At 43.7% G+C, this 70,701-nt stretch overlaps 4 protein-coding genes across 12 annotated transcripts in view; 2 read left to right on the top strand and 2 right to left on the bottom strand.

The window, feature by feature from the left end:
- The window catches only part of KIF27 (kinesin family member 27), a 40,092-nt gene extending 21,852 nt beyond the window's left edge, over window positions 1–18,240 (bottom strand). Inside the window, exons 1-8 of one of the 3 annotated variants that reach the window (XM_066604120.1) lie at window positions 18,046–18,240; window positions 14,145–14,505; window positions 9,729–9,929; window positions 6,011–6,975; window positions 4,731–4,874; window positions 3,119–3,319; window positions 1,414–1,604; window positions 1–27 (exon numbers count right to left, since the gene is read on the bottom strand). The exon at window positions 1–27 is cut by the window's left edge and continues 74 nt beyond it. In XM_066604120.1, coding sequence (XP_066460217.1) covers window positions 1–27; window positions 1,414–1,604; window positions 3,119–3,319; window positions 4,731–4,874; window positions 6,011–6,975; window positions 9,729–9,929; window positions 14,145–14,442 — 2,027 coding nt within the window. In that variant the 5' untranslated portion in view covers window positions 14,443–14,505; window positions 18,046–18,240. The remainder of the gene's footprint in view (window positions 28–1,413; window positions 1,605–3,118; window positions 3,320–4,730; window positions 4,875–6,010; window positions 6,976–9,728; window positions 9,930–14,144; window positions 14,506–18,045) is intronic. The other 2 variants (XM_066604119.1, XM_066604121.1) reach the window with 2 other exon arrangements.
- A 15,174-nt stretch (window positions 18,241–33,414) lies between these two features.
- HNRNPK (heterogeneous nuclear ribonucleoprotein K) lies at window positions 33,415–42,740 on the bottom strand. Of its 4 annotated transcripts, none has more exons than XM_066604115.1 (15): window positions 42,290–42,418; window positions 40,194–40,278; window positions 39,977–40,074; window positions 39,774–39,830; window positions 38,802–38,845; window positions 37,943–38,015; window positions 37,755–37,868; window positions 37,479–37,607; window positions 37,075–37,382; window positions 36,886–36,943; window positions 36,633–36,648; window positions 36,463–36,527; window positions 36,184–36,353; window positions 35,445–35,523; window positions 33,415–34,059 (listed from the first exon to the last, which is right to left on the bottom strand). In XM_066604115.1, exons 2-14 carry the CDS (start codon window positions 40,246–40,248, stop codon window positions 35,484–35,486), a joined length of 1,227 nt encoding a protein of 408 aa, XP_066460212.1. In that variant the 5' UTR covers window positions 40,249–40,278; window positions 42,290–42,418; the 3' UTR covers window positions 33,415–34,059; window positions 35,445–35,483. The 4 variants fall into 4 exon arrangements, with proteins under 4 accessions (XP_066460212.1, XP_066460213.1, XP_066460211.1 ...); XM_066604116.1 differs by lacking the exons at window positions 33,415–34,059; window positions 42,290–42,418 and adding exons at window positions 34,737–34,865; window positions 42,718–42,740; XM_066604114.1 differs by lacking the exon at window positions 33,415–34,059 and adding an exon at window positions 34,737–34,865.
- LOC136628312 (uncharacterized) lies at window positions 41,932–51,993 on the top strand. 4 transcript variants are annotated; one of them, XM_066604112.1, is made up of 4 exons: window positions 42,843–42,874; window positions 45,961–46,094; window positions 50,240–50,566; window positions 51,004–51,993. In XM_066604112.1, exons 3-4 carry the CDS (start codon window positions 50,241–50,243, stop codon window positions 51,893–51,895), a joined length of 1,218 nt encoding a protein of 405 aa, XP_066460209.1. In that variant the 5' UTR covers window positions 42,843–42,874; window positions 45,961–46,094; window position 50,240; the 3' UTR covers window positions 51,896–51,993. The 4 variants fall into 4 exon arrangements, with proteins under 4 accessions (XP_066460210.1, XP_066460208.1, XP_066460207.1 ...); XM_066604113.1 differs by lacking the exons at window positions 42,843–42,874; window positions 45,961–46,094 and adding an exon at window positions 41,932–42,065; XM_066604111.1 differs by lacking the exons at window positions 42,843–42,874; window positions 45,961–46,094 and adding an exon at window positions 42,497–42,561.
- A 4,722-nt stretch (window positions 51,994–56,715) lies between these two features.
- RMI1 (RecQ mediated genome instability 1) lies at window positions 56,716–60,698 on the top strand. The gene is made up of 2 exons (XM_066604109.1): window positions 56,716–58,332; window positions 59,071–60,698. The coding sequence occupies exons 1-2, from the start codon at window positions 58,260–58,262 to the stop codon at window positions 60,609–60,611; spliced, it is 1,614 nt and encodes a 537-aa protein (XP_066460206.1). The 5' UTR covers window positions 56,716–58,259; the 3' UTR covers window positions 60,612–60,698.
- Window positions 60,699–70,701: the final 10,003 nt, after the last annotated feature.

Raw genomic sequence — 70,701 nt, 5'->3', positions numbered from 1 at the left:
CGGGTCCATGTCAGATTGATGGAACGTCTACAAGAAAGTCAAAAACCAAAATAAATGAAAAAGCCGAGATGGGTAAAAACTGGAAGCTCTGTGCCGACCATGTGCTATGGAAACAGCATAGTGCGCTAAGCGTGTCCGGTTTTCGGGACTGCAGTATATATCAAGAACAGTAATACATACAATGTCTGTGTTACTATGTAATGCTGCAAAACTTTCACTGAAGTACATTAAGGCAAATTACTGCTGGATATCATATTGTGACTTTCCAGAAAAGAAGTACAGCAGTAAGTCATCTTCACAGCATTTTAGCTCTTAAAGCGGTTGTCTAGGGAAGCAAAATCCATACCCGGATCTGTAGTGTCAGAACCTCCGCTTCTGGCCCTGTTCCTACACCGGGTCACTTGGTATAGACTCTCTCTGTGCCTGTTGTGCCACTGCAGGGGGCTGGCTGTTCGACTCCTTTTAATAGCCAAGCCAAAGCCCTCTTCTCTATCTCTGCATCAGCGTGACAGAGAAGGGAACTGGCTTCACTAATAAGATGAGCAGAGCAGCGATTGTAAAAAGCCAAACTGTCAAGGCTAGAGTAAGTTTCAAGTGGACAAGGATAGCAGCATTGGCCCAATAGTAATCATGCCGCCTCTCAGTGGCCCTATAGTAATAGTGACCGTCAAGTACTGATTGTGGCCCATAGTAATAGTGGCCTCTAGTGGTCAAAATAGTAATAGTGGCACCCAATGGTCGAGTAGTAATAGTGGTTCCAAGTGGTAATAGTGTTCCCAGTGGGAATACAGCCCCCATTACTCTCAGGAGTACTAGTCGTCCCCAGTGGTCCCAGGATTACTAGTGACGCCTAGTGGTAATAGTACCTCCCAGTGATCTCAGTAGTAGTGCCCTCAGTAGTAATAGCGGCCCCCAATGGTCCCAGTAGTAATAGTGACCCCCCCCCCCCCTCCCCAGTGGTAACAGTGCCACCAGTACCTCCGGTGGGGCAGCGATCCCACCAGGAAGTACCTTCCCCCTGTAGCTTCAAATCAAACGTTGCTGAGTTCCACAGGCTCTGCCCTTTGACACTTCCTCCCGACATCTGCATTACTGTACTTCCTCTACATGCAATGCAGACATTGAGAGGAAGTGTCAGAGGTCAGAGCCTGTGATACTCCGCGACGCCCAGACTGGAGCTATGGAGGGAAGGGAAGGTATTTCCTGGTGGGGTTGCTGTTCTAAATGATCAGTTACAATGCTTCTGCGTTCTAACTGATAATTATGGAAGCAGTCAGAGGGGTTTGGCACTGCCAGACCCTTCTGACATTGGATTAAAAGACGCAGACATCTTTTAGCAAAAGTTTTCATGCTAAAAAGGGCTTCTTTTACTCTGACAAATACAGCAAGTAGAATTTTGAGTCAGTTCATCACCTAAATGGAGACTTAGGAGGATTAGTCTTAATGTTTCTATCTTGTTTCTCCAATTCCTCATCACTGTGGTCTGAAAACTTTTCATGTGAAACTTCATCTTGTTCTTCTATTAAATTTAAAAGCATCTGGCTACGAGTTCGGAACCCTGCGACCACTCGCTCCAAGGAGTAGGAAGGAGGACTTGTGCGCACCTAGGACGGGAGAAGAGCTAACAGTTACTCTTGTGTTAATATAAGTTTACATTATTGTATGCGTCCAACACATATTAACCATTAATGTTACAAAACTCCGGACTTCTCCATGTTGTACATCACTGGGTCTTTTATAAATCAGGCCTGGATAATAACAGATCCTGCAAACTCTAGACGCAAGATAACATACAATCAATTAAAATCTAGAAGGTAGATGTACAGAACAATAAGGATCTGGGTTTCAAAATGCCTCCTAATCCAAAAATTCTAAGCCCGAATGCTAAAACGGGCTGTCTAGACGTCTTCCATGGGCCCTTTCAGTTGATACTGAGCTTCCAACAGTCGGAGCCTGCCCTTTTTAGATCAGCAGATCAGAAACTGCTCTATTACATTAAAGGCGATCTATGAATACAAACGTTTTAGTAGATACAGTGATGCCTTAGGTTAAGAGTGCCTCCGCTTACAAACTTTTTGACTTGAGAGCAGGCTCTCTCACAAATTTTTGCTCTGATTTAAGAGCAAGAACTTGGGTTAAGAGCCTTGCTTTCAATGGGGCCGTTGCTGCTGCCGGTGGCCCCCTTGAAAGCAATGGCCTTCGGGCAACCCCTGCAGTGATTTTCGGGAAAGGGCTTTAAATATAAGCCCTTCCCTGAAAATCTTCCCTAGCTGTAGTAAAATATATATACTCACCTGTCCGCCGCTGCCGGGGCTCAGGAGTGTCTAGCAGCCGCTTGTTCTTCCTGCATTTTTAATCCCCGCCTGCTGAAATGCTTCAGAGCAGTGTAGGGAGAACAAGTGACGGCTAGACGCGCCTGAGCCCCGGCAGACAGGTGAGTATATATATTTTTTATTTTTTTTACTACAGCTAGGGATGATTTTCAAGGAAGGGCTTATATTTAAAGCCCTTCCCCGAAAATCACTGCGGGGGTGCTGGCGTCCTATTGCTTTCAATGGGGCAACACCATCCCCATTGAAATAATTGGGAGAGCGCTGCGATCCGGAACGAATTAATGGCTTTTCCATTCATTTCAATGGGGAAAATTGGTTTGACTTACGAGTGTTTTGGATTAAGAGCGCCATCACGGAACAAATTAAACTCTGAACCCAAGGCACCACTGTACTTGTATTCTCCATGAAGTAACAATTCTGGGGCATTATTTTATAGAACTTAATGTTGTGCCATTCCTCTGCAATTCTTCCTAGACGTTTATGAATAAATTGACAACTGGGTGTTACAAGTTGGGGGTGTGTCCTTACACAGTCTAACACTGTCAACACGTATTGGCCAGTATCAGACTATGTAGGGACAACTCCCAACTAGTAACACCCAATTGTTTGTCCGAGAAATTTATGAATAAATTGACAACACAGGCACAGCACAGAAATCTAAGAAAAAATGCTCCACAGTTGCCATTTCAGGGGGAATACAAGTATTTTTCTAATACAGACTGGTGACAGATTCTCTTTACATGACACAGGACTGAACTTTCATGCATATGACCAATTTTCCTTACCTTCCTTGGCTCTCGCTGGTTGCTGGATTGCCTCAAGCTTGAGGAGAGGGTCTGCAGTTGGTGACTCAATGGAACACTATGAGGTCTCTTAAATATTAATTCGTTCTCCTTTACCGGACTTTCTGCAGGTTGCTTTTGTAAAACCTCTACCTTGTACTTCAGCTCATCAATGAGGATTTGTTGTTCCACAAGTTTTTCTGTCTAAACAAAAACAGGCCAATAAACCCCTTGGCGACGAGCCTATGTTGTGCCTTAAAAAACCCTCTCCAATCCACTGTCTGACGTCTAAAGACATTATGATTTAAGGCTATACAGCTCCGATGTGGGAAGACGTTCGTCTGGGTTCTCTTACTGTATATTGCCAGCCTTTCTGCAGTTGGAGCCTATCCAATGTGTCACCTCATTCAGTACTGGCTTTAGCCAGCATATAGCGCAATTGTATAACAGCAGAAAAAGAGTAAGCCCCCTAGGAAAACCAGGATACAAATTGGATTGGAAAGGGTTAAGGACCAAGAGATTTCCAATGTTGTATTGCAAGAGCCATAACTCGTTGACATAGCCATATGTGGACATGTTTTTGGCTTTGAGGACGACATGTATATTTTAAAAGCACCACTCTGGGGTACATATAATGTATTGTATAACCTTTATAACATTTTGCTGGAGGAGGGGGAGATGGATAGGGGATAACTTATTAGCTGAAAGCTGATTAGTGGGAATCTCACCGTTGAGACAGCCGCTGATCTTCAAAAGGGGACTCTCCCAAGCAGTCCTACTGAAAGTAAAGGGGACTCCCAAGCAGTCCTACTGAAGTAAGTGTAGCTAGAGTGCTTGCCTGTCCATAGCTTCACTCAGTCTACTCCTCACTATGGAGAGTGCAGTAACCCCTCAGTGAGTAGAACATGGGACACAGGACCCCCATTCTTGAGATCGGCGGGGGTCTCAGCAGCGAGATCCCCAGCGATCAGCAAGTTATTCCCTTTCCTGTGGATAGGGGATAACTTAAAATTCTGATACGACACCTTTGAAATGAGTTTTTGTGGGAAAAAAAGTGTAGTTTTCTTTATACTGGATTTTTTTTTCTTTATTGAACTTTTTTTTTTTTTACAATGTTTTTAGTCCCTCAAAAAGACTTGAAGATGTGAGCATTCCATTGCTTGGATAGTACATGGCATTGCTTATGTAGTGCATTCTACTAAGCCTATGACAGCAGCCCATTAGACAGCTTCCGGCTGCCATGGGAACCCATTGGTACCTTGTGATTGCACTAGGGGGTGCTGATGGGTGACAGAAGAAGCCTCCTCCACCTATCATCTGCTTACATGCTGTAGTTGTTATTGATTGTGGCATGTAATAGGGTAAACTGCTAGGATCTGAGGTTTCTCCTTTCCTAGTGGTTAGAGCAGGAGCCTGGCTGTTAATAGTCAGCCAAGCCACTGCCTTAAAAAAAATGTATGTGTGGGTGTAAATCCCATTAGTGCGGTAGGCAAAAAAGGCGTATTGCAGTCACTAAGGGCTTAATATTGGTTATAGCATCCTAGTTATTGGCTATATGTCACCCTCAATAGTGTTATAGAGAGAATATGGGAACCAAGTTGCACATGCACTTTACCTGTAAATTCTTGCTGAGCTCAGCCTCTTCTAAAGACTTCTGGTAATGCTGACTTTCTTGTAGCAATGTCTGATTATTGTCTTGTAACACTTTAAGTTCCATCTCCTTCTTGGCAAATACCTCTTCGTCTGCTGCAAGAGCATCCTTGAACAAACAATGTTTAAAGAGCAGCAGCCATGATTGACCCATTATTTATATAATTACAAGACATTTCATTACAATTTATATGTAATTTAGGCAAAAATAAATTGACTTCATACAACACAGGTAGCCACCGTGCTCCTTAACCCCTAAAGGACCAAGCATCGTAAATTTACGGTGCTTGGTCCTGGGCTTTAATCCCATCCAATAGTAAACATGCGTTGCAGGATTAAAGCTCATGTTCCTGCAATGCAGCAGAAGCAGGTCGGGTCCTCGGCTGTCAATGACAGCAGAGGACACGGAGAAAAAGGACCCCTTCTGCCTTCTCCTTTACAGGCTAAATATCGCTCAATGTGCGCTATGTAGTGAGGAGAGAAAGCGGAAGTGTTACTTCCGTTCTTCAACATGGTGATCACAGCACCACCGGGTGCCCCCTGCCAAGGCAGAGCTGCAGGGTCCTAGCAGCCCCAGATCAGCTCTGCCACTGACTATTGTCACTACAAGGGGATGTTTTCTCCTGTAACTGGTGCTCCTATGGATGCCCCAGCTACAGTGGAAAAGTGTGAAATTAAAAGAAATACAATGTGGATGATCCCCAGAGGTCTTATATAATGTCATGGGGGACACAAAAAGAAAAACAATTACACAATAACCAGCCTGTGCCAAGCACAACAGTAGCATTGATACATCCTCACATACAACGGTATTATTAAGCTGATTTGCTGTTAGAGGAGACCCAGGACACCCCCTTTGGGACTTGTAATGGTGACCATATTGGTTATCACCAGTATGTCTAAAACCCAATATATGGTGTGAGATGTAAGTGCTCTGAAAATTTGCACTTGCTGGGATAACTAGTCAATACATCATCCAAGCACAGTCTATAGGTCTCTACACAAGCTATGCTACTGGTCCAGGTCAACGGAACTGCACAGGAGTTGACCTTCTAACCAGGTCCAGGGATCTGGAACTCAGGTAAGGAGGATAACGTACATAAGGGTCCATCTACAATTTACCAATTGTTTTATGTACAGCAAAAAGTGAGCAGTGACCCTCTGTTGCTTTATCACAACATGAAATGCAGATATGCCTACATGCCACAGTGGCAATTAGAGGTATTGTGGAGATAATATCTATACCTGGCATTTCTTCAGTTCCCTCTTGAGCTGTATTATGGTGATGTGATGTGGCTCCTCTCCGCTACCAGTAACTACACTGTCAGTTCCAGACATAGTTGTCATATCATTTCTTAATTTCTCCGTCATAGCTAGCCAACTCTGAAGTCTATTCCTTTGGGGTTTTGTAAGGCCAGACATATCCTTGAGTTCACATAAAAGCTCCAAAGCCTCTTCTGTACAATGCCGATGGTTAAAGCATTCGAGCTGATATTGTGCAAGCTGCTCTTCTAGAGCCCGAATTTTGTTCTTCTCCTGGCTCCAGTCCTGAGACACCTGGTTTGTCCGACTTACCCTACTGCTCTGCTGGTTTTGCAAAGCTTCCCGGAGTGCCTTTATTTCCAGCTCCATTTCATCCATTCTATCCCAGTCAGGGTTATAGTTTACAATTGGCTTGTTTTTGATATCTTTTGCTCGATTGGAGTACTTTAGAGAATTCAAAGATTCGTCAAAGTCAGAAGCAGAAGGACTGATGCATGTGATCATGACCGTTTTGGCATTTCCACCCAACGAATCTTTAAGAATACGGGTGATCTTAGCATCCCTATATGGGACATGTGTATTTTTTCTCTTTGGATCGGCAAGTGCGCTGATTACATTCCCCAGAGCAAGCAAACCGCTGTTAATTTGGATGGACTCTTTGAATCTCTCTCCAGTGTTCCCAGTTTTGGTCACTCTTTCTGAGCCTGCTAAGTCCACAAAGTGAAATTTTGAAGAGATCATCTGGACTGCCCTCTTGGAACCATTTTCTGTATCGCCATTATTGGCATCCCTTTGTTGGCATATACTCATGGTAAAGATTGCATGAGAGCGACTGGAGCGCTCATTCATTTGAGTTGCACTAGTGTGGCGGACTGCACTGCCAGCTTTTAGAAGACTCATCACCTCATCTGCACTTTCAACTTGGCATTCCTTGGCACCAACAATAACTGGGAAGACCAGGACAAAAAAAAAATCACATCACTTACGAAGACATATACACAGAAACATAGTGAATTACTTCCAATGAAAAGCATTTGATTTATATAATTGGGTCGGGAGGGGTAACATTATTCCTTAAGGAGAGCACTAAAGATGAGTAAACCTACTCGTTTCGAGTAATTACTCGATCCAGCACCGCGATTTTCGAGTACTTCCGTACTCGGGTGAAAAGATTCGGGGGGCAGGGGGAGGCGTGGCGGAGCGGGGGGTAGCAGCAGGAAACAGGGGGAAGCCCTCTCTCCCTCTCCTCCCCACTCCCCGCTGCAACCCCCCACTCACCCACGGCGCCCCCCGAATCTTTTCGCCCGAGTACGGAAGTACTCGAAAATCGCGGCGCTCGGGCGAATAAGGGGCATGGCCGAGTAGGTTCGCTCATCTCTAGAGAGCACCAAGAAGGTGAGTGAGGAGACCACCCATGCTCCTCTGGGTAATATGCAAATAAGGGAGATGGAACAACAACTCTGCAGCGCCATCCAATAGGTGGCGCTGCAGAGGTATTGTTTCATCTCCCTTATTTGTATTTATATAATTGAAACTATACACATTTCAGACATTAGATATGACGCTTGTGTAGATACAGGTAGACAGACTTATACCAAATAATTCATATAAAATAGAAAAATCTGTATTCCAGTTTAAAGTAGCACTCTGGTAATACTTAGGACATACAGAGGTAACTCACGATCCGTACTCTTGCTCTATACATCCTAGCTCAGTTGCAGCCATACATTGAGAACCCTGATATTATAGGCAGCTGTGTCATGTGATCCCGGTCTGACCTCCAGTTCCAATCCTGCACTTTAACGTCTTGTAAACTACAAGATATCAATATCTACCAAATCTTTACTTTCTTGTAGGGATAGGAAGAACACTGGAATGGGTGGGAGGGGCCCTTAAAATTCTCTGTCTTTCTGTCCCTGCAGAGGTCAGGGGGCATCCTCCAGTAGTGTTGTCACGAATAGACAAAGTGGGGAAAAAAATATACACAATGTCAGAATTCGCTTTTTTGGTCACCCTCATCTTGAAAAGAAATTTAATAAAAAGCTTTATGTACCCCAGAAAATAATCTTATTTTTAGGGACAGCAAATCATTTCTGAGATTTAAACCCACTCGTAAGAGAGTTCCCAATTTTAAAATCCAGAATGCCTGTCTGATGAGGACAAACTTTCCCACATCCCCTCCCCTTAAAGGTTTTTTGTACTGCTTCAAGACCTGGGAATCTGAATGACCCAAAGAGCCTGCATGATGCTCCACTATACTGCGGTATTGAAGCAGTAATAAAACCTTTGGAAATGTGCGCATATAATTTGAATGTATACTGGTTGGTTTGTCATTGATTTTAAGGGAGAGCAGCAGAAATGCAGTCCTAGGCTCTCGCTCATGACCTGAAGGTCATGAGTTCAATTCCTGCATGGTTCAGGTAGTCGACTCAAGGTCGACTCAGCCTTCTATCCTTCCGAGGTCGGTAAAATGAGTACCCAGCTTGGTGGTGGTGGGGATGGGGTAATAAATAAATTACCGTATATACTTGAGTATAAGCCGAAATAAATATAAGCCAAGGCACCTAATTTTACCACAAAAAAAACGAGAAAACCTATTGATTCGAGTATAAACCAGTGATGTAATCACATGACTGTTTGCAGCTGGTATCCCACTCGGAGAACACAGCTGGAGTATGAAGAAGACAGCGCTCCAGCTATGTTCTGTATACCCCACCCTGAGAACTCAGTTGTATATCAGCTGAGCGCTCCGTGAACACAACAGGAGTATGAAGACGACAGTGCACCAGCTGTGCTCTGCATAGCCTGCTCGGAGCGCACAGCAGTATACCAGCTGAGCGCTCCGAGAACTCAGCAGAAGTATGCAGAAGACAGCACTCCAGCTGTGTTCTGCATACCCCGCTCGGAGCGATCAGCTAGATAACAGCTGAGCGCTCACTCAAGTATAAGCAGAGGGGGGCTTTTTCAGCATATAAAAGTCGGCTTATACACAAGTATGAACAGTACTTGAAAGCGCTGCGGAATAAGTTGTCGCTATACAAATAACAAGATTTATTTTTTATGCAAGTTTGTTAGCTGCGATCATGAAAGAACTGTCTTTCGAAACGCGTCTGAGCGAATACATAGTACCGACCATTTGTAATTTTATGGATTCTTTTGAATAAAAGCAGTGTTTTTAATTAGACAACTTTTCTCCTTTCTTGTTGCTATTTAAGCCGTTTTGACTCACAGTCAGCCTGAGCACCTGAAAACCTTCATGCAGAACCGGGGTAACCAGATGAAGAGAACATTGTGTTATGTATTTTGGAACATAGGAACCATCGTTGGCTCGTTCACTAATCGTTTAGTCAAAATACTGATCATTCAGTCGTTCTCATTTACTTATATAGTGAATGTGAACCATGTCTTGTGTGAACAAGCAAACAATGTATCTGCCGGTATAAACAGGCTGCCGAGCAAACTCTGACTTCGTTCAATGAGAAATCTGCAGGTCTAAATGGACCCCAAGCACTTCTTCTGTTTCTTAAGTCACTATTTTCTTATTTGGAGTTGAGATTTTGGTGGCTACGGAACCAATTATTAGTTTTCCATAGAATTGTATTCTCAAGTTAGGACCGAAGAATAACTTGAGGGACCACCGAAATATAATTTACTTAGAATCCATAATATAAAGTATTTATAGAGCATAACAGAGTCTGACCTGTGTTCCCCTTTTCATCTTCTCGTATATGGATATCCTTCACATTTGTTTCCAGCTCCAAGAGATCCTTCAGATCTTCCTTGTACACTTCTACATACAACACTTTGATGGTGAAGTTGATGTTGTGATTTTCAGAGATTATCTGGAAAAGTTCCTGTATGGCACGCGGTATAATACCCTTTTCTTCATCAGCAACTAGGGCTGTAAGTACAGTAAAGTTCTTGTAACTTTATTTAAGTCAAGGACACATAAAATATGCACTACAAGCTATCTAGCTATCTACAAACATACATAAATACATACATAAAAGCGAAAGCCCTCACTGACTGACTAACTGACTTGCCACTAATTCTCTAACTTCCCGAGGTCGTACAAACAAGAAATTTACCATTCTTTAGGTCCTAAATAGGAAAAGTAAAGGGGTCACAACTTGATTATTCAATTCTAAGTGTGAAAAACTAAGCGAAAATACAAAATACATGAGAAACCAGAAACCATAAAACCTAGGGAAAAGATTTGCATACTCAAGAAAATCTACCTCACCCCTGTGCGTAGATACTGAGGAGAGTCTACCTCACCCCTGTGCGTAGATACTGAGGAGAGTCTACCTCACCCCTGTGCGTAGATACTGAGGAGAGTCTACCTCACCCCTGTGCGTAGATACTGAGGAGAGTCTACCTCACCCCTGTGCGTAGATACTGAGGAGAGTCTACCTCACCCCTGTGCGTAGATACTGAGGAGAGTCTACCTCACCCCTGTGCGTAGATACTGAGGAGAGTCTACCTCACCCCTGTGCGTAGATACTGAGGAGAGTCTACCTCACCCCTGTGCGTAGATACTGAGGAGAGTCTACCTCACCCCTGTGCGTAGATACTGAGGAGAGTCTACCTCACCCCTGTGCGTAGATACTGAGGAGAGTCTACCTCACCCCTGTGCGTAGATACTGAGGAGAGTCTACCTCACCCCTGTGCGTAGATACTGAGGAGAGTCTACCTCACCCCTGTGCGTAGATACTGAGGAGAGTCTACCTCACCCCTGTGCGTAGATACTGAGGAGAGTCTACCTCACCCCTGTGCGTAGATACTGAGGAGAGTCTACCTCACCCCTGTGCGTAGATACTGAGGAGAGTCTACCTCACCCCTGTGCGTAGATACTGAGGAGAGTCTACCTCACCCCTGTGCGTAGATACTGAGGAGAGTCTACCTCACCCCTGTGCGTAGATACTGAGGAGAGTCTACCTCACCCCTGTGCGTAGATACTGAGGAGAGTCTACCTCACCCCTGTGCGTAGATACTGAGGAGAATCTACCTCACCCCTGTGCGTAGATACTGAGGAGAGTCTACCTCACCCCTGTGCGTAGATACTGAGGAGAGTCTACCTCACTTCTGTGCGTAGATACTGAGGAGACTCTACCTCACTTCTGTGCGTAGATACTGGGGAGAATCTACCTCACCCCTGTGCGTAGATACTGAGGAGAGTCTACCTCACTTCTGTGCGTAGATACTGAGGAGACTCTACCTCACTTCTGTGCGTAGATACTGAGGAGAATCTACCTCACCCCTGTGCGTAGATACTGAGGAGAGTCTACCTCACCCCTATGGAGATATACTGATAGGCTGTAAAGTACATAAGGAAGCGGCTGTGGACTGCAGGAATGGAGCATGCCTTTAAGGCTAAGAAAGGGCTGCATCCTCCAGTCTGGAGTTAAATTTGAATAAAACGGGGCGTTATCTTTAAGGGTAAAAAGTGAGGAGATTGGGAGGGGTGGCACATTCTGCAGAGGGACATCGGTACATGCAGTCTGAGGAGAATCTAGCGCTCCTCTATGTGCATACATATTTTATTCCTCGTTTCCACTGAAGTAACCACCACTTCATAAAATTTTCCGTGCGAACGACAGGTAAACACCTGTAACAAATTAACTTGGGCGAAGCCGTGTATATCAGCTAGTAAAACATATAGGGACGGTTGCTATAGGTTCTCAAAGGATTATTATGGCACCCAGAGGCTTGAATTCAGCCTCTTGATTTGTCAGCTACAGTGGCCTATAAGGCGCAGCCCCTGGCTGAGCTTCATAGGCTATATAATTCACTGCTATACTGCGGTATAGCAGTGTATTATAATAATGATCAAGTGTGGTGAAATTCAAGTCCCCTATTGGGATAAATAAAAAGTTAAAGTTCAAAGCAAAAAAAATAGTAAGAAAATATTTTAAAAATTAAAAACGTCAAAACCCCACATTATCCCCCTTACTATGTAAAAAAAAACTACTAACCATCACAAATCTAGTATCACCACTTTCATAATGACCCACAAAAAAATTCTTGTACATTATTTAACCTGCACAGTGCATGCCATGAAAAAAAATTCAAAAACACGGTGAAAATAGCCAATTTTGAAAAAAAAAATCATATAACATTTGATATCTATGTAATTGTAATATCGACGTAAACCCACTGAATTAATTTAACATATTATTTATACTGCACAGTGAATGCCGCTAAAAATAAAGATAAAAAAAACTTGCCGATTTTGTTAATCTTGTCTCTAGAAAAAAAATTGAATAAAAAGTGATAAAAATATTATGGGTTACAAAAAAACCGGCATAAATGAAGACTAGAGTAAATGGAAAAATAAAAGTGGCTCTTGGAAAGTGGCAACACAAAAGCAAATCTTTTAAAACAAAATGGAAAAAAAAGTGTTTTTAGTGTACAAAAATAACAAAAGATAAAAATTAAAAAAAAAAAACTGTATAAACTTGGTATCGCCGGAATCAGGCTTACCTAGAGCTCAGCTGTGGATATATGCTATGGCTTTTAGACGCAGAATCCACACAGAAAAATCCACATTGGATTGCGCCGTGTGCACATACACTTGCCCTATCAATGTAGTAAGCTTGGTTCTGGTATCTTATCTACACACTAAAAAAAAATAAAAAATTTGGCGGTGACCCACATTGGTCCTACAGCCGGGGTTTATAAAAAAATGTTGCGTCATTTGGCTATTAGAAGTAAAATATTAAAGAATACAGTGGATTGTTAGCTACGAGTAACCATCCGCCCTGTGTGAACCCAGCCTTAAGATAGAGCGCCCCCTAGCTTTCTCTCTCCACGCTCCCACTCATGGATTGACAGGTTGCTGTGTATACAGGGATACACAACATGCAATCAATGCTGACAAGAGAGGCAGGGGAGCGCCCCCCTCAGACATCCAGGAGACTTCCAACTGAGGCCCTTGTATTCTTTGATCACTTCTATTAGCCAAAATTACACAATATTGTTTGCCATTCTGGCTAATAGTAGAATGGACCTGTAATAGTTTAAAAAAGGATACTTAAAAAAAAAATAAAAAAATAAAAAAAAGATACAACTGAATTCTGGGTATAGAAAAGTGCAGATTAGCTGAAGGCGGACCAAGTCTGGGACAGATGGCGCTACTATCACGTATCTTCATCACACTCGGACAAGGAGAAAAGAAACAATAGGGACCAACACAAAAGCTTAGGACCTCACTGACGCCACAGGGCACACACTAGCCTGCAGATGCTGGCTCAGGGAGATGCAGTATGCCAAAGTGATACACAAAGCCTGGCATCATATTTCAATGTGGATTTTAAAAACCTTGTAACAACCTGGAAAAATGTGTTCAGCTCAAACTTGGGTACAGTTTCTCTTTGTGGAGACCATCTAGTAGTTATGAGAAAACTTATAAGGTCATGCAATGCTCCTCTGGGAAATTTGATATGCAAATTGGATGGTAGAATACCTCTGCAATGTCACCTATTAGAAGCTTTCCTACAAGGAAGTAAATGTCTGACCTTCTAGCAGGGAATACCACGCCATCTATGTTCTCTTTCTCTAAAAGTGCATCTAAATGTGCATTAACCCTTTCCAATCCCCTGTCAGACCTCAGAAGACATGATGATTCAAGGCTGTACAGCTCCGATGTTGGAAGACGTCCGTCAGGGTTCTCTTACTGTATATTGCCAGCCTCTCTGCTGTCGGAGCCTATCCAACGCGTCACCTCATGCAGTACTGGCTATAGCCAGCATATAGCGCCATTGTATAACGGCAGAAAAGGGGTAAGCCCCCTAGGAAAACCAGGATACAAATTGGATTGGAAAGGGTTTATTGTGGTCACTCAAGTCCCGGAGCTTCTACGTTGTTTCGGCATAAGTTGGAGTTCACACAGAGACATTTTGTAACATTGTGAAACACCAGAAAACACATAAAAACTGTGAAAAAGACTATGACTCTAACAGGACTTTACATAACTTGTCACATTTTTAGTGAAGAATCAATTAAATGTTAATTCCCTGAAAAGACCCCAAAGTGCTATTTTCTTTTTTCTCAACTGAACATTGGCAGAGACAAGCCAATATTAACTAGTCTAGGCAACAAGTGTTTCTCAACATACCCACATGGCCTCCACCAATTGTATACGTCTTGCCAGATCCCGTCTGCCCGTAGGCAAAAACAGTGGCGTTGTATCCTTCAATTAAGGACGCCAAAAGTGGCTTAATGCAGGAGCTGTAGACGTCATCCTGGGTGGAGCTCTTCCCAAAGACATGGTCAAAAGTGAAGACTCGGTCTTTGCCGATGATGATCTGCTGGGTGTTGGGGACGGGCCGGACACAGATCTGATGATTATGGAGAATCTCCTTAGATAACAGAGGACGGATTCTCACTGCCACCTTCACCGGGATTTCATCCATTCTGTAATGTGCAGCTAAACCGCTTCACCTGGGCCAAGCTCGCTCTACAAGTTATGACACTGTCTGAAAGAACAAGAACAACAAACTTTGGTCATTCTGCTTGGTCCTTATACTTTGTAATAAACTCAAGGGTGAATGACAGGAAAGAAATGTGGGTGGGGACAAACTATCAGCCGACCATATCACATCTTGTATCCAAGCTAGAGGCGGTACAACAGGGTATAGAGACTCCATGTCTGCCCATATCACATCTTGTATCCAAGCTAGAGGCGGTACAACAGGGTATAGAGACTCCATGTCTGCCCATATCACATCTTGTATCCAAGCTAGAGGCGGTACAACAGGGTACTAAAGCCTCCATGCCCGCCCGTACCACATCTTGTATCCAAGCTAGAGGCGGTACAACAGGGTACTAGAGCCTCCATGCCTGTCCGTATCACATCATGTATCCAAGCTAGAGGTGGTACAACAGGGTACCAGAGCCTCCATGCCCGCCCGTATCACATCTTGTATCCAAGCTAGAGGTGGTACAACAGGGTACTAGAGCCTTCATGCCCGCCCGTATCACATCTTGCATTCAGGCTAAAGGCCGTACAGCAGGGTACTAGAGCCTCCATGCCCGCCTGTATCACATCTTGTATCCAAGCTAGAGGGGATATAACAGGGTACTAAAGCCTCCATGCCCGCCCGTACCACATCTTGTATCCAAGCTAGAGGCGGTACAACAGGGTACTAGAGCCTCCATGCCTGTCCGTATCACATCATGTATCCAAGCTAGAGGTGGTACAACAGGGTACCAGAGCCTCCATGCCCGCCCGTATCACATCTTGTATCCAAGCTAGAGGTGGTACAACAGGGTACTAGAGCCTTCATGCCCGCCCGTATCACATCTTGTATCCAAGGTAAAGGCGGTACAACAGGGTACTAGAGCCTCCATGCCCGCCTATATCACATCTTGTATCCAAGGTAGAGGCGGTACAACAGGGTACTAGAGCCTCCATGCCCACCTGTATCACATCTTGTATCCAAGCTAGAGGCAGTACAACAGGGTACCAGAGCCTCCATGCCCGCCCGTATCACATCTTGTATCCAAGCTAGAGGTGGTACAACAGGGTACTAGAGCCTCCATGCCCACCCGTATCACATCTTGTATCCAAGCTAGAGGCGGCCCAACAGGGTACTAGAGCCTCCATGCCCACCCATATCACATCTTGTATCCAAGCTAGAGGCGGCCCAACAGGGTACTAGAGCCTCCATGCCCGCCCGTATCACATCATGTATCCAAGCTAGAGGTGGTACAACAGGGTACTAGAGCCTCCATGTCCGCCCGTATCACATCTTGTATCCAAGCTAGAGGCGGTACAACAGGGTACTAGAGCCTCCATGCCCGCCCGTATCACATCATGTATCCAAGCTAGAGGCAGTACAACAGGGTACTAGAGCCTCCATGCCCACCTGTATCACATCTTGTATCCAAGCTAGAGGTGGTACAACAGGGTACTAGAGCCTTCATGCCTGCCCATATCACATCTTGTATCCAAGCTAGAGGCGGTACAACAGGTTACTAGAGCCTCCATGTCCGCCCGTATCACATCTTGTATCCAAGCTAGAGGCGGTACAATAGGGTACTAGAGCCTCCATGCCCGCCCGTATCACATCTTGTATCCAAGCTAGAGGCGGTACAACAGGGTACTAGAGCCTCCATGCCCGCCCGTATCACATCATGTATCCAAGCTAGAGGTGGTACAACAGGGTACTAGAGCCTCCATGTCCGCCCGTATCACATCTTGTATCCAAGCTAGAGGCGGTATAACAGGGTACTAGAGCCTCCATGCCCACCTGTATCACATCTTGTATCCAAGCTAGAGGCGGTACAACAGGGTACTAGAGCCTCCATGCCCACCTGTATCACCTCTTGTATCCAAGCTAGAGGTGGTACAACAGGGTACTAGAGCCTTCATGCCTGCCCATATCACATCTTGTATCCAAGCTAGAGGCGGTACAACAGGTTACTAGAGCCTCCATGTCCGCCCGTATCACATCTTGTATCCAAGCTAGAGGCGGTACAATAGGGTACTAGAGCCTCCATGTCCGCCCGTATCACATCTTGTATCCAAGCTAGAGGCGGTACAACAGGGTTCTAGAGCCTCCATGCCCGCCCGTATCACATCATGTATCCAAGCTAGAGGTGGTACAACAGGGTACTAGAGCCTCCATGTCCGCCTGTATCACATCTTGTATCCAAGCTAGAGGTGGTACAACAGGGTACTAGAGCCTTCATGCCTGCCCATATCACATCTTGTATCCAAGCTAGAGGTGGTACAACAGGGTACTAGAGCCTTCATGCCTGCCCATATCACATCTTGTATCCAAGCTAGAGGTGGTACAACATGGTCTAGAGCCTTCATGCCTGCCTGTATCACATCTTGTATCCAAGCTAGAGGCGGTACAACAGGTTACTAGAGCCTCCATGTCCGCCCGTATCACATCTTGTATCCAAGCTAGAGGCGGTACAATAGGGTACTAGAGCCTCCATGTCCGCCCGTATCACATCTTGTATCCAAGCTAGAGGCGGTACAACAGTGTACTAGAGCCTCCATGCCCGCCCGTATCACATCATGTATCCAAGCTAGAGGTGGTACAACAGGGTACTAGAGCCTCCATGTCCGCCTGTATCACATCTTGTATCCAAGCTAGAGGTGGTACAACAGGGTACTAGAGCCTTCATGCCTGCCCATATCACATCTTGTATCCAAGCTAGAGGCGGTACAACAGGTTACTAGAGCCTCCATGTCCACCCGTATCACATCTTGTATCCAAGCTAGAGGCGGTACAATAGGGTACTAGAGCCTCCATGTCCGCCCGTATCACATCTTGTATCCAAGCTAGAGGCGGTACAACAGTGTACTAGAGCCTCCATGCCCACCTGTATCACATCTTGTATCCAAGCTAGAGGTGGTACAACAGGGTACTAGAGCCTCCATGTCCGCCTGTATCACATCTTGTATCCAAGCTAGAGGTGGTACAACAGGGTACTAGAGCCTCCATGTCCGCCTGTATCACATCTTGTATCCAAGCTAGAGGTGGTACAACAGGGTACTAGAGCCTTCATGCCTGCCCATATCACATCTTGTATCCAAGCTAGAGGCGGTACAACAGGTTACTAGAGCCTCCATGTCCACCCGTATCACATCTTGTATCCAAGCTAGAGGCGGTACAATAGGGTACTAGAGCCTCCATGTCCGCCCGTATCACATCTTGTATCCAAGCTAGAGGCGGTACAACAGTGTACTAGAGCCTCCATGCCCACCTGTATCACATCTTGTATCCAAGCTAGAGGTGGTACAACAGGGTACTAGAGCCTCCATGTCCGCCTGTATCACATCTTGTATCCAAGCTAGAGGTGGTACAATAGGGTACTAGAGCCTTCCTACAAGGGGTCAGTGCTTCACTATAAATTCCCCTTTTGCTCTGTAATCACTTATATCACTATAATCACACAAAGAAAGTTTCATGCTGTGCCTGACAACTATGACAACTCCTGCCGGGGATGGATTGTTTTACAGTGTATGTGTGTATATATATATATTCAGAGGACTCTACCGGTAGGTTAGCCGCAGCTGAGGACACAATAATACTGCCAGCAGACATGCTGTAGGCGGTGATCCCCGCAGGCACCCGGCTCCCCACGGGCTGCACTCACCGCCCGCACTGTAATACATTGGCCGCTCCGGTAACGCCGCTCTATCCGCTTTTGCCGAGACGCGCTGTCCAGGTCTGTTTTCACTGGTTGCCTTGGAAACGAAGTAAAACGTTACGAACCGCCCGCTCCGCCGCCTGACTACGGGTGCCTCAACTAGCCAAAAGTAGGAGGCACACAGACACAGCTAACAGCGCTCCTAGCGGCCAATTCTGGGACGTGCGGCTGATGTTGTGTTTTGCTTTGATGTTGTGCTTTGTTCTGAATATGGCAGCAAGGACAACCCAGCGGGAAATATTACACTGAATGTAGAGTAGTATACAGACAGAGGAGAGCTGTAAACAGGGGACCATGTGGTAGTGCCAGGGGGGCACACAGCCCCTCAGTAACAAGCTGCCCATTTGAGACATGGATGGCACTCTGCAATGATACTGCAGAAATGTCAGATGATGGGATTCTTCCCCGGGGTCCTCCACTGATCCTGAGCACAGACACCGATAGGCACAGGCGATAAAATCGTGTGAGATGTACAAACCTCGCACAGATATGAACCCCATTCTTTTGAATGGGGTCATACACATGAGCGATGTTTTCACGCACCGCGATGTGATGCGTGAAACAAATTGTGGCATGTTCTATTATGTGCGCGATCTCGCATCGCAGCATCCATTGTTTTCAATGGGGCTGGCGGCAGCATCGACGGCCCCACTGAGAGCAATGGGTGAACTCTGCCATCCTCTGCCATGGCCGTGACAGCCGCCTTCATCCCCGAAGTGATGCGAGGCTGTTTTCACATGAAAACGCCCCACACCCCTGGGGAATTCACATGGTGGGGAGCGCGATATGGGGGCGGAATTCAGTGACTCATATTACACCCGCCTGTGTGATGTTAGCCTTCAGACAATCCGACTCCTATTAGGCTGGGGTCACATCTGCATTGGGACTTCTGGTTGGAGGTTCCGTTGCAGATCCAGCTGGGCAGTTGAGCAGAAGGCGAATGGACCCCATTATAGTCAATGGGGTCCATTCGAAGCTGATCGGTTCTTTCCTGAGACGGAGACGTTTGGTTGCAGGGATTCCCCGTTCTTGCTTCCCGACAGGAACTGAAATGCTGTTTTCCTGCAGTGTGAACGCAGCACACAAATGTGTTGTGCCATGACTGCAAGCATTCCCTTATCCACAGGATAGAGGATAACTTGCTGATGGGTGCGGGTGCGACCGCTGGGACTCCTACTGATCCCCAGTGCATCCCGAAGTGTGTGCAGCAGCAGTCACACATGCACCCTGCAACTCCATTCACTTGAATGAGATTGCTGGAGATAGATACCCGGGTTGGTATTAAAGGCGTAGCCCCTGTTGCATTCAATGGGAACTGTGCTGCAGTACCAGCCCTGGCCACTACGCTATGGCCAGCGCTTTCTGCTTCCTCTGCTGACCCTAGTCACAGTTAACCAGGAACCAGCTTATCCCCACTGATCATCTATTGGTTCCATGGCTCCCATTATGTGTACTGCCTTTGACACCCACCCACCATCATCTCTGTCTCCAGTGTTGTTGTGAACGACGAAAGTGGACTGCTACGGGGGGCGGAACCGAGTTGGATAGGGAAAATTAAAAATGTCCCACAATACCCCTTTAACCTCTTCATTCTGGTATCTTTCCCCTGCAGTTATATGCCCATTACTGAAAAAACTGCTTCTTGACCCATCCTGTGTTACAACTACCGACCCATCTCTAATCTCTCCTTCATCTCCATACTCTTGGAAGACTTGTCCTACTCTAATCAGCTATCTCTCTGATAACTCTTCTCATCCCCTTACAACCCCGTTTTTGTACTCTACAGAAACCACCCTTATCAAAGTGTCAAACGGTCTTCTGGTGGCTAAAGTGAACGATGGCTACTCTCTAACGATTCTTCTGGATAGTAGACCACTGACCCCTCCTCAGTATGCTTCACTCTGTTGGCCTTCAGGATACCGCTCGCTCCTGGTTTTTCTCCTACCCCTCTGACTACTCGTTTATTTGCTGGCTCTTCTTCTTCTTCTCTTCTCCTTGCTATTGGAGTTCATCAAGGCTCGGTTCTTGGTTGTCTCCTCTTTATATCTACACAGTCCCTATTGGACAAACTTTTAGCAGATTTGGCTTTCACAACCCTCTTTAGGCTGACAACACCCAACTATATATTTTCTCCCATGACATCACGCCTTCACTACTACAAAACACCAGTCATTGTCTGTCCGCTGTCTGTAACATCATGTTCTCTCTCTAAAACGGAATCTTAAAAAACTGAAACCTAAACCTGGTATCTCCATCTCAATCTGCCATAACTCCACTGTCTTGGGGCTCTTCTCTTACTGTGGATACATCAAAAACGCTTATTGCTACCTTGTTCCATTCTCGGCTTGATTACTGCAACTCACAAGTGATTGGTCTTCCCATCACTAAACTTTTACCTCTCCAATCTATCCTGAATGCAGCAGCCAAGCTTATCTTTTTGTCCAACCCCAGCACCAATACCTGTACCCTGTACCAGTCACTATACCGATGCCTCTACCCTATGCCAGTCACTACACCGATGCCTCTACCCTGTGCCAGTCACTACACCGATGCCTCTACCCTGTGCCAGTCACTACACCGATGCCTCTATCCTGTGCCAGTCACTACACCGATGCCTCTACCCTGTGCTAGTCACTACACCGATGCCTCTGCTATGTGCCAGTCACTACACCGATGCCTTACCCTGTGCCAGTCACTACACCGATGCCTTACCCTGTGCCAGTCACTACACCGATGCCTCTACCCTGTGCTAGTCACTACACTGATGCCTCTGCTATGTGCCAGTCACTACACCGATGCCTTACCCTGTGCAAGTCACTACACCGATGCCTTACCCTGTGCCAGTCACTACACCGATGCCTCTACCCTGTGCCAGTCACTACACTGATGCCTCTACTCTGTGGCAGTCACTACACCGCTGTTCCATCTGGGAGATTAGCTAAATCTGCAACGGAGGTTCTGACTAAGGGCTTCTGTCCATGAGCGTAGCGATATTCCGTGGCAGATCTCCGCAGCGGTAGCCACCGCAGGGGAGAGCTGATGGCTCTCCGCGCTGAGGCTATCTGACAGATAGGCTCACCGCGGAGAATCGCGGCAAATTGCAGCATGCTGCGATTTAACTCCTGCGAGCGGAGAATTGCTATGATTCTCAGCTCGTGGACAGCAGGGCTGTGCTTTCCATAGTAGTCTATGGAAAGCGTTCCCTGCGGCTGGATTATTGTTGTGGGAAATGCAGTAAAAAATCACACGTGGACAGGCAGCCTGAAGACTCCAGTGCAGATGTGACCGGGCCCTAACATAGGACAGACCTTTACAGATATATAGGAGGCATATTACAGAATGTTTGAGTCTTTCAAAAGTGGCAAGATTAATACCCAGGTTACCTTTGCCCCCTTTTTATGTCAGGTAGGGTTAAACAGGTTAATAACGACCAGCTACTCATGGTCTCTTGCTGTGTGCTTGCCCCCCAGATAAAAATTTGCCAGGCAACCCCTGCTTATATAGGCATTTTTCACCAGTTTTTTTCCTCTTTAGGCTGTATTCATAATGTTCAGTTTTCTCTGAGTTTGTGGGTGGAAACTGCTAATATGATTTCTTCGACACACTGCTCCCTAAGGGTATGTTTACACGCAGCAGAAATGCTGTGGATTTTCAGCAGCAGAAAGTTCCATGGAAAAATCTGCAAAATTTACGTAAAATACACTGAACCAAATCTGCACCATCGATGCAGATTTTGACTCGAAATCAGCTACATTTTTGTAGCTGATTTCAGAAGATACCGCATTGTCCCTCGCCTATGACGTCTTCACCCTTTCTTCACCAGGCACCCGGCAGCCTTCAGGGAGCAAAGTGCCACTGGTCAGGTGTTGCAGTGGTGGCATCACCTGACCAGCAGTGTTGCACTCATTAGAGACTGCTAGTCAGGTGAAGGAAGAGCCAAGAGCACAAAGACTTTGGTGATAATGGGAGTGCAGTATCTTCTGAAATCATTTGCAGAAGCGCAGCTGATTTTGAGTCAAAATCTGCAATGATGGTGCGGATTTTGACTCTGTTTTGGATGTGGGAATGACATAAATAACATCAGCATGGAGGACACTATACAGCACTGCTAAGCAGCATAGCTGTGATTTCAGTAGCTGTGGGAAGTAAATAACTCATCATTAGTAGCAGCACTTCTGTGAGTCTCTCTCCCTTTAAGAGCTTCCTTCTTCCTCCTTTCCTCTTCATAGATTTGTATGGGCAGCATGAGTCATCACCCTTTTCCACTTCCTCCGTGTCTCTATTACTAGAGAAGGATTTCACATGACAACAGGCAGCAGACAGTAAATTAGGAAGAGCCCCTATGACCAGCATCTTTAAGTGATTTTTCAGCACAAAAATGCCATTGTAGGTAAATAGCTAGTTATTACACTATTATATTATAACAAGTAGTACAGTGATAATTCTCTCTACATTGTTTCCTCTTACATCCAGTAAATTGACTTGTTATCACCATCTTGTTCTTGCTTAACTTGCTTTGATGGAATAACCCCTTTAAGTACAGGGAAGGTAAAGCTTTTGGCTAAATGATAAGGAAGATGCCACTTTGGGAACAAAGCTCAGTAAAGTCCTTAAAATGATACAATCTCTTAAGGCTCTTCGATAAGGAGGTCTGCAGGAAAAAGCTTGCAGCTCACTGATGTTGCAGGCAGAGGCTATAACCACCAGGAACACAGTGAAATAAAAAAACAAAATGTGAACGAATTAAGAATTTGCTGCTTAGCAACCACACAGTTACCTTTCCGAGCAGACTAGAACCTTCTTAAGAGCATTACAGGCTGGATATTGCGGAGGGTTTCTTGGCCTCTAGCACTGGAGTCTTCAATAGGGTGAAGAGTACTGCCCCCACCCTTCTTCTACTACTTAAATCCCTAGATACTGCTAAGGATGATGTGGAAGAGTAAAATGTATTTACCTGAAATTTCCTTTGCTTTGAATCCGAGGCAGCAGCAATTTTTTCTTGCTCTAATACATTCTTTAAGCCTTTCTTTTTATTTGTATTTCAGTCTCTGCTTTTATTTCCTTTTTACATAATCTATTTTTTTTTCCCTATAGCTTTTTAATACTTCTCCACTGCCATCTTGTTTTGGTAGTTTAAGTGCTTTCTTTTTGTTATTTATTGCCCCCTTTACAACTTTATTGCGCAACATTGATTTTCTCATATTCCTAGCTCTTTCATTCCTGTAAGGTATGAACCTCTCGCACTGAGTATTTAAGATGCTTTTAAAAATTTCCCATTTTTATTGTTTCCATTTATTGTCTGTAGTCTTATTTCTGAGGGTATTGTCCCAGTCAATAAGGTTAAGGGCATTTCTAAGCTGACTGAACTTTGCTTTCCTAAAGTTTAGTATTTTTGTAGCCACCTGATAAAACTTCCTAGTCAAAGATAAGCAGGTGCCCCCTAACCCGCACCTCTGTTATTCTGTCAGGTCCATTCGTTATTATGTTCAAAATGGCCGTCCCTCTAGTTGGGTCTTACATAAGTTGGGAAAGATAATTATCTTTAGTTATTGACAGGAGGAGGGCACAGGTTCTCCTTAATCTTGTGAGACTTCGTGGCTTTAAAACTGTTTTCCCTGCCCGTTTTATTCTTCACACTCAGCTCTGTTAAAATTTGCTCAAACTATGTCTTTTGAGTGATAATCGTTGCATGTAAATACTACCATCATTTACTTTTTGGCCAAACGATGATTTTTAGGTGAGCATAAAATCCATCGTTTGGCCTGAGAGCTGATAGCAAGGACTGCAAGCTGTGTTCTTCACGAGAGCGCTGATTACATTGTATTTACCTTGCAGCCCTGCGGCAGAACAAAGGAGCTTATGCAGAGCAGACCTCCTGCTGTTCTCTGCATACAGCTCCCAGAGCTTCATTTACAAGCAAATAAAGGTAATAAGCTAGTAATGGGCATTAGTGCCCATTAGCAGCTTATGCAATACGATCACTAAAACTGTCAATTTCCCTATCTTTTGAATGAATTTTGAGCGATCATCTTTGCATGTAAATGGGCCTTTTGTGAGTGTATCTCTGCAGTTTTCCAGTTCCCAGGAAGGGAAAAGAAGGTCTAGAATGTCTAAGCATCGTATATGCTCACAGTGTGATCAGCCTCTATGTGATGATTATGCATCTCATATTTGCTCCACTTGTCACCAGTCAAACAAAACACCAATCTAGCAGAAAGCCAAGCATTTATTTAGCTGGTTGAAAGACCAGTTGGTGGAAGCCTTTGAGGAAGCTAGAGAAGAACATAGTAAAGCCATTAAACATTGAGAAAATCTTGGAAAGCCTCCTGAATATCAAGCTAGCTTCAGAATTTTTAACAGATTTGACTTTGCATGTATTTAGACTAAGTGCAAAATCCATGATGCTCTCCCCTTCAGTTAGAAGAGCTGTCTGCTTAAAAGGATGGGCTTCGGACATTACCTCTAAAAATAATTTTTACTCTCTTCCTCGCCACTCCTGCAGCCTGTTCGGCCCTAAGTTACAGATAAAGTCTCAAATCACTGAGTGATGTTAAAGGTGTTTCCTTCCCCCAGCCTCCAAAGAAAGGGTTTAGACTCTTTCATGGCCAAAAGAGAAATTCCATAAGGGGCAGGAGGGCATCCAGCTTTCCAAATGACCAAAGAAGTTCTGATCAAAGAGAAAGCAGTTCTCCGTCGCCTCATCTTTTAAGAAGCAGTCTGTCTCTAATCCCAAGTAGGACTTATGAAACGTGTTCTGCTCTAACAATAGGAGCTTGCCTCTCCAGGTATAGAACTATCTGGTGCACCACTACAGTAGACTGATGGGTACTTTCCTCTGTCAAAAGTGGGTACTCTTCAGAATTCATAACTTTCATAACCTGATTGCTTCTTGCTGAATTCCAAGGTCACTTCAACTGTCCTTCAATTGTTTGAAAAGTTAGTGTTAAAAGGTGCCCTAGAAGATGTCTTATTCCACTTGAAGGTGCTAGGGGTATATTGCAGTACTCAAGCATGACGGAGGCTGGAGGCTAGTAATAGATTTTTCCTTCCCATTTAACAAATTAAAAGGAAAACCAAGTTCAGAATGGAGTCAGTAATATCTGTTATCTCCGATGACTGGATGGCAGCAATAGACCTAAGGGGCGGGTGCTTACATTTTCCAGCCATCCAGTTCCATAGAAAATTCTTCAGGGTGGCAGTTTCCTGAAACAACACGATGAGACACCTCCAATTCATCTCCCTCCTGCTAGGGCTATTCCCTTCTCTGTAAATGTTCACGAATGTGGTGGTAGTCCTGGCTGAAGATCTTAAAGGTAGTGTATGTTATCCCTGAGATGACTAGCCCATTATGGCCTCCTCACAGGATCTTCTCAACCCACATGTGGATTTTACTCTACAAATCCTAATCATTTACGGCGTTATCATCAACCATGACAAATCCCATCAGTCGCTATCCAGAAGTTGCTGCTTTCTAGCCTTTATCATAGACTCAGCCAGTATGACTCTAACATTGTCTTCTTAGAGTTTCCAGACTGTGCTTCAAAATCCATTAATTATGAGTCATATGGTTTGGATCAAGTGAGCAACGATGGTGCTGGGTTTCTTAACTTCCTTTGGAGGAAGTACCATCGATGAGACCCTACAGGAATAGATCCTGTTGAACTCCTATGGGGCTTATCAGGGCTTAGATGTGTGGGTCAAAATCTCTGCTTAGACCAAAGCATATCTCACCTGGTGGCTTCATCCCTCCTAACTCAGTCAAGGCAGGTCTCTCATGATAGCCCCACAGCTAATTCTAACAATGCATGTGTCCAGCATGGGCTGCAGTGCTCTGCTGGAGGGGAACAGGGTAGAATACAAATGGTCCACAGGGAAGTTGAGCAGATCCTCAAATTGAAGAGAGCGAAGGGCAGTTCATCTAGCACTGTAACTTTGGTCCTCTCCTCAAGGGTGACAGAGTTGTCTTGCAATTAGTCACATATTTTGTGAATAGATGGAAGTACCAGGAGCAGAGAGTTGATAAAATAATGCAGTAAGAACATGGTGAACTTAGGCAAATGAAGACTCAGCGGAGCTTGATGTTCAAGTTCAGGGCCCTGAATTTGGATGCCATGGCCATAGAAGAGAAGAGAAAGCAGCCGTCATAAGTTATCCCATTTTCATCCAGAAGACCCGGTCCCACTAGTTCTTCATATATCTCAAGACTGATATTATAAGTTTCTGGTGAGACAAGATTTGTTGCTGCAGGGAGAAATATGCTTTCTGAGTCTAGAGAAGCTTCATCCAATAGCTTGGCTACTGACTAGGTGAAGTTGTCAAAGGTTTGTTTGAGGGGCTGATCAACACATTTCTATGCTCTCATAAAACGTCCGCAAAAGGATTTGCCCACCTTTAGTGTCTAGAATAAGCTATACTGCTGTGACCCTATTACCAAGCTAGCCAAAGCCCCTTTACCTATATTTAGAGTAGATACCCCAGATATATTGTGAAAACATATTTATCTACATATAACTTATACCCCCCCCCCCCCCCCCCCCGGGACTACTGTAGTTCTTGTAATCAATAGTTCATCTGTCAACTCTTTATGGTGATCCTGGACATGCTGATTTAAGATTCAAAGTGTTTCATAGAAACATAGAATGGTAGAGTTGCAAGGGACCTCCAGGGTCATCAGGTCCAACCCCCTGCTCAGTGCAGAATTCGCTACATAATCCCAGATATCTGTCCAGCCAGTTTTGAACACTTCCCTTGAAGGACAATTCACCACCTCCTGTGGCAATCTGTTCCACTCATTGACCGCTCAAAATTTTTTTTTCCAATATCTAATCTGTCTCCTGTCTTTTAGTATCATCCAATTGCTTCTAATCTTTCCTTGTGCAAATGAAAATAGGGCTGATCCCTCTGCACTGTGAAAGCCCTTCAGATATCTGTAGACAGCTATTAAGTCTCCTCTCGACTTTTTTAGCAAGCTAAACATTCCCAGATCCTTTAACCGTTCCGCACAGGACATGATTTGCAGGCCGCTCACCATCTTGGTAACTCTTCTCTGAACTTGCTCCAGCTTGTCAATGCTTTTTTTTTTAATTGGGGTGGCCAGAACTTGACACAGTATTCCATATGAGGTCTGACTAAGGAAGAGTAGAAGGGGATAATGACCTCACATGATCTAGACTCTATGCTTTTCTTAATACATCCCAGAATTGTGTTTGCCTTTTTTTGCTGCTGCATCACACTGTTGACTCATGTTCAGTCTGTGATCTATTAATATACCCATCTTTTTCACACGTGCTGCTGTTTAGCTCAATTCCTCCCATTGTTTTTTTTTTTTTTTCATTTTTCTTGCCCAGCTGTAGGACCTTACATTTCTCCTTGTTAAATACCATTCTGTTAGTCACTGGCCACTGTTCAAGCTTGTCTACATCTTTTTGAATCCTCTCTCTTCCCTAGTGTAAGCTATCCCTCCTAGCTTTGTGTCATGTGCAAATTTGATCAGTTTCTCCTCAATTCCTTCCTCCAGGTCATTTATAAAAATGTTGAACACTGGGCCTAGGACAGAGCCTTGTGGTACCCCACCTGAGACATTCTTCCAATTGGATGTACAACCATTTATGAGCATTCTATGAGTACGATCACTCAGCCCGTTGTGAATCCACTTAACAGTTGCCTTGTATATCCCATATTTGTTCTTTTCAATAAGGATGGTATGAGATACTTTGTCAAAAGCCTTACTAAATTCAAGGTATACTATTTCTACCACTTGAACGAGTCCTATTATTCACTCTTTACTACTACATTTAAGAATTTAGTTACTCTCCTGTGTACTTCCTACCGCATAGTTACCAAAACTGGACTCCATACTATTCAATATCTGACCTCACAAATGATTAATGTAGAAGCAATATTAGAGATTTATGTACCCTAATAAATTATGAGCTTTTGGAGCTACTGTCTGGCCTTCTGAATAATATGTTGACCAAGATCTCCAAGTCTTTCTCCAGCTTTATTTCATTCAGTGTATAGGAAGCAATAGAATTGTAAGCTAAGTGCATAATATTACCAATATTGCATTAAATTGTGCAAGCGTTTTCTCTGTAATGTATGCCTCTCAGTCACATCAGCCTGTTGCATCTTAGGGTGTGTTCCCACGCAACAAAAAACGCTTGCGGCTGAGTCTCCATCCAGCTGTGGCTGCCAATAGCCGTGTGATCTTACCGACCTTATGGTCAAGATTGTGCTTCCATTGGCTGCCGCAGCTGCACAGTGTGTCAGCCACAAACATTGTTATGTGGGAACGCACCCGTACACTACAAATGCATATTAACAAACAATGTGCATTGGGTAGTCATAGAAGAGGCGTGGAAATGCTTGTCCAAGAACAGAGGGTCATTTTCATTTTTTCTTGATCCCAGTGGGGAAGGGCTCCTTGTACAGCAAGTTGCTTTATAGCCAGACTCAAGTTAGCAGAGAGGGAAAATGGCTGATTTCGTTAGTCGAATGTGGAAGATATAGTTCTCATTTTTATTGCAATATCTTATAAACATTTCCACTGTCTTCTACTCAAGACATAATTACAGTATTTAGAATAGCAAACAATTCCCATCTTACAGACTGTGCTTATCTCATATAACCAGCCTCAGCTTGTTGGGATGGCTCCAAAATGATTTTTTCAGCATTACTGCCACGACATTATAAGGCCGTCTTTACACAATCCATATCCACTGCAAGCTAAGCAATGGCAAGAGCTGCACCACAACGGTACAGATATTCTGCACATTTTAAGAGAGACTGTCCCCATCCTTTTAGCACCCCTGAGGACAGCACAAGGTAGTGGCAGTCACAGTCACACTGATAACAGTGATGTCTGACATTTTAGCAGTAGCAGCATATGCATAGAGGACTACTTGAAGTAGTCCTGGATATTCATGAGCTGCAAGCTACTGCCTCCCGCAACTGATTGAGTGCTGTCTGCCTATTACTCTGCATTGAGAGCTGCCAATCATTGGCTAGGGGGGCTGGACTGCAGCTCATGAATATTAAGAATTAGTTCTATGTGGTTGCTACTAATAAAATGCAAGTTTCTCTGAAACTCTATAAATACACACAGCAGATATTGTAGTCAGTGTGACTATCTCTACCTTATGGCGCTCAGTGAGGGCTGCATAAACAAGGTCATTCCCTTTAACCCTTCTAGTTTAAAGGTTGAAATCTGTAGCATAAATAGGCATGCCGTAGATTTAGAATCTGCATAGTTTTTAAACAATGCTGCAATTTTCTGCTGTATGAAGAGTATTGAAATTTCCATGTGGCTGAGGGCTTTCCCACAAGTGTAGGCGTTTTTATGTGCACCCGCTGTCACCTTAAAAACGCGCAAACAGGCGCACAAATCTAACGTTTGTGGGCCCATTCAGACAACACAGGCCCGGCGTATATACTGCGTTGCCTCCCCTTCCCTCCGGCTGTTTGCAATGGGAGTGGGCGAGACGGGGCCAGAACTAAGCACCCACCCCCTCCCCTTGTCTGCAGACAGCTTACCTCCGCCCCCATCCCATTGCAAACAGTTGGAGAGGAGAGAAAGGAGTTTAGCAGTCATGCTGCCAAACTCCCTCCCACCTTCCTTCTCCGGCCGCTGTCATTGGCTCCCATAGGAGCCCATGCAGCAGCCAACGTATTCCGGGCACAAAGATAGTTCCAGGACTATCTTTGCTGCCCGGGCGCTATATGTTCCGGCAAGGCGCTTTTACGCCACTGGAATACGCTTGTGTAATCTGAGACATTTGAATCCAATAAATTAGATGGTAGCGTATATCGGCCAGCAGTGAAAACTGCGGCCAATATACACTCGTGTGAATAAGCCCTTATACTGTAAAGACTGTGAAATTTCCACAACATCCTTAACTCAATAATGGTTTACTACCTTTCGGTTCAGCTCTCCTATAGGAATTCTAAGCTTTCAATGTTACCAAAAACCTTGCAAGCAAAAGAAAATAAAAACTTGCATAACACACTTGCACCATCATGTTAATGCTCAGGTTTGGCAACTACCTATTCTACGACAGTACATCCATGTTTATATTATGGCATTGAGTATTGTCCAAGGTAGTGTTTCCCAACTCCAGTCTTTATAACCCCACAACGGGTGATGTTTTCAGGATATCCCTAGTATTGCACAGGTAGTGTAATTATTCTCAGTGGCTCAGACATTGCTACAGGGGTTCTTACTAAAAGCATGACTTTTAGGGTGCCTTAATGACTGGAGTTGGGAAACACTGCTTCAAGGACGGTTTTTAACATTGTTGGGCTTGCACATACTAAGATATAGTCGATGTTATTAGCAAATGCCTGTATGAATCTGATAGAGGTTGTTACTTACAAGTTGTTAGCGCTGGATTAAGACTACACAAGTTCAGGCTAGTATTAATTGATCATTACCTCAGCTGCATCTTTGCTATGAGAGTATGGTACATTTTATAAACATATGACGAAGCATAAAGTGTCTGCAGAGGCAAAGTTTAACAACTAACAGCTAAAACTCTTTACAGCACTTGCGTGAAACCAGAATTGGGTTTTTTCCCCCTCTTAAAGAAGTTAATCTTTGGCCTGGACTGGTACATATATACTAAAGAGAAGGGATCGGTTTACTAGGCTTTTTTAGATGTAGCACAATTATTGTGCTCATGTGGATACTTTTTATTTTCACTACTTTATTACATGACACTATTTTAAAGAGGTTTCCTTAGGCTAGCTTCACACGGACAAGCGTGATATGGAGACAAGAACCCCACCCCCATAATCGTGCTCATCACCCATGTGAAATCCCCAGAGATACAAGGCGGTTTCATGTGAAGATCACGGAGTTCTCAATGGGGCCGCTGCTGCTGTTGCCGGCCCCATGGAAAACAATGAGTCGGCGATGGAAGATCGCGTAGCTAGATAGAACATGCTGGGATTTACTTCTCACGTAGCATCGTGGTGCCATGCAGGAAAAAAAAATGCTCATGTCTATAAACCCATTCAAACACAAATCTCACTCGATTTTCTCACCCATGTGAAGCCGGCCTCAGGATAGTTCATCAATTGATGGCCGCTGACCGATCAACTGTTCTGTATCCTGTGTATTGTGCTTGTGACAGCAGGCATTGCAAGAATTGACCAGTCGGGTTCTTGAGCAGCCAAGCACAGGTGATCAGCTATTGATTATAGAAAATCCTTTAAGTGTCAATTTAATAAATACAGTATGATGTGCCCCTTATATTGAGGTACCCATCTTTAAGAATAGTGACCCCCGCTATTTCCATTTCAGCTATCACGATTTACAGTTTGAGCCCAATAATTATAGGCAAGATCTTAACAAGTGCTAGAGCAGTGAAATAAACGTTAAAAAAGAAAATATTGCAAGTTGCTCAACCCCCAATCTCTTAAATCCATGACACATTGTCTTCCAAAGTACCTATTAATTCTCACACTATAGACTGCCGGCTAAAGAGATGCAGTGCAGGCATTCATGTTTTTGTAGGTTTGAGTATATTCTTCACATGCAGGTTATGCAACTAGGTTAACATTTATACATCAATAGCCCACCTAAACTATTTTTCTTATTGCTTAATACCCCAAGAACTATAGTTTGTACAGATGTAACTTGTGAGTATCCAAACATTTGTGATTTTAGAAGACCGACTGAAAATATTTCTCTGCACAGATACATTTTAAAAAAAAAAGTCAGGCTCTCTCAACACAGACTGAAAATACAACCGCTCCCCCCGCCACATTATACTTTGTCCAGAAAAGTAAAAGCACAGCAGAGAAAGCAAGTTATTAGTTAGACACTTGCTGTCAGGTCCCTCCGTTTACGACGGCCTTGCAGAAGGGTGATGGGGACAGCAAGTGAAGCACTGTACAGCTCTCATTGAGCTCAATATCCTGAGTAGTGTAAAGAAAGGCTGATCTCTAGAGATCGGGTGCTCTTTAGAATAGCAGTCAAGCGAGCAAAAGTGGCCGATAAGCGTTCAGTCTAAACATGAGCCAGCAGCCTGACAACTGAGAATAGTTTCTCGCTCAGCGTTCATTTTACGCAGGCATAAAAGTTACTGTTGGCTCGTTCACTTGTCGAACCATTTAAACACTAATCGTTCAAGTCTTTCACATTCACTTATGTGAAAGAGTGAACAGATTCATCATTGTTCGAATTGCCTGTCTAAACATGCTGCACAAGAGCAGAAGAGTTAGCGGTGACTTCACCCGCTGCTTGTGCAAAGAAGAAATCGGCTTGTCTAAAAAGGAGCCTAAGAGACCCTTTGTAACCGGTCTCTTCTATGGCCAATATGAGGGGACTATTCCCCTTAAGACTTTGTTAGGTTAGTCCTGTAAGTAGGAGTTGTGGCAGCCATGGTTTTACAGGATATGCCAATCAATTTAAAAATCAACCTGGCTTATTCCACAAAGAGTACACAACATATTTGAAAGGCAAAATTTTAAATCCAAGTACACACTCACTTCTATAAATATGAAGAAAGCATCTACTGAAAATCCTGAGGTGTGCAAATAGGTTACAGTTCAGGGTTTGTTTGTTCCATTAGCTGCTACATTTTCCCCCAGTACCACCATGAAAGAGTATGGTACTAAGGGATAATCTTTATTTGCATCCCTAATAAATGGGAACCTAGCAAGTAAGGTCAGATTCACACAGGCATATTTGCGCACGCAATACACAGTGAACATAGGGTTCATTTACATGTGTGCATTTCAGCTGCATTGCTGCACATTTTGCACAACTAAAGACCTAATAGGAGTCAATGGAGAAATATGCTAAGAGATGCGTGAACCACTGTAATTGTGCAGGAAAAACACATCTAGGAGTAAATTAGTCATTTCAACTGGTGCAATTTGCCACGTGCGAAAGCACATACCTTGCGAGCAAAAAAGTACAGTAAACTAAGCTGATACTCTTGCAAAAAAGCACAGTACTTTCCACACAAGCGATCACGCATGCGCAAATATGCATATGTTCATGTGAATCTGGCCTTAAGGTAATCTTTATTGCACCCAAGGTTTAGCGAAGGGGGAGAATAAGAGGGAATTAAGTTCCCCTATTTGAAGTCTACAGCTATTAAATGAATTGGCATTACATCTCTAAAAATTTAACAGAAAGCAAAAGACAATGGCTAGTTTAAATGTGAATTTTTGTTTAGTCAAATAAAAGGTTTCACTGCTCAGTTGGCTACATCTAAGGAATAAAAAAAATCCTTTAAACTTTAATTATATTGATAAAAACTGAGAGCACAGCTGGTCATCTCAATACACTAACACAGGTGACTAATTTCAGTTACAACATACCAATGTAAAAGTGATAAAAACAGCAATGTGTACAGTCGGGCACATTGTTACAGTGAACACAAACCCCCAATCCTAAACAGACAATGCATGTAAAGAAAACAGATTTTGGAATTAGAACATTTAGAGGGAAAAAAAAAAAGTAAACCCCAAACTTATGAAGCTGCTCAAATATTAAACAGTTATCCCAGTAAGATTTGCACAGAAATGCTTAAGAGAAGTTTCATTCTCCATGTAATAACTGAATTTAGAAAGGGGGGGAAAAAAAAAGAAAACAAAAACCACACTAAATCTTTAACATAAAGCAGGTATATTCATTCAGCTCTACTAATTCTGTACAATTCTCTTGGAGGTGGGGTATTCTCCGCTGTTTGTGGATTCTTAGCGCTGCTGGTTACTATTAACAATTGCATCCGGTGATCCAAATCTTGGTTTGTAATCCAAAAGCAACGAAAGAGGGGGGGGAAGAGAGCATTCCAGGTTTTTTTTCATTGAAGCTGTTCTAAACAAAATATTTTGGAATCCACTTATGCCTGAAAAAGAAATTCATATTTTGTTCCTCATATATAAAACATTAAAAACATAGCAGAAGGCTGAACCCAAGCAGGATATGAAAGAACTTAGAGACTCTAATGTGAAGTTAACTGAAATGTACTACAAGTTATCAGGCAAAACTTCGGAAGTGTAATGTTAATACGCTGTTCTCATGCAGATTGCCCGAAAAGCCTTGATAGGTCAACCACTACTGCTAGCTATTAAGTTTCAAGCAGAAGCCAATATTCAAGCTTTGTAAACTAAAACTAGCTGAATTAGATTCCTTCAAAAAGAAACTTTTTGTAACTGATTCACTTCCACTAGTTTATATCATGCATACTGTCCAAAGATGAAAGTTGGAACAGGGCAGTGGAAAAATAAGCGCTACTTGCACTCGTCAAAGACCAAATATGCCAGTTTGTTTGTTTTTTCAAATCCAAATGGGGACAGTAAAATCTCAGTCATTTTGGATTGTGAATGAGACAAAGTCCTGATTAATAAAAGTAAAATTACACAAAAAAAAGTGAGGCAAAAAGTTCAATTTACAGTTTAAAAAAAAAAAAATCAAGGAAAAAAATACACAAAGCCTAATTCAAGGTGAAAGATTTTATCTTCAAGTACCAATTGCAAAACACCCATTTAGATTTGAAAACCACTTGATAACCAGACCGTGGAATTTTTCTTAAAAGTGTTTATTTTAAGAATAGACGTTGTAAAACAAGCTGAAGTGCAAAGGAGAACTAAAATTTCATCACTGCTCGCTGTACACTTTCTTCTTCGTCATGAATGCAGCCTGTTAAGAGCCCTGTAAAAGAAAAACCAAAAATGGTGTTTGTGCTTTAACTTAAACACTAAAGTCACAATTAAGTGAGACCGGTACAGCAACTATTTAAATAGTGCATCATTAAAAGGTGAAAGCAATTTAAAAAAATAAACAACCCCACGATTCATTACATTTATTCAAAAATTAAGAAAAAAAAAAAAAAATAAAAAAAAAATAACGGACAAACAAATCAGCGATATCCATGGCTCATTGTGGATATTAATAAACCATTCGCTCTTTAAACATAGTATTTAAACCATCCATAAATTCAGCAAAAGCTCCAAGACTGATAGCGGGCTTTCAAATACACCCCACTCATGCTGCATCTGATCCGTCTGCACTGCTATAAAACATTTTCATGTCAAATAGCTAGATCTTTACATATCAACCACCAATTACTTTCTACACCTATGAAGCAGAGGAATGTTTTTATTATTATTATTTTTTTAATCAGAAGCGAAGATAAAGAAAAAAAAAAGATGCAGGATTCCTTCATTCTTCACTAGTCTTAGAAAAACTTGCCAGAATACTGCTTCACACTATAAAAAAAGAGAATCTTACATTAGAACCCTTGAGCATGTGCCTCTCAATGTTTAGAAGTCAAAACCCATAAGCATAATCTTCAGAATACTGCTTCACACTATAAAAAAAAGAAAATCTTGCATTAGAACCTGTAAGCGCATAAACCTTACAAAATTAAGACTATCAAACCCAAAATAAAGGCTAGCACATAAGTTAATAAAAGCATGATTAAATATGCAGGTTAGTGATAATTACAGAACAAAACCCAAAACATGCTGTGGTATTAAACCCATTAGGTAAAAAAAGTTAAAAAAAAGGAGTGGTTAGTAAATAGAAAAGTGTGAAACGCTGCATTATAGCATCCAATCAAAACGACTGTAACTTGTCCTGTAGAGGCATGGTCTGTGCCATATGGCAGACCGTGATTTGTTGTCAATGTTGTTATCTAAAAACAACAAAATCACTAGTCTTCCACACAGAACTAAACCAACATCCACTGATTTCTTCTAATTATATCTACAGGCTCATTAATGTAAATGTTCATTTTACAAATCTTTTGCAGTCGTTTCACGACAGAAAGTTGAGCTGTTAATTTCATGAAGCAGAATTAGTTTTAAAGCACCTTGATTTTTTTAGTACAAATTTTAGTAAAAAGGATAGAGAAAAAAAGCCAGAAAATCTGAAAAAGGGAAAAAAAAGTTATAGTACACAGCTTTTAGACACTTTTAGCTAAAAGTTTAGTTTTGGAATCATGCAAGATAAAGTGCCAACAACTTGCCTGTTCTGAAGCAAATATTGTGCATTCTGTATCTGGTCTTGGGTGCCTATAATTGTGATGATGCGATCATCTGACCCTTCCAATGGTTCATCAATTTTGATAGATGCACCAGATTCATGGCGAATTTGTTTGATCCTTTGACCTCCCTTCCCAATGATTGAGCCTGCCAACTTTAAAAGGAAAAAAAATATATATGACTACATCATACTTAGACAAATTCTACAATTATGAAGAGTGCCAGTACTATAAAACACTACACTATAATATGACTGCACTTACATCTTTTGGAATAGTTACTTGAGTGGTTATGACAGGTCCTCCTATATCCCCATAGGATCCCCGACCTAGAAAGAAAACAGAAGAAAATTGGTTAAATGGAACAGGTAGTGTTACCTTCCCCCTTATACTGAGCATAAGAAGGAGAAAAAAAAAGGGGGGGGGGGACTTACCATATCCAGAGCCACCCTGCAAATAGGAAAAGAAAGAAGAAAGTTAATTTACATAAGCCTGTAAATTAAAACACACAGCTTCTAACAGTGCAATAATCACATTTAACTAATCCAATCATAAATTTATAAATAAGAAAAAGGACAATACTACTTGAAATTTAGAGAAAAATAAATAGAAGAACCTAGAGTAGAAACATGACAATTTTCTAACAATCATGAGCTTTTAAATCACAGAATATAAACAGAAACTTACCATTCCATCATAATGGTCAGGTCTCCCTCTCCGGTCACTAGAAATAAAAGAAAGAGGTCTAACCATAAATATAGATGTCAGGAAGCAGCAACAGGGGATGGGGGAAAAAGAAAAAAAGCACACAAAACAAAATTATTAACAAAGCATAATTACGTAACTTTTCTTTTCAACGCAATCTAAAATTCTTACCCTCCTCTTGGTGGTGGGGGTGGTGGAAGTGGAAGATTGCGGGCTCTACTGCCACCTCTGCCTCCACGACCCGGAGGAGGTGGGAGGGGTCCTCGTCTTGGGCTCATATCATCATAGTCTCTTCTTGACTGAGGCATTGGACGACCTCCTGGTCCTGGAGGCATTCGATCAAAACCACCTCTAGCATGCATAGGGAACCCCATAGGCCGTCCTCGTCTGTCATCAAACATCATTGTAAAGCCACCATAATCATAGGTTTCATCATAGAAGTTGGGATCGTAGGGCTGTGCTCTTCCTTTGATTGGAGACTGAAATCAAGGAATAGTAAAAAAAATGAATAAAGACAAAACCTAAAAGGACTAAAAAATAAATAAATTCACCCTCATTATCAAACTATGATTTACCTCAGATATAAGGTCGAGGATTACTTTGATGCACTCAACCACTCTATCTGGTTTTCCTCCAATAAGCACAACACGATCTGTAGAATGGGGGCAGCACTCCTGGAATAGCTTGATTGTAGTCTGTGTGTTCTGGGGAAAATGAAAAAGGAAAGTGGAGTCAGCATACGCTTCATTTTCAGAGAACGCACCAAAGTGATTTACAGGGAAATTAACAATCTTTTGAAAACAAAAAACACACACAAAAAAAACGACACATCAGCACCACCAGTTACATACCTCTCGTAGTTCCTTGATCTTTGCACCTTTGACTCCAATGATACCTCCTGCCAGAGACTGGTGGATTAGGAGCCTCAACTCACAGTCAAAGTCATTTCCCTTATAGTGCTGGTACTGCATTGAAATGTAATCATTTTAGTAAAGTTTCTATAAACAAGAGAAGTTCGTTAAAAATAAAAGCCACATACCTCTTCTAATGTGGGAATGATTTTCTTCAGGATTTCGCCAATTGTTTCAATGTCTGCACTGATACTTAATATACTGTGTGACACACGACATAAAAAACAATGTTACTAAAGCTTCCACATTTACAGTGATAAGGATATATAACTTCTATTTAAAGATGTATACATGCGCTTTTTATCCCTTTTTTAAATTTTTCCTTCAGTTGAATGTGACTGGGCAGTAAACGTTTAGATGCTGGTGAGGGAAAGGGATTCTGGAAGGATTTAGATAAAGCGGGCATAAAGAGGTACAGATCTGGAAATAAGTGAATGATCACATTCCCCGTCACCACTAATTCAGGACACCCTCACTATCTGAATGAAACTGGCGCACTACAGGGACAGTTGGAAAATGCAATTGGTGGATACTGTATGGATGAAACACCTTCAGAAACTGGAAGTATCAATGAGCTTTGAAGAGAAGAAAATTAAAATGACAATAAGCAACAGAAATGTGAAGTGACAGTGATTAAAGAGTTAGCACCTAATTAGGAAAGGAATAGTAAATAATGAAACAGGCAATACTGCAGAAATCAGGTGGGCCACGAAGACAGAAACCACTTAGAAAATAAAAATGTACAGTGTGGAAATATGCAACTCCTGAAGCGATGTTTGCTTGCCTTATATATGGAAATTAGTGGGTCCAAAAGACTAACTTATGTAGAGAAGATCAGTGAAGGAAGAAAAGGAAAAAACAAAAAATTCAATGGGAAAACAAGACAGAAAATAACACTATGTAGGGGAAACTAATCATATTAAAAGGCAGGTTATAATACATTTCTCTTTCTAATCAGGCAGTGAGGCATAAACTGTTGGGACATACCGCTCGGGGCCACTGCTGTCTGGGACTGAAACACTGGCATTGTACTGCATTGGTCATTGGCGTTCGTGGATGTTGGCATTGGGCATGGGCATTCAATCAGAAGATGTCAGGAATAGTGCCCGTTGGGCAACGAGCACATTTTTGGGCATAGCCAACCAGGGTTTTCACATGGGCGTTCAGGGGTAGATGGGCCATCATGATGGGCAACGCAGGGGTAAGACGATCCAGTACATGGGCAACGGAGATATGTGGCCAAAAAAACAAGGAGAGGGAAAAGGGGGGGAAAAGCAATACATTTTAATTTAATACAAACTAGACTCAATTTTCAATGGTATTAAGGCATATTGAAATAACACACTTAAGAACTTAAAAATGCTGACTGCAATTCCTCACTACGGTAGGTAATCTGACATTACACAACATTAGCAGGCTGGCTCGTGGGTATAGACACATTCCCTCATATGGATGTAGAATATGAAGGATCTGAGCAGACTGAAATACAGTTCTCAAAAACCGAGAACAAGAAGAGCTAAGGAAAAAAATATACAAACAAAAGCATTCCACTTGGAATTTAACACAAAAGACGAGGCAAATTGTGACACTCAAAAAAGTGAGAGCAAAAAAAAAGCATGCTGAAGATCGTGTAAGACACAGAAGTGCCACGTAAACTTCATGAAGTACTATGCAAGTGTCTAATCACATGAGTCAACCCACTTAAAGCATTCAACTAACTGGACTGTCACTGACCATTTATTCATCTAACGAATAAACAATAAACTATCCTAAAATCACACTGCAGACTACAAGCTGTTACAGAAGATCAATTCTACAGCTAAGTGTCCCAAATAACTAGTGTGTACCCATAACACCTCTCTACAAGACTGAAGTGGAACTGTCTGGGTGGAGTAGATACCCTAACCATTACTAAAAAAAAGCAAAACCTGGAGAGAGGATCTGTTTTGAAACACTCACGTCTGTCCGAAGTGCTTTTATGTTTTTTCCTCCTTTACCAATAACAGCGCCGGCGTTCTGAGGAGAGAAGAAAACGTTACATTAGTTACAACTACAAGAAGCACCTGTTGCCACTGAGCGCACAGGATGGTCAGGCGGATAGACATCCTACTGCAGTAGCCATCAGTGATACAAAGAAACATCTGGAGAAGCTAGATACATACTTTGCTCTGTAGCAGAATGCGCAATTCAACCATCATATCTGCGTTTCTGGATCTCTTGAAAGCCTGTTCCTCCTCCATGTCTTCTGCTGGACGTTTTCCTACAGAAAGTTAAATGGCATTTAATCGGTATGCAGCTGCGAGATCTTTATCAAGCACACGTAGAAGCCGTACAACAAGCGGTTAGCACCCGTGTGCCTGGCGGGAGGCAGCATCTCACCGTTGGTCTCTGTGTTAGTGAATTCAACCTCTTCCTGCTCTGTCTCCATCTTCATGTAATACACTTATAAGGTGGTGGCAGCTATCTGTGTAGAGAGGACAAATAGTAGATCATCACCGATGGCCTCCTGCTGACAAACATGCTGCTGCTTCGGGAGAGAAGCCTATCTATGACAGAGCTCAAAGGGCATCGGGGTTATAAGATGGGAATCGCAGGGGGCGGGGCCAAGCCACGGCTCACTGACCTATGAGATCCTGCCTAGATTCATTTGCCATTCTGAATGCACCAGCCAATCAGGATGACATGCCAATAACAAAGGCTCATTACACCTAGAGGTTGGCACCAACTACAAGCCTATACAGGAGCTGCCAACATCACGTATGGAATAAGATGGCACAGATGGGTCCTTACCCTTGGCATTACTCAAAAAAGGATAAGTGGGTCAACATCAGAAGCTGAGGGAGTACATCCCCCCCCCATCCCCCACAAAACGGTTAGCAGCGCCCAATAGTTGAGCAGCTCTAAAAAGATACATTTTCTTTGCATCTTTCGCCACTTTTCTTGGCAAAAGTTTTTTCCCTTTAACACCTGGGGTTTTGTTTCTATTTCCTGGTTGCTTAGCGATGACACGTATACCGCAGCCCATATGCAATGTAGTGACGTATAGGCCGTGCGTATAGGTGCAACAGAGGACAACAATGGGCTCTATTTTGCATCTCTACACAGCAAAAAAGCACATGCTGCGCTCTACTTTGCACTCACGGATTACGTAATTCCGACACTCCATTATGAGCGGAACTGCGCAAGGCAATTAACCACCGACGAGCTACAGCGTACCACATAAAGTCTGCGTAATACGCAAGTGCTATACGGTCGTGTGAACCCGGCCTTCTACTGCGTGCAGAGCTGCATATTGCTGCAGACAAGCATGCTGATGTCACAACTGCCCGCAACGGGCGGCATAACTAGCGTAAAAGGCAGTTATTACGCGAGCAATTGTGTATCTGTTGCCTTTTCTACGCACCCCATTCATGCCGATGGGAGTTTTCATACCTAAAACTAAGAATAGGGCATATTTGTGTATGTAAAATACGTGGCGCAAAAGCCACTAAAGCGCGTGGGAGGTTAGGTGGTGCCTACTATTCTCTGGGTAAGTTTGCAGCCGCATGGCATCCGATTTGCATGCGAGCGTGAGGCATTTAATGCCGGTTACTATGGCAACAGCATGGGGTGGGGAAGGGGGAAAAAAAGTGGGTGAAAGTGAAAAAAACGGATGCGAAATCTGTATTCCCCCGGAGAGTGCAATTTTCTCGTACCCGCTATGCATTTGTGTATCCGGTCTTCACTACTCTGCGCTCCTATAGCCCTTCCCATAGTAACGTGTTAAAGGCATCACACTCACATGGAACATGAATATATATATATATTCCACATAGATGTGTTCACGAATTAACCCATTGGGGTGCGCATCTTCCCTGAGCACGCGGTGGGGAGAGCAGCACAATGTGGCCGCTACATCCGGCCTCCCCGGCACGGCTGATAACAGACACTACACTATAGTCCCGGTTGCGTATATAGTGCGCGGCGCCCCATATCCCTCCGCCCCAGCCGCTCCGCTCCTTTGTCTGCCGCGGCGGCTCCAGCACACCGGGCACGGCGGCCCCGCCCCTCAGCCGCCAGCTTCCGCCACCAGCCATTTTGTGACTGAAGAGAAGACGGGCAGACAGCATGGCGGCTGCGAAATATACAAAGCCCGCCTAATAATCCGCGTCACCCCGAGCACGCCATACCCCGCCGCCCGGCTCTTACACCCTGTTAAACGCTGAGGTGGCGGGACCTCTACCACCTCCCTGTGTGAGCGGCCGCCGTGAGGTAAAACACGGCTACTAACGGCGGCACACAATAGATTGGTATCCCTCCGCCGCGTACACGCTCATGGCCGACTACCAGAAGTGTTGCGTCAGGCTCTGCCGGCCACAATCCCCGCCGACTGGTGACGCACACGAAATAAAACCCCGTCCGAGCCCCCAGAACTGCGCCGAGGAGCCTCAAAAACGGTCCCGCGCCTTCACTGCGCCATTCCCCCGTCCGCTTACCTCGCTCCTCCGCCGCTCCCGAGCTCCCTCCACTAGCGCGGCCGAAGCACAAGACGAAACCACACAGAGTGCAACCTACAGCAATGATAAGCGCTCAGCTCCCTTGTCCTACTCTGATTGGACGGTGACTGAGGGAGCTGATTGGATTGGCTGAGAAAGAAGCCAATCAAGGATAACCCCGCCCCTTCCAACAGAGCATTGTACTGATACAAGCTTGGTTGAATGGAAATCCTGGCAAAGAGGGAAGAACATGAAAGCGGCGGGAGGAGCACGTACGCAGCACTCGGGCGGCTGGCGGGCGGCGTGATAACGTGTGGTAGCTGGTAGTAACGTGCAGGGCGGCGTGTAATAACGGCGGACGAGTTCCCCGCAGCCACCTATATAGTATGTAGAACACGTCAGTGCAGGCACCACACACAGCGGCTCACCATATGTTGTACGGAACAGCCCGGCCAGCGCGTTGCCAAGACAATGGCTCGGGGGGAGGGGGAAGTCTCGCGATATTTGGCGGGTTCCTGCGCAGCCTGCGGCCCTTATGTCCAATCCGCGGTCCCCGCAGCGTGTTGGCGCCTTGTGTGAGCCGGGGTGAGTGCCATGGCGACGGGGGCTGTGCGGCCATACAGGGACGGGGGGCATGATTGGCCTTTGTGAAGGAGGTTTTATGGGATTTATCAAGGAATTGGGGTGAAATAAAGCCTTTTAATCCCCGTCCAGGTGTATTCTGTGGAGAAGCCCCCATTAATTTCAGGGGGTCCGTTCACGCTTCCTTTTTTTTCTGCACAGCTGGGAAAAAAAATATAGCATGTGTGATATTTGTCAGCAGCCCCATAGAAATCTATAGGAAGTGTGCAATATGCAAGGGGATGCGGGGATCACTGCGCAATACCGAAAAAAAAGCATTTGGAACTCGGGCTAAATGGCTTTCAATTGCGTTGTGTTCGTCTTCCGCGCCCAAATGATCATGTCCGGCGGGCAACTGGTGGCGTAGAATGTGCCGACGGGCAAAGCGATAGACAAAGAGATTAACCAGGGAGACGGCGCACAACCGCGTGCGTGCGGTACACTGCTATACGTGGGCAAAACCCATGGCCTACGTGGCGATAGGCCGGCCCCACAGCGCTAAAGTGCTGCGTGATGCACGCGGCCCATCCGCAATTGACATTACGAACGGGCCGCGGGTCGGACGCCTTCCATGGTCTGCAATGGAAGCCGTCCGTGCGGGAACCACAGTACAATGGAGCAGGCTGCCGGTCTTTTTTTTTTTCATCCATGATTGCGGTGTGCATGTAGAATTGTTTTCCCGTAGCGTGTTATGGACGGAATTCGCTGCGGAATCTGGAGGCGGTCATCCACTCCGCAATCCACCTGTGAGCGTGAGGCTTAAGAGGGGTGCGGGGTGCAGCGTTCTCAGGACATCGTGAAAACGGCGCACCCCATGAATGCTGCGGAGGCACACGGGACCACCTCACCGCTCACTTTGCACCGACACAAGCAATCATCTCCCTCAGGCGCGTAGAAGTGAACAATGCCCCGGTCAGGTATGCCCACTGCTGCCCCATTCCCTAGGAGGGACTCGGGTGACCCTTGGGGTCCCAGCAGGTGGTTTGGTGGGTAAATGACTATAGTGGGATAACCCTTTAGGGCAGGGGTCCCCAACTCCAGTCCTCGTGGCCCCCAACAGGTCACGTTTTCAGGATATCCTCTAGTAAGAACACCTGTGGGAATGTCTGAGGCACTGACAATAATTGCATCACCTGTGCAAGGCCGCCTGCAGACTGGCGGGTCGGATCCGGCGGCGAGGATTCTCACCGCGGGACCCGACCTGAGTGCCTGCAGGGACCAGCGCGTACTCCCCTGCGCCCGTGGCTCCGGCTGTTTGATGTGCCGGCTTGCCGGGCAGCCGGCGCATGCGCAGACCGGAGCCGGCAGCGGGTGAGTGACATTTCTGTGCGGGGTTCGCAGAACCCCGCACAGAAATAGCGCATGCCACGATTTGTTTGCCGTGCAAGATTTTGCGCGGCCAAATCGCGGCCGTCTGCCTAGGATTGCTTTGTTAACACAATCCTATGCAGGCTTCCAGCAGCGGAAATTCTGCAGGAAATCCCGCTGCGGAATTTCCGCTCGTGTGCAGGCGCCTCAATACTGAGGAAATCCTGAAAACATGACATGTTGCTGGTCCCTGAGGACTGGAGTTGGGGAACACTGCTTTAAGGCCTCCTGCACACGGGCGTATTTGCACTGCGCAGTCCGTGGCGAGCGTCTGCCTCCGGACTCTGCAGCAAATACAGCGGAAATAGATTGTGATTTTCCGCTCGCAGAGAATAAATCGCAGCATGCGACGATTTTGTGCAGGTTATGCAGGGCCGGCTTCCATAGAAGTCAATGGAAGCCGTCGGCCTCGTGGCACTTTAGCAGTCAATACTGCAGAAGTATCGCGGGATACGTGTTATTCACACACACACACACACACACACACACACGCACACGCACACGCACACACGCGACCATTGTGCATGTGTGACGGAGTGCTGACAGGCACATCCGCAGCGCTTGCAGAAGACGCTGGACAGGTAAGCAGGGGTCACCAGGTTGAACTCTGCATGCGGGGTCCGACCCGCCCGTGTGCAGGAGGCCTAAAAGGGATTATTCAGCCTTTAAAAAAATGACCTAACTGCAGGATAGGTGATCAGTATGTGATCAGTGGGGTCCGCCGCTCAGGATCCCCAGCGATCAGCTGATGGAAGGGGCAGTGACGAGCGCCGCTGCCTCTTCAGTGCTTATAGGGACTGTTCCAAGTACTGAACGAGACAAGCCTGTAGTACTCAGCAAGGCTGCATGCAGTGTCGTGCTTCTCTTCAATGCAACCAGATGGACCTCATTATTAGTCACTGGTGGTCATCGCGCGTCTCAACACAGTATGAACACAGCCTAATGCAGAGGAAATTGTCAATATGAACAGATCCTTAAAGGGGTTTTCCAGGGAAACCCTATTAATGGCCCATCCTTGTGTTCATAGGCTCGCGTTGATTTCAATGAGAGCCGTGCCTGCAGTTACAAGCATCGGCCACTATATGGAGGTCGTGCTGGTGATGCATTGTTTTCAATGGCCGTGCTGGAAATCACGACTATGAGGGCTCTGCCATTTTTACTGAAATGAATGGTGGATAGGAGATCATTTAGATGTTAGTACAGCCCCTTTAAGAAATAGTGTTTGGTTCGGCACACTCCGCTCATTGGTGGCTGATGGTCCATTTTTTTGTTATTCTGCCTGTTGATCGGGGCCTGGTTTTGATTGTTACTTTGGAAGGAGTGAAAAAAAAAAAATATATCTATATCCATGTTTATTATTCAGGTCGTCTAAATGTTGGAGGGAATTGCGTGGGTTATAAAGTTGTATCACATATGCGACATCTGTCTTTCCCAAAGGGAAAAAATAATGCGCAAAATGGGGGAATGAAGCTGTAAGTGTACTTTTAGACTTAAGGCCCTTTTACATAGAACTTTTGAGCGATAATCTTTGCGTGTAAATGTACCCATCTTTCACTTTTCTGCCGAACGATGGTTTTATGTTGTAAGGGTTGTGTTAGCAGCTGTTCGTATTCCTAATACCGTAGCTAGGACCTGCTGCATGTAGACCGCAGTAACAAGTACTGATTGTTGCTCGTTAACAGGTAGACCATCTGCCCAAGTAAAAGGCACTGAAGCTTTAGGGTTTAGCTACAATCTAACGTCTACGAGCAGCTTTGATCTTGGACTACACAATGATTCTGGCATGGGGCGTGTACTAGACTGTGCGACAGCTAAAGCAAGTATTACAAATTTTCTTTCTGTGGCCCATTTTTTTGCTTAAAAAAAAATAAAAATTCCACCTTTTGTTTTTTATCAGTGGTTTCAGAATTCCTTAGTGATTAAATTCAGAATATATCTTGCCTATTCTTCTGTGGGCTGTTGTTCTTTTGCTGAGCACTGCCTCCCTCGCTAGCCATAAGATGCCCATACACCCTCAGCTGCTGGCAGGCGAACCCTGGTGTGTCCGGCGGCTCCTCTGCACCCGCGCTCTCCGCCTGGCTGGGTACGCAACTGCTCTCAATGGGGAGAGGAGAGTCCAAGTAGCCACACACATAAGATCCCAAGTCAAACACACGGCCCGTCGCCTTATTGTATGCGGCCAGTGCGGTCCGACTGCTGACCTCTCTCCCCTGGTGTCTCTGTGCGCAGACCTGTACGCAGATGGGAGAGGTCAGCGGTCACAGACTGCACTGCCGCTGGATCTACAGGCTGGGTGAGTGGAATGTCTGTAAGGATGCTGCCCGGCCCAAGGCCAATAGGGAGGTCACTATTGGGGACACTTACTACTGGGGTCACTGTGAGGGCCCCTATTACTACTGGGACCAATATGGGGTTCACTATTTCTACTGAAGCCCCTATTACTACAGGGGTCATTATGGAGTCCCTATTAAAGATAATTTTTCCAACTATGGAACTAAATTTTTAATACAGACGTCTTTCTAGACGATGGCCGTCTGTCATTCGTTGGCTAAAACGATTGTTAATTAGTACATTTCACCTGACGAATGATCGTTTTGGTTTTAAGTGATCCATTTTGATCAACGGAAGTACAGATAGTCCCCTACTCGCGACCGTTCGAGTCGCAAGATACGAACAACCCGGTCCTGCTATGGCATTACATCATACTGTGCAGCGATCGGACAGGAAGACTATAGGCACGGCTTGATAGGCACTCTGCATAGTCATCCCTGGGCCCCAGCTGCCGTGGCAACCTTGCGGTGTCACGCGATCTTATTGCAGGAGGCCATACGGGACCCCTGAACGTCGAGTGCAGGCTCTTTCTTACAGCCGACACCCGCCGGCAGCAGTTCCGACAAGCCATGCTGCTTGTTGGGACTGTTAACGCTTTAAATGCCACTGTCAATTCTGACAGCGGCATTTAAAGCGTTAACGATTCCAGTGAGCGTCCCGGCTTGTCGGAACTACAGCTGCCGCCAGGTGAGGGCTGTTAAGAAAAGAAAAAAAAATGTCCTGCACTTGCCGTTGTATGGAGGGAGATCTACCCATGATCCCCCTCCATACAAGCATTTGTTCGGACATACAAATTTTGAGCGATAATCGTCCCGTGTAAACGGCCCATAAGTCCGCTTTCAAACCTGTGTTAGGGTCAGTTCAGGGTTTCCATATCTCTGTTCTTTTTGGGGGAAAGAAACTGAAAAAGAAGGATACATTTTTTTCCCCATTGACTTCAATGGGACTTAAAAAAAAAAACAAAAAAAACTGAATAGCTTTTGTTTGCTTGTATTCCGTCTGGTTTTGTTTTTTTTGGATGGAAAAATAACACTTCAGACTGCGTTATATTTCCATCCAAGAAAAACTGGAATCTGACGGAATGGAGGCCTTTGTTTGCTTTACCTTACAACTCCATTAAAATCAATGGGGAAAAAATGGACATCTTTTTTTTCAGTATTATTTCGTTTCACTCATTAAAAAACGCAGACTGAGCCCCTGAACTGCGCTCTAATGCAGCCTAATAATGCCAAATATACTTCTGTAAGGCCGGTGCCGCTTCTATCTCAGGCTTCTGTCATCTATGCAGAAAACTACATGGAGACCCTTTAGTTTCCATCCCTATCAGCCTTTTTCTGCTGGATAGGGAAGTGTCATCTTTGGTGTTTTTCTGTCCAGCTAAGAAGACTGACAGGGTTGGGAACTGTGTGAGACCGAGACCAAGGAGATCTTGGAGAACTTGCATGTTAAATTATGCAGCGTGTCTCCACTACAGCAGCAAAAAGTTCAGTGATGTGCAGGTACCTCCCTCCAGCCACTGATTGACAGGTTTCTCTATATTACTGTGTATAGGGAAAAACCTGTCAATCAGTGGAGGAGTCTGCATATCAAGAATATCATTGGACTCTTTGCAGCAGTGCTGGGTGCTCCTTGCACAGTTTAATATACAAACCACTTCACATCAACTCCTAATTGACAGGCTTCTGAATTTATGGCCCTTGTAGACGGGACAAGTGTCAAGCAAACAATGCTGGGCAAATGATGCCCGACACTCGTCCCCGCACCTGCATGGGAGCTAGTATCACTGGCTTACAGTGACGGGTGGGGGGTGGGAGGAGATTTCTCTCCTCTCGCTCCCCACCCCTCTCCATTGACATAAAACAGCGGACGTTCGAAGTACTGAACGGCCACTATTTATACTAAATGATGAGTGATCAGCTAATCGTCCATTGTTTATGCAGAATAAACGATGGAGGATCAGCTAATCGCTCCTTGTTCAGTGTAACTAACGGCCATTCAGTACTGAACGGCCACTGTGTTATGTCAATGGAGAGGGGGGGGAAGCTAGAGGAGAGAAATCTCCTGCCGCCGCCCCGCTGTGAGCGAGCGATACTAGCTACCGTGCAGGAGCATCGGAGCAAGGACACAGGAACGAGTGTCTGGCATCGTTTGCCCAACATTCGTCCCATGTAAGCCTAGCATTAGAGAGGGAAGTATAAAGGACAAGTTCCCTATTAAGACTATTTTATTTAGGTGGCATCTAGACAGGGCAATAAGCAGTTCGCTTCAAAATCTTTTGGTTAAAAGAACACTAACTTTTCACATAACTAATTCCCATCTACAGTAATAGCCTATGTCTGCATCATCAATCTTGTAATATACTTGTATTACTTAATTTTTGTTTTATCAATAAAAATAAAGTTTGAAGTGCCTGCCACCAGGGGGTCTCCCTTCCATCACCTTTGCAATTGATTGCCTGTCATTAGGCATTTGGCTTCTCTAGTAACAGGGACATGGGGACACTGCTAGTTACTACATGCAACAGAAGGGCGGGCATCCATATGCTTCCTTGCAGCTGCTTGCAGCAGGGCTATGCAAGGCAGTATGGGAAGTGAGGGAAAGGAAGTCCTGGCCAGTGCAGTCCTGGCAATGGTCCCCCACGCACACACCTACCTGTATGTGGATTGCAGATAGCAGGGCAGCAGAATAGGAATTTTTACTTGGAAAACTGCATTGTTAAAGATCGAACTGGGTGCAAACAGCAGCGAGGCAGCGGCCAATGAAGACCTGGGCTGTTTTCGTTCATTTTTTTGAAAACTTGTGTACATTTAATAAACTTACATGAGGTGTCCAGTTAAAAATTAAATGTCAGGTGCAGATGTGTGAAAATAACAAATCCAGTAGTAGTCGCCCATACTCGGCGATCCAGCATTGCAGCGCTGCAGTTCTTCTCTCTGTTTACATCCTGGCCACCATGATGCCAGGAGTTCGCAATGGTGGCACTGCGGCCTCTGATTGCAGGCAGCGACCACATGACTTCTGCTGTTGAGAGAGACCGGGAGAACTGCGGTGCTGGAATGCAGATTTATTTTTACGCACTTTTCCCACATCCAAAAGTAACTGGACAACTCCTTCAAAGCAGATGGGAAGAAGGCAGCAGCAAACCTGTATGATGTGCCAACGCTATAGCATGGCAGCTATAGTTTCTCTCGAATACATGATAAATGTGTGCCTTTGTATTACTTGGGTCCGACTAGCTCATCCCAGCAATAATCCTCTCTGCTATTACACAGGAACTATCCCTAGTGAATGAAGGTGGAGTGGGACGGGGATCGTTCCTGCCCGCCGGTCGCCATTCACAGGATACAGGCAGTAGTTCATAAACCAACGACTGCCTGTTTCCAAGGGCCGATCCGTCGCCTGGCTCTATGCAGACACAAACTGAACGATAAGCGATGAAATATCGCCCGTCAATCAGTCGGGAGATGCATTTACACTGAACGATTTATCGGCCCATGCAAACAGACCCGAACTCTTCAGTATCACCGGGCATGTACTAGAGGCAGAGTTGGGCGTCGCATTGCTATGCGGTTGCTTGCTACAGCTGTTTTCGTTCTGCTGTTGTCCATAGCAATTGCATTTTTATTACAGGATGGCTTTATCTATGACACCCAGAGATAGAGTGCTCCTCGCATGGCTGATAAGTAGAAGGTTAAGGAGACGGCGAGCCCTCGAGGAGGAGCAGAGGACCCCAAGACTTGAGGTGTATCATAATGTATGCCAGAGGAGCTCCAAGGGGCACTTGGCGACCTTCTACCAAGACCTCAGACAGCATCCTGAGAAGTTCTCCCAATTCTGTAGGATTTCAATCCAGACGTTTGACAAGCTTCTGGAGGAGTTGCGCTCAGGTCTGATCCTGCAGGATAGCAGTTCCAGTCAGAACATACTACCTGAGGAGCGGCTGTTGATCACACTACGGTAACTACGATCTATATTTAACTATTTGATAATATTAAAGGGGACAAATACTATTAACGACCAATCCTCCAAATAGGTAATCAATAGTTGATCGGTAGGAGTCCCATTGCTTGGGACCCCATTTGTCAGCACCACAACACAAGGCACTGAGCGGAAGCAGAGTGATCCAACTTGGTCACTTGGCCTGCAATTACCAGTGTCAGCCTCTTCGTGGGTTGGAGCTATCTGTTTCCACTGCATGTGTTTCGGCGCTGAAAGTGGGTGCCTGATCAGCTGATCGGCCGGGGTCCTGAGTGGAAACCCCAGCTGATCCACTATTGATGACCTGGGGATACATGATAAATAGTATTTACTAGAAAACCACTTTTAATGCTTCTTGGTTTTATGATTCTGGTGGAAATGGCTGTGTGAAACAATTTATTTTTCCTCTTCTGCAGGTTTCTGGCGACCGGCAATTCTTTTGAGACTCTTCATTTAGAATTTTTACTCTGCAAATTCACCATTGCCGGAATAGTTCAAGCGACATGTGACCTCATTTGGGAAGGACTGCAACCAACGGTAATGCCCGCACCCACTACAGAGGCCTGGCTGGACATTGCTTCCCGGTTCGAAGTAGCCACTCAGTTTCCTAACTGTGTTGGATCCTTAGGTGGGAAGCACATACGGGTCCGTGTGCCGCTGAAAGAAGGGTCTAGAATCTACACCCATAAGAAATATTTTTCAGTGGTATTGCTGGCATTGGCAGACAGTCGATACCATTTTGTAGCTGTACATACCATGGCTAATAGATGCACAACGGATGCTGGAGTCTTAAATGCAACTAGAATAGGACAACAGATTCTCACAACTAAGTTGACCCTGCCTAACCCAAGACCACTGCCTGGAACCACCGGCTCCCCGGTGCCCTATGTCATTGTGGCAGACGAGGCCTTTGCAGTGACTGCCAGTGTGCTCAGTCCATTTCCCATGCAAGGGCTGGATACTAGAAGGCTAATCTACAATAATCGACTCTCCCGCGCACGCCACCATGTTAAATGTGCATTTGGCATTCTGAGCAGCAAATGGAGTGTATTTCTAAGAGCATTACAGTTGGATATTGATATGGTGGAATCCATTACAAAGGCCTGCTGTATTCTACATAATTATCTACGTGTCCATGAGACTGTTGATGTTGAGGAGAACATGCCCGCCATGGAGAGAGTGAATGAGTGGTTTCGCGAAATGCCTGATATGTCTGCACTGCAGGTCAGGGACTCGTTTGCGGATTATTTTATGTCACCTGAGGGCTCAGTTCCTTGGCAGCTTTCATCTCTACCTGGTGGACAATGAACTGTGGGTATATCTAACTTTATTTGCATATATTCTTTTTTGTAATTTAATGAGTTCTTAATTTAAATTATGTTAAATAAAATATGGTACACTCAGAAGGTCTGCAGTTTTTTTTAATTCTACTCTATATGCCCATGATTTATTTTAGGCTAGGTTCACACTACCATCATTGATTTCCATTGTCAGTTGCATTCTCTGAGCCGAACAGCAAAAGCTGAAGTATCGGATCTGGTATATGCCAGACCCAGTCGGCACTGAATAGACCCCATTTGTTTATAATGGGATCCCTTCGACTTCTGGCATGTGGGGACAAAATAGCACTGTTTGGTCCAGGATTCCATGCCAGATCTGTTTCAGAGCCTTTAGATAGATCTTCCAACATTGTTATGAACCTAGCCTTAGCGGGAGGTCTCACACAATCGGATTTGTGTGGCGGATTTCGCGATCACCATCCCTGCGGATGATCCATTGTAAAATGCAGGCATTGAAAGGCATGAACTTTTAGATTTTTCCTTCACACTTGCAGATACGAATTGCATAATCCGTGAGTGGAAGAAAAATCGCAGCATGCTCTATTTTGCCGGGGAATCTGCGTGGATGGCCTCCATTGAAATCATTAGAGGCTGCCTGACCCGGAGCCCATACGCAATTAACATTGTGGATGGGCTGCAGATATCCGCATCATGTCTAAGCGATGGCACGGGAAATACAAAGACAAATAAACTACTGCGCATGACCGATGGCAAGGCTCCGTAGTCGGCCGCAATACAGTTTAAGGTCACCATCCGGGCTCACAGCTGGAATCCGCCCTGTATGGGTGAGCCCCACCTTTGTCAACTACCTGTGCTTCAGTTAAAAAAAAAAAATTACATGAAATTAAATACCTTAAAGGTACACGTTTTCTAAAATAGAATGGGGTCTCCCACTTGCTGCTGTTTGCACCATTACATCTTTGTAAGTTCTGATTGTCAGGTGGTCTTTCCTATTTTTCTGCTGCCCTGCTCTTTGCTATCCACTTTCAGGCAGAGGGGTGTGTATAGCAGGCCTAGCATACTGCCAGTAGTTCACTGTCCTGTACTTCCTTTCCCTTTCCGTGCTGCATTACACTGACTGTGGCCCAATCAACAGGGGGGTAGTATCTGAATGCCTGCCTTTCTGCTCTTCCAGGACGATTCAGGCATTCAGAGACATTCTGCCCACTGGCTCCATAATAAGATCCATACAAACTGTGCTGCTATATACTGTAGGGTCCGTGCACAAAGATCATCTAAAATGTTGCAGGAGCGATAGTCGTTCAGTGAATGGAAGCGCAGCACACTGGAGATCTCTTCTAGCCGCCCGCCAACATTCACTGCGAACAGATAGTTGTGCAAAGATGAATTACCTATTTAACCTGAGCAAAAATCACAAATGCTCTATTTTGCCGCCGTTGGCTTCGATGGAAGTCAATGGAGGCCGTCCGACCTGCAGCCCATACACAATTAACACTGCATCGGGCCGGCTAAGCGACGGCGTCGGAGATACAAACAGGCAAAAAAAACCCTATACTGCGCATGATCAATGGCAAACCGCCACAGTCATACGCAATACAAGAAAATAAGCTGGGTCACAGCGGGAATCTGCTACAGGTCTCCCGGATGCGGAATCCGGTCTGCCTGTGTGACCCCAGCCTTAGTAAGGTATGTAATATTCTTTAGTAGCACAACATGAACCCACTAAATAGCATTGGGAAGTGTTAGGTGTGTTGTGGTATAACAAGGCGAGTGCTCTTGGCTTCTGACGTGCTGAAAGTTGGCATGTGTCTGCACTTTTTAGGCTATTTATATTGTTTTTTTAGGTTGCCTTTCGCCTGTTAGTAAGGTCACCTACTACTTTTGCTGTATAAGGGCATCTTTCATTATTGGTCATCTACAAGGGCTTGCCGTGGCAGCAGGTAACGGCAAACATCGCTCACATAATCTGCCATAATCCTATGACCTTAGTCCTCACACCGTCTAGTCGCTCCGAGTCAGTAAGGAGTCTTCCTCCCACTGCCTGGCATTTTGCTTTGGTTGCCATTGCAACAGGGATGCAGAGCATTAATTGGTTGAGTTAGGAACTGCAGCAGTAGCCTTGGCTCCGGTAACCGTGAAGAAACACCCTCAGATTCCCTATAGTCACATAACAGTCAATCTCAGCAAATATCACCAAAAGGGTTTCCGATGAGATGAAAAAAATCCTTTCAGCCATTCAGACGCTGTTGGCTTGTCTGATATTCCATCTTTTAGTAATCTAGACCAAATTGCTGCTTTATACATTCAGGAGGAGATCTATCAGATGAGACTTTTTTCTATGTGCGACTTTTAGTCTAAGTACCGATCTATTACGCAACAAATTCAACAAAAACGATTTTAAATTACGCGCAAATCTCCTATATCTGTGATGTGAAAGCTTGTGCTGAAAATATACCCATATAGTTGTGCAACTTGTTATGCAACTTTTTTTTTGTTTAACCCTTTCCAATCCACTGTCTGACCTCTCAAGACATTATGATTTAAGGCTGTACAGCTCCGATGTTGTAAGACAGCAGTCGGGGTTCTCTTACTGTATATTGCCAGCCTCTCTGCTGTCGGAGCCTATCCAATGTGTCACCTCATGCAGTACTGGCTTTAGCCAGCATAAAGCGCTGTTCTATAACTGCAGAAAAAGAGTAAGCCCCCTAGGAAAACCAGGATACAAATCGGATTGGAAAGGGTTAAAAGTCGTGTTATAAATTGGGCCTAAACAGCTACATCCCCTATATGTCCACAAATTTAGACAAAAAGGAAAGTGACGCGACCAGGCGCAGATCATTTAAAATAGGCACATGAAGTTCATAAATCCGGCGCACATCATTTAGACTGTCATTTTATATCAGTAAAGGCACAAATGCTTTCATAAATCTCCCCCTCTATCCTAATTATGCGCCCCACACAAAGGTATTGTATAATCACTGATTCCTAGAAGCTGAAGTTGGGTACAGATTCCCCTATTTGCATATGTACTAAATGCTTCCTGAGACAGATGTGAAGGCAGTGCTTGCCTATGCAAATTATACTCTTGTTTGCTTAATGAAAAAAGCATACAACTATACATTTTCTGTCAATGGTTCTTGGGGTTCAGCATCAGAACCAGAACTTTTTTTGTTTTCTGTATTTTATATTTGCCTTATTTGAACTATTGGAGTTCCCAAAAATAAGGGTATCTTTTTAAAGGGCCACTCTGGCGATAACACATATTTATATATCCCTATACCACTCACCAGATTGTCACTCTGTACATCTCCAATGTATATTGTAACCACTTACATGCAGTGCAGTCTCTTTTCTGATGCTTGTCAGGCACCATCTTTAAGTTGAGATTTCTCACTGCTTTCTTTCTCCCTGTTCTGTGCTATGTGAATCATGTGATGCATCAGCACAACATTACATGAGCTGGTAGAGCCTGTACCATTTCTGCCTTCTGGGAGGACAGTGTGATTATCACTGTTTTGCATCATTATGGAATGTAGCTTATTTAGATGAATTTACAGTCAGAAGGCTAAATTATCATCTGTTATAACTGTGCACAGGAACCTCTGGTTCATTAGCAGTAACTGTGGTAGGAGTGTGTGCCCCTCTATACAGAGCTTGTGTGGTAGGGTCCATCTCACAGGAATTATGCGGACTGAAAAACTGACTTTTTGAGAGAACATAAAGCCATGTAACTCTTAGGTAGTCGGAATGAGATCACATGACCCACCTGAGGCGAAGGACTCCAGTAAGTTTCAGATGGAGAAGAATAACTAAATAAGGTAATACTAGCTGGCTTATACTGGGGGGGCTAGTTACATAATAAATGTAAAAAATGTCACCAAAGTGGCTAAGGCTTGTTTATACTGGCTAAGTAATGTTTCAAGAGATCAGTGTGTGAAAGGAGGTGATCAATGGTAAGCTAGAAGTTTCTAGTTTATCGTTGATCTTTCATGATTGTGCTGCCATACTGTAAAGTATCTAATGATGGCACTTAGTGATTGCTGCAACCTTCAAAATCGACATTACATACTGTAAAATATCTAATGATCTTCCCTCTCCGTTTCCTTGTTTGGCAGGATTAATGCTTTAATACCCAAGCTTCTATTCCTATTTCAGACGGTATCTCAATCTAACCCGAGATTTTAGATTTTTTTTTTTTTTTAATTACCTTATGACGACTTGTCACTGACTTTGTATGGAAGGGTACTAAGCCCGGTCTGAAACACTGCCTTTTAACCAAGCTACCATAATATCTACAGTGGGGTAGAGGCCTTTTGGACTTTGCTCTATATCACACAGTCTGTGTATGAGAGAGAGACACAGACAACCGGCGGGTCGTATACAAAAATGCTTGAGTCTCCCATTGAAGTCAATGGGGTTCGTTACTCGAATAAAGCTCTCGAATTTTACGAAAAGCTTGGCTCGAATAATGCGGACCCAAGCATTTTGGTGCTCTCTCATCTCTAGTTCTAGACTTAATTAATCATAGCTCCTCAAAACTTTGGGTGGAAACATGCTACTTAGAGGGGAGATGGAGGACCCGAGCTCTTGCTACATGCAGGCATGGGAATGGGAGATGGGTAAGGCTTTTTGGAAGGATCTCTGGGCAAAGTCTTTCTTTCTAACCCACAAATTAACTGTCTCTAGTCGATTACAGGAACTTTTAACTCCTGTCCCGCTAGTATAAAACACCAGCTCAGCTTCGTAGGCTTTTCCTATAGACCTCGGAGGTGTGTTGAAGATGTCAATCAGCTCGGATAACAGCACTACACGTATGGTGGGGTTAAATGCTGCTTTCTCTCATCTGGAATAACATCTCCACTTTATATAGATTTTAAGTCTACCTCCTATATCAATGACCCTGGAGATGGCTCTTTTGCCTATGTTCCTGGGTACAGCCTCATAAATCAGAAAGGGCTATTCCGTGTTTTTTTTTTTTTTGTTCTGGCAACACAGCAGATAATTCTGAGACTATGAAATCGGATGCCCCCATCCCTTCCAAATGCATGTCGGTTGAAGCTCAGAATTTATTAATGCACATAAAGGAATTCAGAGCTTTGGAATCAGATCATTATGATGGATTATATCCCACCTGGACCGTATGGCTCCAATGCAGAATGTCTCCGAAATTTGCTTGCGTCTCCAGTGTCTTTTTGATAGCCAGACACACAACTGGGTGTGTTCCTAGTCTGGCTGCCCCTAGTTAATGCTTTCAATACCTGTCAGAGTACTTTTTCTCATAGACTTATTGAGCGTTTTTGTTTGTTTTTAAGTTATATTGGGCATCCATTTCTGAAAGCGCCTTCTCCTGCGAAAGGAAAAAAATACACGTTAAATGGCTATAGAAACTAGAAAGCAGCTTCACAAGGTTACACTGGGCAAAACCTTCCAAAAGGGTCAAGAAGGAAGAGATGGTCATGCCCTCAAATTGTGCTTTAATAGCATGTCTCAGCTGGCAATACCTGAAGTAGGTGTTATCTGGTTAACTGCAGCTGCTGAAATGCACAGAAAGTGCCCTGTCTAACTATAGGAAAGGGCGGTTATCCCATGGAACCACCAAAAAGCATATTCAGTGAAGCTCTCCAGATGGGGTAAACATGGGTCTTCAGGAGATAATTGAAGGGCTGTATGCCAAAATTTTAAGGGTCACCAGAATTGGAACAGGCAGCATGATCCCTGGGGAAGTAGGGTCCCTTAGCAACAGCCCCCGCGAAATCTGAGCAGGTCCCTCAATTCTGCATTCCAAGCTGACCAATGGATTATAATCAGTTGAGGATAGACCATTTTTATCCCCTTGAGCAAAGATTTGCCGTTGAGTGTAAAGTAGTTTCTTCCTAGTATATTCAACCAGCAGCTTTTTATATTCCCTTCCCACCCCCTTGAGGACGAAATAATTGTCCGGAGAGGGCCTTACCGTGTATTTAGCCTGTGCATCTGAAGGGCGGTGCTCTAGCGCTAAACGGGCACTTTGTAAAGATCTCCCATATAATGGACCCTGAGACTGACCCTTGATTGGCCTCCCAATATATGTCTGCTTCTCGCATAGCATACTCTCATACCTCTTGCTGATCCAACCACAGAGGACTAAGCCTCCATGGAGGATTACTCCCTCTTGAGAAAGAACAATATTTAATGTAATAGTCCAGTTAATCAAAATAACATAACATATCAAGGCCGTGGCAGGTTCATAGTATACCTGCCCTGGTGTATCTTTTTAAAGGGGGTTTGTGCATCTTTGTGATAGCTTGACAAAGACCACCAGGTCGAAACGTTGCTGTCAACTTTTATTGTCATGGGGGAATGAAGAAGAATTTCTACTTTGTTAAACCTGGATGCTGCCGTCTCTTTTTGCTCTCAGGTTCATAGTATACCGGCCACGATACGCAAATGGACTGGTGGTACAAGGTCAGTCTGAGCCATGTTATTACACTTTTGTGGTTATGTTTGCTATCCCCTTGGGTTCCCCCATCTTTGATAAAGGGTCATATGTTAAAATTCCCTAAGGTGGTTTGTCTTTTCCTTGGCTGGCCAATCTAGTTGAGAGGGGGTTGATATATTTATACCCCTGCTCTCAGAAGTTGCTAATTATTAATCTCTAATGGGTGAAGTTGGTTCTAGTCCTTTTTACCTTGGTGCTGCCATCCGGATCAAGCTAAGTAGTTGATGTATTGATTTATATCGTAGTATTTTTTTTCTGCTATTGCTCCTACTATTATTTGTTACAGCCTTACTATTGACCTTTATCTACCCCCCCCCCCCCCTGCTTTGGATATTAGAACTAGATTCTCCATCCTTGCCCCTTGTTTTTGTTTGGGTGGTGGTTTTTAGCGTTTTACATGGGATTTCCTGGAGTTTTTGTCCCATGTGAACACTGATGTGCGTCCGTGCTGGCCGTGGTCCTTTAACGCTCAGTATGGATGTAACATAACATATTGCACAATGCATATGATGCACACCACATAGGGCGATCTAACATATCTGCAAAGTACAATAATGGAAAAAGAAAAGCATTTTAGTTGTAGGTGCACTAAAATTCTTATTTCATTTGAAAGAAAATTTAGTATGAAAATGGGTTTTTTTTTATATTCTTCATGGAAAAGTGCTAATAGTTTTTACCTTTTTTTTTTCTTTTCTTAATCTTAGGTTTCAAAATGAGTACGTGTGCTACTAGAGTGAAAACATGGCTGTCATCGACCTGGCATATTAAAGTTCCAGATCCATGGTTAGAAGCTTGCATTAACTGGATTCAAGAAGAAAATGGGGGATCTTCTGTATCCCAGGCTGCCATAAATAAACAGGTTTTTGAACAATGGCTTCTAACTGATTTAAGAGACTTGGAACACCAAGTTCTACCAGCCGGTATCTTGGATTCCCTGAAATTTGAACTGAGTGGTTTTTATGCGGTACAGATAGATTCCTTAGTTGACGTTAGCCAACCGGCATATTCCCAACTGCAAAAATTAAGAGGGAGGGAAAATGCAAATGACCAGGTTACTTTTACAACACAAGCAACACCACGTTCATGGGAGTCCAAACCAACTCGAATGCTCATGATGCAGTTAACAGACGGAATTCAGAACATTCAGGGAATGGAATATCAATCTATATCAGTGCTTCATGGGGGACTTCCACCGGGAACAAAAATTCTCCTACAGGGTACCATATCTTGTCGTCTAGGTGTACTTCTCCTTAAACCGGAAAATGTGAAAGTTCTTGGAGGCGAAGTGGAAGCTCTCGTAGCGGAATTTGCACAAAATAAAGTTCTTTCACGATTGATTGGTATGGAAGAACAGACTTTGCCACAGCGAACACCAGTGGAAAACCAAGTTACAGCAAGGTCGGAAGAGGCAACTCTGCAAGGAATAGACATATCAGATGAAGATCTACTGGCCAGTCTTGATCAGAATGAAGAATTCGCAATCAACAATAATACGGCCCCTGAAAGTGGCTATTACAGCAGAAGTGAAAATTATAATTCAAGTGTTTCATACGTAGAACAGCAACAAACACAATTCTCAAATATTAGACCGGCCCAGATCACAGCTTCAAATGAAACAAATCAAGTTGCAAATAATGTGGATGAGGTATATGATGTAGATGAGGATATATTTTTAGAGGAAGAAATTCAGAGGGAATTAGAAGAGATGGCAGTGGAGGAGCTGGAGATCACCAACCATTCATCTGGAAGAATAGTTACTTCTACAGCCATCCCTACCAATACTCCTAATCCGACGTCAACATCGGAAGTAGACTCTGGTCAACAAGATCCTTCTCCATTTACCTACTTGTCAACTGTATTGGCTTCCGCAAGTGCCACTGTCAAATGTGTGAAGTTAAAGTCCTTTATTGTGACTTTAAATGGTACTCTCACAAGTAGTAGTGGTATCTGGAGTATAAAAGCCAAGATTTCTGATGGTACTGGATACCTGGATGTTACGTTCAGCAATGAGGTTCTCACTAAACTTATAGGGTTTTCAGTGCCTGAAATGAAAAACCTTAAAAGGAATCCCAGCCAGCAGAACAAACTTTTAGACGGCCTTCAGAAGTGTCAGAGGATGCTAACTGATTTTTGTGGGATAATGACCATTTCATACAACCCTACAACTTCTGAAGCGAGTGTGCTGGATTTACAAGATGTCACTGAAGAAATAAGTGCAAGTTTAAGGAGACGGTTAAATCGGTAAGAAGTAGAGATGAGCGAGCACGCTCGGGAAAGGCAGTTACTCGAGCGAGTATCGCTCTTCTCGAGTAACTGCATACTCGTCCGAGCAAATGCAGAGGGGAGTGGTGGGGAGAGATCTCTCTCTCCCACCCGCACACCCCCGCATTTGCTTGGACGAGTATGCAGTTACTCGAGAAGAGCGATACTCGCTCGAATAACTGCCTTTACCGAGCGTGCTCGCTTATCTCTAGTAAGAAGATAAAGATGTGACTCTTCCTCCCCATTAAAATCCTTTCAAGTGACTATATGGCTAATAGGGTATAAGATTGTGTACTTGAAGAAAAAACATTTTAAAAATTAAATTGTAAATATTTTTATGATAAACAATTTGGAAATTGCTATTTTGGGTGAATTTCATTTTAGTGCTAGGCTGTAGCATTTCCTAGATGTTTTCTGCTCCCTTCTATAATGGCCTGTAATTTTGCAGGTACTTGCAAGGTAATTAGGAAGATGGCCACTTGCAATGATGCTGAGACTGAGTGCATTTTGTTTTTTACTGCTGCCTCCTAGTATATAAAATACGACATGTACTATTTTGTTAGAATTGCTTTTCTGTTAGAGGTTGTTTTAGGGCCCATTCACACATCTTCAGGCATTGTGCTGGCCATGTATTCCATGTTCTGCACATGACCCAATAATAGCCCTTAAGGCTATTCAAATGGTTGATCATGTGAAAACAAATCGTTGCATGTCCTAGTCTCATCCATTTTCACATGGATGGTGTTCCTATGCTATGCAATGTTGTTTGTGCCCATTTTGTACAGGCGCATTATGGTGAATACGACTTTAATTGTCCTGATGTGAAACATGTACAGTAATCTTGTCTCTTGGAAGCAAGAGTCCACTACGACTTTGGTTCTTAAACGAGTTTTCCCACTTCTAGCTATTTTTCTTTAGGAAGCAGACAGCTCCATACATTTTGCAGTGGCCTGATTTGGTACTGCAGGTTGAATCCTACTGAAGTGAATGGGACTCAGCTTGTATTACCAACCAGGGCCACTGGATAATCAATGGAGCTGTCTGATTCCTGCAGCTAAATAGCTAGAAGTGGGACAACCCCTTTAATCATTTTTTTAAAAATTGGGTATTGAGTTTTAATACTGCTCAGACTAAATCTAGTTTGTTCCCTGCGTCTTTGTTGTTCATCTACATAATGTATATTGCTCAGATTACTATTGGTTTCCTGTTTTATAATGCCTAAGTACATGTTTCGCACTTGTGTCTTGTTGACTAAATAAAGTATTTTATAGCAATTTCTCACGTTTTTGATTCTTTTGGACTTTTCTAAATTTGAAGAGTTCATTGCTTCTCAGGCTAATCATAGATGTATATGTGTCTATGTCTTATACTAGAAAGTAAGGGTGGTTTCACATCTGTCTTGGAGCCTGCGGTCGGAGGTTCTGTTGCAGATTTGGCACAAAATACCGGGAACAAAAAATAAGCTGCATGCAGCGTTTTTATTCCGGAAGAAATCCGGGCGGCTAAGTGGAAACTGAATGGACCCCGTTATAGTCAATGGGATTCTGTTTGGCGGTGTTCGGTTTCGTCATACGATGGAGCTTTTCGGACAGGGAGTTGCTCTTACCTGAACGGAGCAGGAAACCGGAACCCCCAAATGTGAAACCACCCAACTGTTCTTTGAAGGCCTCTTGTGAAAGCATAGAACCACATGCCACTGCAGTTTTTTTCAGTGACAATGTTTCTATTGTCCCCTGGTTATATCTAACATTTCCACAACCCAAACGGGTTGTCATTTAAAGACCATATTGAGTTCTTTCAGTGACCACGCTAAAGGTGGCAAAACACTTTAGATGAACATAATGGGACCCGCCAACCCTCTAATGCTGCTGTTCATATTTTCCTTGCAGTTATTGCAGTGCCCTTATAATAGTGAAGATGGCAGTAGTGTCAGCACAGTAATAACTACACAACTTACTGATACTTGTCATTGTGCTAGCCTAATAGTAGTCACTATAAAACAATAGCATGCCAGTTCCCAATGCTCATATAATACCTCTTTCCTTTATTGGTCTTGCACTGCCTTCACCTCCCCTAACAGTGCTTTGCCAAAGTATTCACCCTGTTACACCCTCTACACCCTTTGCTATGAAAACCCTAAATACGGTCTGGTCCAAAAAAATCAATAAGTGAATAAGGTCCCTCTGTGTGTAAAGTGTCACATGGACTGTCATATGATGTGAGTATGAATACACCTGTTCTGAAAGACCCTGTGTCTTTGACATCCCCAAGCAAGCAACGTGAAGACCAAGGAGCTCTCCAAAAAGGTATATACGCACTTAAAAAAAAATTGCATGTCCTATTTTGGTCCAAAATCGATGGGATTGCATAAATACACAGTGAATACAAATGATACATTTGTATTTATGCAAGAAGGAAAGAAAAATCTATTGGACCTTCTTGTATGTTTTTTTTTTTTTTTTGGCGTGCATAAATACACAGTGATTACGCATGCTTAATAAAACAAGAGCTCTGTTTCTTAAGGAGCTTTTTTGGGGGGTACTGTTACTAAAGGGGCTACTTTGAGAGGCACTAGTACTAGAGGGGCCACATTGGCGTCATATTTACTATAAGGAGTCACTTTTACTATGTGGTGGTACTACCTTATTACACTGGAGAACACCATTTTTGGTGATTTGAGATATTAGAATTTTTGGGGGGTCAATGATTCTGAAAATGACATTAGTTTTTCTCCATCAGATCTGCTTGTCAAGATATGACATATGTCCATATAAATGTTTACCACGTTTCCCCGAAAATAAGACCCTGTCTTTATATTAATTTTTGCCCCAAAAGAGACAGTGTCTTATTTTCGGTGGGTGTCATCCTCAGCGCTTGAAGAGTATTCTCTTCCTGGTAATGTGGGTTAAATACCCCTCCTCCAGCGGTATTTTCGGAATCAGCAGCACAAAAATACACAGAATATGGTCTAAAATTCCAGGCTCCATGAAAACCCTTTTTTTTTTTTCGTTCCCCAGTGTTCTAATTCAAGAGGGGGTCAGAGATTAATGACTGACCATCTCCATGCCTGAAAATAATTTTAAAAATCCAATACTCCCCTCTCCAGGGTTCCCTCTGCTTCGATCTTGCCAGTGATGTCATATTTATAGGCTTCAGTCAGCCAATCACAGAGCTGAGTGTTAAAACCTGGAGCTCTGTGATTGGCTGCAGCAGCCTCTGATATCCCATATACACTCTGACTGCAACCTGTAAACACTGTATCATAAGGGAGAGCGGAGCAGCCAGGAGAGCTCATGGTGGTAATATGGTGGTGGTGGGGGTGGGGGTTTAGCTAAACCTTTGCACCTGAGCCTATGACTATGATTTTATAAAATTAATTCCCGAACACTTTGTGCTCCCAACTTTGTGGCAAGAGTTTCTTTTCTGGTTACTCTAACACGATCCCTTCTATTGATGCAGTTGTCATCTGTAATGCACCATTTTAATACGAACCAAGCACATCCTCTTTCTTTTAGTTAGTTTTTATTCAAACCTTCTTTATATTGGTAATATTTATAATTGACTTATACTAATTTATTTTCAAGAAGACAAGACAAATATATGGCACCGCTTCAGGTTTGGAGACAAAGCTGTTAATAAAGTTCAGAATCTAATTATTACTAGTTGCTGCATTTCATTATAAGTTTATAGAGTAATTACTCAGCAGGCCCTCAGTTCTTGCTAATGTGGAAGTGACAGAACATAATATGGCTAAATTACAACATCGCAGCTGGAGACAATATGAAAAGCCAAGGAATATTATAATACATTGTTTAAAAATCACCGGAAATGCTGGGAGGTCAGCATGTGAAATAGAGCTGCTTTCAAAGTATAGGAAATACAGTAGCTGAAATAACCATTCCTTAATACATGGTTATTAACTGTATTGCTCTAGTTAAACAGACTTGGTCACCTACTTTAAGCCCTATAAGCTAAGCTTATGGGCGGAAAGTATGTGGTGTTCGGGGATGTAAGCGTTATACTTGTTTCCCCGATGTCAGTGCTGAAAGCCACTGCTGCAATGCATTGAGCGTCGCTGCTAAGTAGTCCGCCCATTATAAATTTGGAATGAGCTAAAAGTAGATGACAGATTCCCTTTAAATGTGACAATACAGGGCCATTTTGAGAATACAGGCTCTGTGAAAGGTAACTTGAATCCTGTCAATGCCAGCTGTTGGGTAGCAGGAGAATATAAAGTTCCCTACATGCCTATGATAGTTTTTAGATCGATCCTGCTCTCAAGGAAGCAATTCCAATTACCTTGTTAGTCGTTTAGTAGTTCACAACCATAAAGGCGAGCTCCCTCCATGTTTTTCGGTTTTCATAGAATCATAGACTGGTAGAGTTGGAAGGGACCTCCAGGGTCATCTGGTCCAACCCCCTGCTCAGTGCAGGATCACTAAATCATCTCAGACCAGGTTTTGCATGGCTTCTTTCAGTTGTGTGATATCCATGCCAGTATCGGCCATCGTGTTTTTTTGGCGGCCAGGGCTTCTTTTGCCACTGATCTGTCCAAGCATTCTAGATTTTTCTAGCGATCTGCTCGCATTGCATGGTCAAAATATGTGAGTCTGAGTCCGGTCATCTTGCCCTCCAGTGATATATCGGGTCTTCTACGAATCAGGACTTCTCTGTTTGTTACTCTTGCAGCTTTCGCCAGCACCACAGCTCGAACACATCAGTTCTTCTGTCAGCTTTTTTCGCAGTCCAGCTCTCACATCCATACATGGCTCTGGGGAAACGGTGGTTTGCACTATCCTGCCTCTAGTTGCTTTACCGATATCCCTACTTTCTCAGATTTTGTCCACGTTTAGCATCGCACTTTGCCCCAATGCTATCCTACATTTATCTCTGGCATAGATTCTCCATCCTGGTCAATTTTCAAACCAAGAAAGATGAAGCCTTGCACACATTCTACGGCCTCATTATCAATTTTTGTTTTGAATTTCTTAATTATATAGTATGGAATTTCTATTTTTACACTAAAATCTACCGTTTAACATTTCCTTAGAAGGTGAATACATAAGCCTGATCATTTCATTTATGCTCATGCACATGGCAGAACATGGAGCATGCATAGAAACACATTGACTCTCAGTGGATCCATACACCACCATATGGTGCTTCCGTGATACAGCATTTAATGGAGTATTTTTTCCTACAAGGTCCAACCGAAAATCATAAATCTCTGTGTCTCCACATGATATTAGAGGTACAATAAAATCACATCAACTTTGAGTTCTCTAATGTGAACGTTTCCTTGAGCCCTGAGATATACAAAATGTCAATCTAAACATCCCATTCACAAGCCTTGGGTCAAAAGTGCAATAGTTACATCTTGCTAGAACGTTGACTGGGATGTTATATTAAATTTAACATGGCTATCGCCATCCACTTGGCGTTTGCAAACATTATGAGGAATTAATGGGTTTGGGTATGTCGCTAATTATGTTTTCTTAATATTTCGCAATCTGAACATTTTTCTAGTGAAAATATATTAAAATCTGGAGTTGTATAGAAGAGCAGTGTCCTCATAAAACCAAGGTCACAGGTGGAATGCAGCAGGGCTAATACGAAGGGTAATGGGAAAAAAAATCCACTTTTTTGTGTTCTCTACTTAAATGTCATGGCTTGGTAAATGGATTTCTGTACTTACCTAGGAGTGTGTTTCTACATTTGTCTAGCAGCAATTAGCGAGAAGAGGTTGCTCTGCAAATTGGCTCAGCGCACAGTATAGTTCATCCCTCTTTATTGTATAAAACAGAACAAAATTGTTCCTAATCAATCCACTTCAGCTCTCAGTCTAAAAAATTTATTTACTATCCTTTTCAGTTCCGAGCACTTCTAAATGTTTTTCTGGAATTAACCAATGAGGCGCAGATATTTTTTATATATTTTTTTTTTGGTTATTTATTTATTTTTTTAAAGCATCAACTACATAGTATACTCATGAGCCCGCCTGTGACCGCTGTAATGAGATGGTATTATACTTGAAGAGTTCTTACCAAATTGATTAATGCTTTTAGAATAATTAGTCTGTATTTCATATGCAATTCTGTACTCCGATATTAAGAGTTGAAGCCGATGGCTGTCATTTTATTTATCTAAATCATATCTAATAACCAAGAGCTAAGAGTTAAATTAATCTAGGGTCCTCTGTACGGATAATGATTTTTTTATGATTACCAATAATTACTGATGTTAAAAGGATATTCTGGTTTTAGGAGAATTTTAGTTTATTGTATTATGAAAAGTTAAGAAATGTTCTAACACTCTCTGTATTGGTTTGTAAGATGTCCACATACAGTCATTCAATGGGAACCTTCATTCTTTACTTCCAGATGATAAACAATTATAGACCCCGAGGGCCATTTTAGACAAGCTGATTCTCATCTGGAAGTAAAGTAATATAGGTTCCCATTGAATGACTGTCGAGCGAGTGACATTACCGCTAACTTGAATGAGCCTACGTTGGTTTTGATGCCTGCCGAAACTGAACGAGTGATTTGTGTTCATCGTTGGCTCGCGTTTAGACTTGAATAGAGATGAGCGAGTACCAAAATGCTCGGGTGCTCGTTATTCCAGTCGAGCTTTTCGTAATATTCGAGAGCTCGGTTTGAGTAATGAACCCCATTGAAGTCTCTCTCTCTATCTATATCTCTCTCTCAGTCACAGCGGGGTGGGGTCGAACACGGCGTGGTGCTCGCTCGAGTAACGAGCACCATCGAGTATGCTAATACTCGAACGAGCATGTTCGCGCATCTCTAGACTTGAACGATTATTTTTCACTTTCACTCATTTGAATGATTTTTTGAATGATAAGCGTTCCATCTCAATGGAGCACTAGTCCTGCTCACGCAGTTTCAAGGCTTATTACAGTACAGCATCACATGACCAGGAAAGGTTGGCATCCTCTCTAAGTAAACAATGAAGGTTGCAATTCAATGACTACAAACAGCGATCTCGAAACCATGAAGAATAAATGCAGAAAATATACTGAAACCTTGCAGAAATGTCATATGATCCGAATCTTATTACCATAGGGGAAACTCTGCTCAACTTATTTGTAACTCCAATAAGTTTGATAAAGTGGTGGGTAAATCATTCTAAAGCCAGTTCCCCCTGCAATAATTACATGCCTAATTTAATAAGCTATATATAGTAGGATGGAGATAAGATTCTGGTACGTTGTCTTAAATGAAACAAGCTGACCTTCTGCCGCGTGATTTATGAACTTATATAACTGTGCAATAAAGGATCGTATTACTTGTTATACAAAGAGGGTTATCTGTTACATAAAGAGTAAAAAAAATTATATGTTGGGTGTACTAAACAATATATAAAAGGTTAAATGAACACGTTTACACCATTATGCTTCATTCAGACGAGCGTGCATACGCGCTCACAAAACCACCTATCTATTTAGAACCATTGGTTTCCTATGGTGTGTTCACATTTCCGTGTTTTACAGGCATGCAAACGCACGTACCTGCAAAACATAAGACATGCGTGCACATATAGGTTCGTGCTGAGTGTCAATATTCCCCGCGGGAAGTCACCATGTCACTGATCACTGTGACAGCACTGTCACAGTGTTCAGTGATGGGGGACTCACCGCGGGGAGTACAGAATCGCCAGTGACAGCTGTGGCAGAGGATCACGATATTCTCCCATTGTATTCAATGGGGTGCTGGCAGCACCTTTGAAAGCAACAGGCTGCCGGCAACCCCTGCAATGATTTTCGGGAAAGGGCTTTAAATATAATATAAGCCCTTCCCTGAAAATCATCCCTGGTTAGTGTAAAAAAAAAAAAAAAAAACATATACCCACCTCTCCGCTGCTGACAGAGCTCAGGTGCATCTAGCCGCTTGGGTCCCCGGCAGTGTAGTGAAGTTTTTTTTTAAATCCCCACCTGCTGAAAGGGCTGTATCTGATTGGCTGAGCACTCAGCCATTCATGGGCAGCGCTCGGCCATTCATTGAATTCAATTGAATGGCCGGGCACTGCCTGTGATTGGCTAAGTGCTGTGACCAATCACAGGCAGCACTCAGCTCTCATTCAATGAATGGCTGGGTGCTGCCTGTTATTGGCTGACTGCTCAGCCAATCAGATACAGCCCTTTCAGCATTTGAGGATTTTTACACAAACCAGGCATGATTTTCTGAGAAGGGCTTATATTTAAAGCCCTTCCCCGAAAATAACTGCAGGGGTTGCTGGCAACAGCAGCGGCCCCATTGAAGACAATGAGCACAGACCTATGTTCACACATGTTTTTGCACGTACGTGGGTGCGTGGTTTTGTACGCACCTATGTATGCACATAAACACACTCGTGTGAACAAGGTCTTACATCGTAAATTTGAAGGACACCCACTCCCCTGACATTACAGAGGAAAACCTTTAGGATTATGTTTTGGATCCACCATATGGGTCATTGAAAGAGTTAAACGTGTTGTCTATGGTTTGCATTTTTTTAAATCCCTGCTCCCCATGGCCAGAAATAATGAAAAGACCATATACTCGCCTCCCCTGGTTTACCACTGCCTTTCCCCTATGAATGAACGTACCCTAAAAGGCTATGTGTTCTTTCACAGCCATTTTCATTGCTCCAATACAAAATTCAATATTATGAGAAACGCAGCAACTTTTATCAAAAAATATCCAGCCTTCTTGTTCTATAGCTGCTATGCAGTGCTACTGGATCCATTCCAATGGCAACAGATAAACAACCGGTACGAAAAAAACGGGATCATATTTTTAATGACGGTTTACAAAGTTGCTTAATTGTTTTTCATTTTATATGCATTGGAGAAATAAAAGAGAGTGTGGCAAAGATGTACTTGGCCTTTAATGGGAACCAGGGGTAGTATGACCCTGGGGCAGATATGTACAGTCCGCCCGTGCATGTGTTCACAATAAACATACTTTGAAATCTGACTCCGAAGTTCGCTTTGAGTGTCTATTCACAGCATAGAGAGAGCTGTCACTCTAGATGATGCGGGCAGAGAGCAGTTACTGTACTTCAAAGTCGAATTTCAAAGGACATTCATTTGGATACGCCGCAGTATTTTAGAATTAAGCCCACATTGGCACAGTGCACATACCTGTCCTGGGTTCTTGTTGCCGGTGGTTCAAGTAGCATGCATTTGGTGACCGGTTCCGTTTTAAGTACTCATAGGTATTGATGAATGCTGTCCATAATGTTTAAGAATAAATCATGTCTTAAGGATTCTCACATGTCATTAGGGTGATCAACTGCTGCATTTTTATTTCAGAAAAGACTTGGCTTTAATTCTAAGCTTTGGTTCCTATAGTTTAATTTTGCTCTTTATAATTTCTGCTGCATTGCGGGAGAGAACTGTATTTCTTAGTTAGCCAGTATATGATAAATGATTATATCATGTTATGGTGAACTAAGAAATACATTTCAATGCCACGGTGCTTCAGAAAAATATGAATAGCACAATAAAACTACAGGAACCAACACTTAGAGCTTACTGTGAACCTGTAACATCAGAACGGCACCATAAACTGTCCGCAGGTGAAGATTGCATGGTGCCCGAAGATATGACTCTTGTCAGGGTGCCATGTGCATCGTCTCCCATACAAGTCTATGGGAGAGCACGGGCATGGCAATAGGGAGTCATATCTTTGGGTGCCATGTTGTTACGTGTGCTGCTGGGATTTGTAGTTCTAAGCTTCCTAGCAGCACTGCCCTCACAGGATTAATTGATTGAGCTGGCTGGGTGGGGTAATTCCTGCTAGCCAATCTCCTGGGTCTGTGCTCACATATAAACCCAGCTCCTGGTCAGTCAATTAACCCTGTGCGGGCTGTGCTGCTAGGAAGCTTAGAACTACAGATCCCAGCAGCACACGTAACACATGTGATCTTCACTGGTGGACACTGAGGGAGGGAGTGAGTATAAAATGACATCCTCTGACTCCCCATTACCTCCCGGATGGACACCATAACTTAGTTTATGGTGCTGTTCCAACGTGATAGGTTCCCTTTAAGTTCTGACTATTCTGTATATT

The sequence above is a fragment of the Eleutherodactylus coqui genome, chromosome 5 (assembly GCF_035609145.1).
Source record: "Eleutherodactylus coqui strain aEleCoq1 chromosome 5, aEleCoq1.hap1, whole genome shotgun sequence".
NCBI lineage: Eukaryota > Metazoa > Chordata > Amphibia > Anura > Eleutherodactylidae > Eleutherodactylus > Eleutherodactylus coqui.
The sequence above is the reverse complement of the archived record's forward strand: the minus strand, read 5'-3'. Positions and strand labels throughout refer to the sequence as shown.

What these genes read in the sequence shown, in the direction of transcription:
- RMI1 (XM_066604109.1), top strand. Translation starts at nt 58,260, where the DNA reads ATGCTGCCGTCTCTTTTTGCTCTCAGGTTCATAGTATACCGGCCACGA. An exon ending in AAATGGACTGGTGGTACAAG is followed by an intron (nt 58,333 to 59,070) that starts GTCAGTCTGAGC and finishes TCTTAATCTTAG; the next exon opens with GTTTCAAAATGAGTACGTGT.
- HNRNPK (XM_066604116.1), bottom strand. Translation starts at nt 40,248, where the DNA reads ATGAAGATGGAGACAGAGCAGGAAGAGGTTGAATTCACTAACACAGAG. An exon ending in GACAGCAGTGGCCCCGAGCG is followed by an intron (nt 38,016 to 38,801) that starts GTATGTCCCAAC and finishes TGTGTCACACAG; the next exon opens with TATATTAAGTATCAGTGCAG. An exon ending in AGATCAAGGAACTACGAGAG is followed by an intron (nt 37,608 to 37,754) that starts GTATGTAACTGG and finishes CATTTTCCCCAG; the next exon opens with AACACACAGACTACAATCAA.
- LOC136628312 (XM_066604111.1), top strand. Translation starts at nt 42,512, where the DNA reads ATGGAAATCCTGGCAAAGAGGGAAGAACATGAAAGCGGCGGGAGGAGC. An exon ending in GAAAGCGGCGGGAGGAGCAC is followed by an intron (nt 42,562 to 50,239) that starts GTACGCAGCACT and finishes TTTTTATTACAG; the next exon opens with GATGGCTTTATCTATGACAC. An exon ending in CGGCTGTTGATCACACTACG is followed by an intron (nt 50,567 to 51,003) that starts GTAACTACGATC and finishes CCTCTTCTGCAG; the next exon opens with GTTTCTGGCGACCGGCAATT.